The sequence below is a fragment of the Marmota flaviventris genome, chromosome 17 (assembly GCF_047511675.1).
Source record: "Marmota flaviventris isolate mMarFla1 chromosome 17, mMarFla1.hap1, whole genome shotgun sequence".
Taxonomy (NCBI): Eukaryota; Metazoa; Chordata; class Mammalia; order Rodentia; family Sciuridae; genus Marmota; species Marmota flaviventris.
Genome location: NC_092514.1, coordinates 192,914 through 265,002, shown reverse-complemented (window position 1 = coordinate 265,002; position 72,089 = coordinate 192,914). Strand labels below are relative to the sequence as shown.

General features: G+C 36.9%; 1 long non-coding RNA gene across 1 annotated transcript; it reads left to right on the top strand.

Annotated features, from left to right (window-relative positions):
* Nucleotides 1-37,114: 37,114 nt before the first annotated feature.
* Nucleotides 37,115-42,752, top strand: LOC139702394 (uncharacterized). Its single transcript, XR_011705034.1, has 5 exons — nt 37,115-37,215; nt 37,665-37,689; nt 40,315-40,368; nt 41,332-41,424; nt 42,563-42,752. It is a non-coding gene; the product is annotated as an uncharacterized lncRNA (long non-coding RNA).
* Nucleotides 42,753-72,089: the final 29,337 nt, after the last annotated feature.

Here is a 72,089-nt window from a genome sequence, read left to right as displayed (position 1 = left end):
AGTTGGCAGACCTTAGCCAGATGACAGCAAAGAAGCCCCCCAGTTTACTCTCTGGGCTGGTTGCCAGGCACTGTCAGGTAGGGCCATCTGGGGCCACCTGTGGGAGATCAAAAGAATGAAAACAACACCTCCAGTCCCGGGATGGCAGAGTCTAACAGAGGGGCATTTTCTAAAAGATGAAGAGATGGAAAATGATCCAAACTAGTATATTTTAAAGTTGAAATGAAAGCTTGCAAAATTTTGGGACCATATTTTTGTGTACTTTGTGCCTAAAGAAATATTAGGTCATTGACTCCCTTCTACTTTTTTAGTTTTTGTTTTTATTTTATTTTAGCAAGGAATCAGTTTTGCCAGCATTTTCCTCAGGAGCTGAGCATTACCCACAGCAGGGAAGACAAACTTATAATTCTCAGGTTGATTTTGACTTCAAGTCTGGGATCTAGCACTTCTAAATGTAGAGGAAAATCATTTCTTGCTGTATTTTCCATGTGTGATTCCTTCCCTTATCCTCAAGGACCCAGTGATATTTGTTTATTGGTTTCATAAGCATCTATTTAAATGTAGTTTTTGTATGAAATACTCCAAGTTGCCACAGGGTGTAGTTTTTCAGAGAAAGCTACTAGTGGCTTCACTTTCCAAGAATGTAAATCATTTCCTTTCTTTGATTTCAGGGAGTTGATATTACACAGCATCTGAACTTTGTGGGGACAATTTTCCATAGTACATCTGTCATTAAAAAGGCTTTTGGGTTTCCTTCCTAAGAGCAGTGCATAAATTTAAGCCAAGCAATGTTAAAGGTTAAGAAGTTTTTCAGCATCTAGAGTATTATAAGACTACTGTAGAAATAAATTTTAACAACCAAGACCTACTAAAAACCACCTCCAGATGGTACCCAGACAAGCTTATCATTCATGCAAATGATCATTGGTCAGTTGCTTTGTAGCTGCAACTTCAGAAAGCATATGTACTGAAGCCATACTAATATTATTTTAATCATCTAGAATACATATGCAACTAAATCTGTTACAGACTCATCATTGTGCTGCTGTTAACAAACAAAATGTGATTATGCAACTCAATATTATATATCTGATATTTTTTTTTCATTCACTAGAAATAGATGCTTCATTCTATGACTTAAGGCTTGTGTTGTATGCTCTCTCAAAGCAATTATCTGCATCTTAGTCACCATGGATGAATTTAAAAAAAGAAAAAAAAAAGTACCTCATCCTTGGGAGTAGTTTAAAAAAAGAAAAAAAAAAAAGTACCTCATCCTTGGGAGTAGAGTTACAGGAATGCACCATTAGGTGAGTTTGTATACTCAACTTTAAGAATGTTACTAAATAGCCATGTACATGGTCATGCACTTCAATACCGGTGATACAGGATTCTGATGCTTGAGGATCAAAAGTTTGAGATTAGCCTTGACAACTGAGAAAAGCCCTGTCATAAAACAAAGAAGAAAAAGATCTTGGAGTATAACTCAGTGATAGAGGAGTTATGAGTTCAATTCTTCATATTGCTAACTAAGTTAGAAATATGAAACAAAAATATGATTAAAATTAATACTATTAATATTTTATTATATAGACTTCTCTCTAGCTGTAAATTCATCATAATTTTGCACAGGCATTGAAACCAATGTTCTAAGAGAAAGCACAGAAATTTTACAGGAAGAATTATATTTTCAAATTAAATCAAGTTTTGAACTGTAACAAATTGTATAGATAAAATGAGAATCAACAGACTCCTGATTAAAATAATATTTCCTCATTATGTATCAAAACAAGTCCAATGTTTAAATATTAGGAAATATGACACCATTTAAGATGGGATGATTTTAACAGCTGTCTTTCTGTTTGACATCCCAATTCTGCCTTTATATGAACTGAAAAGAACCGGTATGGTGATGTGTTTCTGTAATTTCAGTGACTCAGGAGATTTACACAGGGAGATTTCACATTCAAGGACAGCTTCAGCAACTGAGTAAATACTAAAGCAAACAGGGCTGGGGATGTGGCTCAAGTGGTAGTGAGCTCGCCTGGTATGCGTGCAGCCCAGGTTCGATCCTCAGCACCACATACAAAGATGTTGTGTCAGCCAAAAACTAACTAACTAACTAAATAAATAAATATTAAAAAAAAATACTAAAGCAAGCAAACAAACAAACTAAGCCAGGACTGTGTTGGGCAAGGTGCACACAACCATAATCCCAGAAGGATGGGAAAATGAGGCAAGAAGATGGTAAATTCAAAGTCACCCTCAGCCAAAATGAGACCCTAGACAACTCAGTGAGACTCTGTCTCTAAGTATAATACAAAATAGGGCTGGGGATGTGGCCCAGGGTTAAGTGCCCCTGGCTTCAATCCCTGGTACAAAAAATAAAATAAAATAAAATAAAATGGGGCTGGAGGTGTGACTTTTTGCTAAAATGCCCCTGGGTAAGATCTCTGGTACAAAAGAAACAAAAATTCTCCTCTTTTGAATAAGTGTCTGCTGTGCCCCTCCCCTGACTCAGGCAATGGCAAGGCCCTACTGAGGTGGATGGTGCAAGGTGTCCATCCTCTGGAGGAGCACAGTATGTTTCTGGGAATGGGCTGATTTGTTTTTGTATTCCTTTAATAAGTATAGTTGAGATTTCTCATATGACCATTAAGTATGAAGGAAAATAAAACATGACTTTCCCAATTAATGCAACTACTTCTAAAGAATAGATCTGTTTGCTCTAAATGCAATGATTCAGCTGTGGAGCGTAAATTGTTAATGTCTAATGAAAAACTCCCTGTATTCCTGTCAAGGAAGTTTTTGAAAAATTAAATTAATATCTAGAGAAGAAAAAATTAATCTTAAGAAGACAGATTAGTGCTTAGTACTGGGCAACTTGTTCTTGTTCCTGTGCACAATGGTTTGTGCTCTTACTCTTGTTTGATTAAAATTAATAACAAGTCAACCACTTGCCATAACCATGGCACCGGTTCCAGTCAGTAAGTCAAGAAAGAATAGTCAGGGTATAGGCCCATAGTTTGAGACATTTCTAACTATTATTAAAAGTTAACTAAGCAGAAACAGCTCAAAGCAAAACGCGAACTGAAAGTACAAATGCTTGCTTATGCATAAGCCAAGATACATTCTTCTATTCTAATTGTAGCTACATAATATTTTGTTTCTTTGAATAATGATTCCTCTTTTGTAACTACAAAGTACTGTGAGCCTGCCAAAATGAAAAATATATATGATCAACTTCACAAGTAAAGATTGGGATCAACACCTTCACTTTGGTGTCTGTGTTGTTTTCCCACCCCTCTTTCGCCGACTCCTCACCATCCGTTCATCTCCTGAGACCCCCTGTTGGAGCTGGTCTCCAACAAGTGTCACTATCTAACATCCAAGAGAATATGAAAATATTGATAACTCATGTAACCTAGAGGAGGTGAGTTTTGGCTTTGCCATAAGGTTAAGTTGAACCTCAATTCCAGTAAAGTTACTTAGCAAATATTCTTGTGAGACTTAGCAAATATTCTTTCACACTGAATGCCTATGTGAACCTCATCTATTATAAAAAGGTACAATAATCATAAATGCCAACATGTAACAATTCTTCAGCTTCATTTATATACAGAAAGTAGATGATATGTTTTTACTCCTACTCTAGAAAAATGTAGAATGTGTTTCCAAAACTTTGAATATGGTCTCTTATTATTTTTTATGAATTATATAATGCTGTTTGCTATGAAAGAGTATTAGTCAGGTATCTGGTCAAGAAACATTTGAATGTTTTTGTTTTTGCTTTCAGAACACTGTTACCTCCATGAGAACAAGCCCACAATACTTTTTAAATCATGACTTATTTTGGGAAAAAATATCAGGGTGTTTTATTGACAGCCAGATTACACTCTAAAGTTCAGTGTATTTACCAACCATCAGCTAATCATATGCAGCAAAGATTCCAGGTGAACTGAGCCTAAATTGATGACCATCCAAAATATGAGCTAATAAGTTTTAGAATGAGTTAATTAGTGACAGATAATTAGTTAATTTATTCACTATAGGCTGGATGCCAAAATTCAATCACATGATGTGCAGAGGTTGTATGAAAAACAGCAGTCATCTTATAGACAGTGATTTATTTTTTCTTCATTAAAATTTTGTTGATTCTCTTAATAAACTGTATTGAACTATAGAAAAATATTTATAGACATATATGCCTTTAATTGTGAAAATATTCTCCCACTACCTTATAAATTTGGTTGAATATTAGCACAATTATAAAAGCCAAATATCTCAATCCTGCCTCTAGAGTCGAGGTAAAAATGCAAATAAGTTTCCCTTTAATGTATTTATATTATAGAGTCTGGGCTGCTGAAATATCTGAAGACCTGGCACCATCCACCTCCTGTGACACCAATTCTTTATGTTTACCATGTGGGATCTGAAATGGGAATGAATCTGTTCTTAGAATCTAGTGAGAAATAATGCCCACATTTGTACAGTTCTGGGTTGGAGCTGTCAGCTGTCTCAATGTGCACTGTCTCTCGTGTTCTTTGGCCCTGTTGAGAATATGTCCAGGAAGTGTTTTCCATCACCTAGGACATAAAAATGAGTGGTTCAGGCCTTTCATCTTGCTGATGTCAATGAATCCATAGCTCTCAATGTGAAATTTGGACACAGTAAACTGAGATATGCCTGAGACTTCAGGTAAATAGTGAATATTAAGATGGTTTTCCAAAAGTGCATGTATGTATTAATAAATTCATAGTGTCAGTCCGTGATAATATATTGAATATAGAGTTTTTAGTTACAATTTGTTTAAGCTCTTATTTTCTTCTTCTCCTTCTCCTCCTCTTCCTCCTCCTCCTCCTTTTTTTTTCATTTAAGGACAGGGTCTTACTGAGTTTCTTAGTGCCTTACTTTTTGCTGAAGGTAACATTGAACTCACAGTTCTCCTGCAACCACCTCCTGAGCCACTTGGATTACAGATGTATGACACTGTGCCTAACTTTTGTTTTTCATTTTTAATTTGAATAGAAAAACTTTAAAATTATACTTGTGAGTCTCTTTTTAGGGGTGAGAGATATGGGGACCTTGATGCCTAAGGAAATTGCTAATGAGTTTAAACCTCAAGCTGCTTTTCATAAAATCAGTTAACAGAAAAGTGAAATAAAAATTTAAACTAACTGTGATATCATTTCCATAAATAAAAATATATACATATTTATTCACAAATTGCTTTAACCTTATATACAGTGATAAGTGTCAATGCACTTCTGTCTGCGTTAGGTCTTACTATTGGAAGGAAATTCTCCCTCAAAGTAAGTCAACCCAAGGCATTTAATGCAATTCACAGCCACTCAAAATAATAATTATAAGAAGAAGGGTAGGGGGATTCTAGAATTGTGATGCACACCTGTAATATAAGTTACTTGAAAAAGCATCAAAGGAAAAATTTATAATCTCTCTCTCTCTGTCTGTCTCTCTGTCTCTCTGTCTCTCTCTCTCTCTCTCTCTCTCTCTCTCTGTCTCTCTCTCTCTCTCTCTCTCTCTCTCTATATATATATATATATATATATATATATATATATATATATATATATACACAAGTAGTGAGGGTACACAAGTGTAAGACACAGTCCTTTTTTTCTTGAATTTTTATTTGTTGCTGTAGATGGATATAATATCATTATTAGTTTGTTTCTTTGTTGTTTTTTTAATGTGCTGCTGAGTGTTCAACCCAGTACCTCACACATAATAGAAAAGCACTGTACCAGAAGATTCTGACCCTTTATTTCTTTAATATTGAGGGCCTGCTATACTCTCATGTTTTTAATTGTTGGACTCAGAAGTTTTAGGTGTGCTTCTTTTCACATTTTGACACCATTTTCAGCAGATCCAAGATCTTAAATTAGATAGTCCTTAATACAAAGTTTCTCATTTTGACTTCTTAAAGATTAGTTTCCAAGTATAGGTAGATGCAAACTATTATTGAATTAAATAGTTTTTATTTGAGTTTCTTTACAAAAGTCTTTTTTTTTTCTTAGGTCACTATGTTCTCAGGTTAGAATATTAACAGGAGATGCTTTCAGTTCATGGGAAATATATATTTTTTTAAAATAACAAAAAAGAATTCGTTGAATGAATACTAATGATTTTAATGGAGGAAAAAATGATTTGTTGAGGGACCAATGACTGGAGCCAGTCACCCAGCCTTCCCCAGGGGCTGCGAGGGCGGATGGGAAGTAGGCGGGGGCTCCGGGTCCCCACCCCCGGCTGTGAGTGCCCACGCGGAGCCCCGAGGAGCTGAGCGCCCCCAAGAGGGCTGTTTCTGGGTGCGAGCACCGCTGCCCGAGTGTGCGGAAAAGGGGAGTTGCTGCCTGGAGGTGCCATGGAGCTGGGAAGTTGGGGTTTGGGGTGGGGAGGGCGGGAAGCGGCGGGGGAGAAGCGGAGTCCCCGGAGAGAAAGGAGGCCTCCAGCGCCTTGGGAGAACTCGGGAGACGAGTCCTGGAGCGCGAGGCAGGGGGAGGCTGCAGCCCCCGGTGCAGGCCAGAGGTGAGCGCCGAGGCGGGGCAGGGGGTTTGGGGGGGGTCGGGCGCAGCTGCGGCCCCCACTGGAGAAGCGAGCGCCTGCCGCCCAGACTGGTGCGGGGTTGGAGACAGCCTAGGCTCCAGCTCTCCCCAGGGCAGCGAGGGGAGGCAGGACTCGGGAAGTGCTGGGGGTGTGTGAAGGTGAAGCGGAGTGTCAGAGGCAACCACCAGCTGAGCCTCTAGGAGGAGAAGGAGGAGGAGGGGAGACCCGCCCCGCAGGCGGCCGCCCACGTCAGCGCCAGGGGCGGGGACAAGGGCCGCTGCACGACACGGGCTGACAGGAAGGAGCTGCAGCAGGCAGGGCGGCGGAGGCTCTGGCAGAGCAGGCCAGTCTGCTGATGGGAGCCAGGCCAGCAGCGGTGGGGGCGGGAGCCGGGGGCGGGGAGCTGGAGCCAGGGCCTCAGAGGCGCCAATCTCGCTCCCCCATGACTTAACTTTCTGGGTGGACATGTGTGCCAGAGGTGCGCTGGGGCCAGCCAGGGCAGGAGGAGTCCACCCATATTTCAGCTCAAAATTGTATTCATGGAGTTCTTGATGTCTAAAAAATTTTGCTTTATGAAAAGAACCAACTACTCTCAACTTTTATTCATTGTAATTAAATTATTCCTTTGTACATGGAATAAAAAAAGAAATTATTAAATTTATTTGAAGACATCCGAATAACATTTGGTTATGCAGTCTGCCTATTTTAATATGACTTGCAAAATTGAAAACTGCAGAGGAATTCAAAGTCAATAGAAAAATCTCTAAACTTTTTTAAGGACATTCATCTCAAAATGTGGTTTAAAATTAGGCACTTCACCATCTGACACAGGAAGAGAAAGATAAGAAACCAAATAAAATACTGCAAAGTCTGACAGAAACTCTCTTCCAAAATTAGACTTATTAATCTTCACATGAGAGACTCCATTTTCTTATTTTTTAATATACAAGGGCTTATTTTTTAATATACAAGACCCCCTCTCCTCCCCACTAAACTTAGAAAATTACACTGGTTTCTTGGGGCTTCTGCCCAAGTTTCTTCCTTATGAACCACTGACATTTCTGCAAACCTCCTCTAAATATTGTGAGAGACAGAAGTGGCTTTTTATTTGGAAAAGTAGTTGTGATTTAGGATTATCAGTGAAACCCCTTGGGGCTTTATTGAATCATGTCAACAGCTGTCAGTAATAATATGTACTTTGCTGGACACAACATAATGTATTGATATGTATAAAACAATGTTATAAACTGGAAAAAAATATGTTTTTTTTTTTTATAATTTATATGCAGTCTTATGAATAATACAGAGATCTTTGTGAGCATTATGGTGCTGTAGATAATAAATTTACCCTGTTCTCTGGCCTGCCAACAGAGTTGTAAAGCAGAATATATTGGTTCACCTTTGTGATAATAAGCAATTTTAGTATGTCAGTTCTAGCTACATTTACTTCTGAGGTCTTAAAGAATAGTGTGCTCTAAATGGTTCTTGGAGTGTTTATACTGGCTCTGACTCTCCTGGGTAATGTTTCAGTGAGTGATAGGATCAGATAACAAGTGGCACTATTTCTCAAGTATTGATATTGTGATATCTCCTGTAGTTTTATTGCCTGGAGTAGCTGATTTTTTCTTAACTGGATCTGTAGTTGTTTGTATGTATTTTTAATATGATTTTTTTAAAGTGGTTTATAGACTTGTGTACATTTTCTAAGTGATATCACCCTTCTTTCTCAGTTATTTTTGCATGGATCAGGAATCAATAAGTCCTTAGTGTTCTTGTTTTATCTTCTTGACAAAATACAGACACCCTTATAGGAAATGTTTCTCTTGAAACTGAAATAGCGATCAATTCATCACCTCTTCATGTGTTCCAAATGGTAACAAGACATCTGCATTGGTAGCAAATCATAATTGATTATATAAATTTAATTTAGAGTAACATGTTTACATAAACTTTGTGAGAATAGCCAAGCTTTCTGTGTTTATTAATTTCTCCTACAATAACAGTAAGGGTGGTGATTTTTGCATAGGAAGAAAAACTCTGATATTCAATCATTCTTTTGGCTGATAACATACAACTGAATTTTCAACATGTTGTAATTTCCTCACAGGATAACAAAGAAGAAATAAATTTATAAGCAGCACTTTATTGAAGGTAATAGCTTTTCTACAAGGGGTGAAACATTTCATTTTGTTCTTATTTTCTTAAAAAAGGCATAGACTGAGAAATACTTTCTGAGAAAGTATTTAAGCACTTTATTTATTTATATACATTTTTGGATGTTGATGGGTCTTTATTTTGTTTATTTTGTTTATATGCAGTGCTTAGATGAAACCCTGTGCCTCAAACATGCTAAGCAAGTGTTCTACCATTGAGTCACAATCCCAGCTCCAGGCACAAACACAGGTCTGTCAGCTCTTTCTTGATGTGTAGAATTTCTCACCCATGCCTCTGCTGTCTTGATCTAAGTATCCATACATTTATTTCACACTGATACAGTGATTTGATGCGCATACACAATACCATTTAGTGCAACAAAACAGCATGGTTTATAACTTAAATCAATTTTAAGCATTCAAGCTAATTAGAGTCATAAAGCTATAAGAATAGGGCCTTTTAATCCACTGGTATATTAACCTATTTAAGATGGTTGGGCTTTTTATACAAAAAATCCTGAAGTAGTCCTGAAGAATATTTGGATTGAAACAGGTGAAAAATAATGGTTGAGGCCCACTGCTCTTTTGTGTTTCACTAATATTAATGCAGAGACCATTAGGAGCAGCACACTAGCTGAGCTGAATAAAGATGGCCAATTTCAAAGAAAATCATATTTTATATAATACAGGACCTTTTAGATCACATCAGGTTGACTCCTTTGGAAAGCAAATGTGTAAGCCATGCAGCTCACAAGACATGACATGGATCATCCACATTCCGCATGGCTTGTGAGGCCTCTGTTTGGCAGCTGAAGACCCTCAACACTGGCTCTCACAAAAGAGATTCCTGCAGTCCATTATTGGGATTAGAGAATTGTAGTAAACTATGGTGAAAGCAATTTTGAAGACAGATGCCTTCTGTTTGTTTCCAGAAAAAAGACAGTAAGGAAAATATGAGTGAAAAAGTCCTTTTCCATGAACTCCTATTTGTTTTGCTTTGTGAGCATACCCTATAGAAGAAAATAGAATTCTGACTGTGAGGGGAAATCTGGACCTCCAGTGATTGTTATAGAAGAATAGGAAATGTTGACACCAAGGGTATGCTATCAAATACTTAGCATAGGACTGCCTACTTCTTTGAGAGAAGGCTCTGTGGTAAATAGAAAGTGCTGGTAAAATCTTTTCTTTTGGTTTCATGAAGCCTAGAGTTTTATTTGATGTTTGAGATCCATTGTGCTTTGAAATATAATCTTCTTAGCATCCCTGCCATAGGTTTATGTGAAAGGTGATTTAGCGTACTGTGGTGGGCTAACATCCATTGCTTCTTTTTATGGGAAACATTTTCTACTAAAAAAATAAAAATGGCCAATACTCTTTAATAGGGAATTTTATTCATCATTGAATGGAGGCTTTCTTAAAATGCTTTTATTCAAACACATCTTTTTTTTTTTTTTTTTTTTTGAGAGAGAGAGAGAGAGAGAGATTTAATATTTATTTTTTTAGTTTTTGTGGACACAACATCTTTATTTGTATGTGGTGCTGAGGATAGAACCCAGGGCCGTGCGCATGCCAGGCGAGCACGCTACTTCTTGAGCCACATCCCCAGCCCCCTCAAACACACCTTTTATTTAAAATATAGAAATGACTGGCTTCACAAAGCCAGTTATGTAAAAAAAATTCAGACACTTTAAAATAAACAGATCACTCACATTATATTTTCTACAAAAAATATTTTATTTACCATTATATTTAGAAAAATATAAAATAATCAAATTATTTCACATACATATAAAAGTTAACCTTAGATAAAACATATATACATTTATATATAGTGTTCTAGAGTGCACATGCACATACATATTCTAAAATATATAAAATATTTCATCGACTTGGAGAAAAATTCCAGGAAGTATCTAGTATTGATATTATTTAATAAACTTTCATGAATAAGTAATTTCAAAATCATGTCTAAACTTGTGAGAAATAGTTTCATATGTTATCTTTATCCTAAGAAAATAAGTTTTCAGAGATTTATCAGAGGATAAATAAGCTGTCATTCCTCACAGTCTTATCATGCATTCATTAATTTTCTTATTTTTAGCACGGATTCTCTAGTACTTAAGACTTCTTTCTTCATTTGTATATTTAGTTTTCCACTTCTACCTATTTTGTTTTACTTTCTTAATCACTCTTTGTATTCTGTTTTTCTCTCTCTCACTCAAAGAATAGATTTAAATGAGACAATATATTACTTTTTTAATAAATGAATATATTTTAGTTGCTTCAAAAGTATTTGCTTTTTTTCATAATATGTTACAGTTATTCTTGAGTATTACAAACTCCACAATGGAATATATAAAACATTTCAACATATATAAACATGCTTTTTTATTTTTGTATTTAAATATTTTATTTCCTCTGAATTTGCTCACAATCTTTTATAACGTAATTTTTAGATTTTATTCTAATTTGTTATAAAAGAGAGTAGAATGCATTGTAATTCATATTGCACAAATAGAGTACAATATTTCATATCTCTTGTACACAACAGAGGCACACCATTCATGTCTTCATATATGTACTTAGGGTAATGACATCCATCTAATTCCACCACTTTCCTACCCCCATGCTCCATTTCTTCCCCTTCCTCCCCACTGCCTCATCTATAGTTTGTCTATTCCTCCCATGCTTCTCCCTCCTTTCCATTACATATCAGCAATTTTGTGTCAGAGAAAACATTCAGCATTTGGTTTGGGGGGATTGGCTTACTTCACTTAGCATAATATTCTTCAGCTCCATCCATTTACCTGCATATGCCATGATTTCATTCTCTTTAATGATGAGCATTATCCCATTTTGTACAAAAAGAACATTTTCTTTATCAATTCATATACTGAAGGGCATCACAGCATACTACAAGAATGCAGCTACAACAATGTTTATAGTAGCACAATTTAAAAAAAGGTTTTAACTATCAGATTATAAATGCTTTTTCTAAAAATCTGATATAAAGGTATAAAAATTCTACATGGTTTCTGTTGAACATTGTGGATGTTGAAGGTGTTGAATATTTTCTTATATATTTATCATCAGAAATACTATTATTTCTACTAATAAAATGTTTCTAAAATGAAAATATTAAATGGAGAAGCCAATAAAGTAATAGCCTTGCCTCATAATGTATTAGGTGTAAGAATTTGTGAATATTATAGTATTTTTTAGGTGTAAAACCTTAGCTATATTTCATTTGAATCTTAGCTTTTCTCACTTAGTAACTTTATAAACTATGATATATCACTTAACTCTGGGAATCTCAGTGTGATTATCAGTCAGTCATTAATAATTGCTCTCAGATTTTTCTGGAAAATTTGAACATGCCCAATATTGTTTTCTTTTTCGAGAGAGAGAATTTTAATTTTTTTTTTTTTTTTTTTTTTTTTTTTTTAGTTTTTGGCGGACACAACATCTTTGTTTGTATGTGGTGCTGAGGATAGAACCTGGGCTGCCGCACGCATGCCAGGCAAGCGCACTACCACTTGAGCCACATCCCCAGCCCTGTTTTCTTTACTTATGTGTTATAAAAGAATTTTTCAGAGTTCTCTAAAGTAAAGTAGCCCTGAAAAAAAGCAAGTGCTCTATACAATGTAGACATGTAGTGGTCATAACTTTTGAGATCAGAACTACATGAAGCTTGGTTTGTATACTCCATCAATTCAAGTTTTGTAAACAAGGGATAAGACAATGTTTTTATACCATGAAGAAGACCTCATAGCAGGACAGGTAGACACTGCAGTCACTTATCTCCATGAAGTCCCAATATCACATCCACTTATCACATCCACCACATTTGCAAAAAAAATCTCATTACATCAAAACTGGTATATGAGATGTAACCTCACTAAAAGTCTCACCAAGCACAAAAAATTTGAGCACCATACATGGGAGGAGGAAGCCAGGACCAGATCAAACAGAAACTGCTTGCATTAAGACCTGTAACCACCTTGGTGATGTACCTGAACACAAAGAAAAATCAAAGCATGAGTATTGGGATTTAGAGATAAGTGTGCAAAAGGCTTAATTTTTCTAAGGCAAGGAAGCAATGTAAACCATAATTGTAACTATGCAGTTATAAATCACAATTTTAAACAAAAGGACAGAAAAACAGGCAGAAGTACCGAATTAAGGAACAGGATAGAGTTTTTAACTCATAATAGAAGACTTGACAATCCTTACCAAAGGGGTGAAGATGTCCAGAAATTTTCCTTTATGAAGATAATTTGTGTAAAGAGGGAGTTTTTTGTTTCTGAAGAAAATTTTGGCAGAAAGTATAGAATAAGAGAAGGAATAGCAAAAGCACAAAAGTCACAGAAGGAAACTAGAGTCTAGTAAGATGTTCAGTTATAGGGTTGGGGATATAACTCAGTTGATAGAGTGCTGGCCTCACATGCACAAGGCCCTGGGATTAATCCCCATTACCACCAAAAAAAGTTCAGTTACAAATTTTTATTGTGTTTTTCATGATGTCATTTAGAATTATTATTAGTATTATTATTTAAATCAGGAATTGAACCCACAGGTACTTAACTAATGAGCCAAACCCCAGCTCTTTCTTTTCTTTTTCTTTTTCTTTTTTTTTTTTTGTTGTTGTTTTTTGAGACTGAATCTTGCAGAATTTTTGAGACTGGGTTTGAGCTTGCAATTCTCATGCCTTAATCTCTAGAGCCAACCAAGGTTACAGGCATTCACCACCATGCCCAGCTTGGAATTTTTTTTAAGTTATTTTATTTTTATATATCAGAACTTCATCTGACAATGATTGTATTTTCTTTTTGCTAATGTTTTGAATAGAATCTGTACCTTATACCACAAATAACCTAAAAACTCACTCTTTTTGTAAATATGATATCATCTTGGCATGAGTGGAATGACTCTACAGTTCTTGAAGGGACTCCCTAAGTATGGTCAAGCATAATGTCAAATCTTTGATATTGTTCCATAAGAAGTTTTGAATTACATAAGAAATTTGGAAAAGAATGTGGCACATTAAATGTATATTCTAATAAAATTAAAAAGCCTTGAAAAATATGTCCCAGATTCTTGTGCTTTAATCCATTAGGAGTAATGTTTTAGACTGTATAGTTGAGAAAATAAATGTTGTTTAGAACCTCACATCTCAGTGATTTATTTAATCAATGTTTATTTCCCACTCTAAAAGGTCTAAAGTGAACAAAATCTAATGGTCAGGCAGGTCTACTGGGTGGCTTACATCTGAGATTGTTCTCAGAACTCTGAGGTTCCTGCATTTCATGGGTTTTATGAATCATTTTTCCTCTACAATTTGTTAGTATCACAAGAGTACTTGTTTTCTTCCAAAATATCTACCTTAGTCTCCCAGACTTTAGAAATCTTCACTTTGTGATGGTGTGCTGTGGGAGAGGCATTAGCTTTCAGAATCAGTTTCAGCCTTCAGCACACTTGCTTGTGCTACTTGCCATCTTGAAGGATTTGTCCAGCATAAAGTATGCTTAGATAGTTATTTTGTGTATGGAGAAAAACTTAAATTTTTTATTTAACTTGCCTCTTGGCTGACTCATGTCTCTTAACCAGTGATGAATTTCTATTAATAATTTTACATGAATAATAAATGAAAAGGCATATTTAATAGGATAAAATTATAAGTAAAAATAGAATGAGCCATTATGCCTTCATTAGGATTGCCAAATGAGAAAGAAAATTAATGTATTTTAAAAATTTTAATTTAAAATTATTGTACTTAAAATATAGCAAATACGGTAACTTTAAAACTGTTTCTTTATCTTAATATATATATATATATATATATATATATATATATATATATATATATATATGATTGAAACTTTATAACTTAAAGATTATTTTTTCAAACCTGAACTCAATGAATCACACCTCACCAGGTGCAAAACTCAAAAATGAAGGCAGAGAATTTGTATATTAAGAACAAGATTAATTTTTTTTAAATAGATGGCTATTATAAAACCTGGAAGATAATGTTGAAAAGATCCTTCAGAATGAAAACAGAAGATTGGACAAGGAGATTAAATTTTCCTAACATGATTCTAAAATGAGAGAAATGAGATATGGAAAAGGGGAGATAGAACATGAAAAAATAAAATTCCCTACTGCTGAGTGGGAATGTGAATCTTCAAAGAGTTTAAAGTCTTTCTTCAAAGTAAAAAGTGATCATGAATAAAGGTGCCAAACCCACAGTTGTCCCTGAGTTACCACCAGTCTCCCTGTCTAAAGACACAGGAGAAGTTGTTTCAAGTTATTTGAGATAAGGTTTAAAACTAAACATCCAAGCCAGTCAACCTTTCTTTAAACTAGGAGCTAAACATAAAGACCATGGTGTCTACACAGACTTTATATCCTGTGATATTACTGTGTCTGTGTTTTAAACAATTTCATCTGTTGCTTTATGAATTTTTAAAAATGACTGTATTCTGTAATGGAGTCCTTTGTAAATTACCTGATAATTGTTGAATAAGAAAAAGTTATCTACCATATCTAGAATATGGTGAAAGGCATTAAAATTAATTAATCTATAGAACTAGAAGAAAAAGTGTCCCAGAAATGAATGTAAATTTGCTAGTTTACATTTAACTTCTGGATTCTTACCATGTATCCATTAAAATATAAGATTTGAAGAAAAATATTTTTAATACAGTATGTACTAGTTCTTTGTCTTGGCGAAGGGAAGTCAGACCTCTTAAGACCAACTCCATTCCTCTTTGATATAGCCCTAAATGCTGTGTGGTCCTGCACTGGCTTTGGCCTTGTTTTTCAGTTCCTACTCTTCTGTAGCACTTTTTGTTCTGACATTATTTAAATAGTGCTCTCATTCTGGGTGGTTCTACACATTCTGTATTATGAGCAACAAGCACAGGGTAATCATTAATTATTGAAGAAATACGAAGGCAAATTACTTCTAAAAATAGATAAAGAGAGCTAATTATTTTCTTTAACTTTTTTAAGACCTAAATATAATTACTCAAAAACTTGTTCTTCATTTTTTTTTTTTTTTTTTTTTGATGTCACAATGGAAAGACGTGAGAGAGACACATGGACAGATACAGGGGATGTATAAAATTTTCTGAGGTTAAACCTTGTTGTGCACACCCATTTCTCAAGTATTTGCTTAAAATTCTGACTTCTTTTCTCTAATATATAAAATCATTAAGATTTGGTAAATTAGAATGCAAATTAGTTTTGAATTTACATCAAAATTGATTCTGATATTTTCTTGCCAAGAATTTATTTATTTCATGATCCTCAGATTTTTGAGGCTTACTTAATATTCTTATCATCTTTCTCTTATGCTTGCATTACTCAGAGACAGAATTGCTGTACTCTTTCATATGTATTTCTTAAGAGTAAAAACTTCAGAGTATTTGTTTGGGTATCAAAAGTATTTTAAATTAATCTCATGGTAAAACAACTCTAAATACTCCTTTCTATGTTTTTACACTTTCAAACTGAGGTTTTCTTCAGAGCATATTTTACTGAATATTTGTGTTTCACTATAACAGACCCAGAAATTTCAGTCACTAAAAGCCATTTATTTACTGATACATGTACAATTTGGATTTTTAATTTTGTGCAGCTACAATAATATTTGATAATAATGTTTATGATGCTTTCATGAACAAAAGTATATTACAAAAATAGATGTATTTCACTATACCATAATAAAAATGGACATGTACATGTATCATTATTCAAATGTTTATTTTCACCTCTGGGTATATTTTACCAATATTATTATAAAATAAATCATATAACATTTATTAATTTATGTTTATTTGTTTGTACCATATTTATTTATTATGTTATTGTTGTATACATATTGCTGGTTAATACATTTTTTTTTTTTAAAAAAAGAGAGAGGGAGAGAGAGAGAATTTTAATATTTATATTTTAGTTTTTGGTGGACACAACATCTTTGTTTGTATGTGGTGCTGAGGATCGAACCCGGGCTGCATGCATGCCAGGCAAGTGCGCTACTGCTTGAGCCACATTCCCAGCCCCAGGTTAATACATTCTTAAAAAGAAAATGCTATTTAATAACCATAGCAAGGGTATATTAAAGAGCTTTTTAAACTACTCTTTTAATACATAATTTCTTTTATCTTTCTAAAACCTTCTAGAATGTGTAAATTTATAAATATACACATTGAGAAACAAGAGATCCTATGGCAATAAGTAATATATCAAAGTGTGAAAACCTGATAAATTCAGTGCTAGAATTAACAGTTTTCCTGAATTGCAGGTCAATGATGTCTCTAATGCAGATAGTAAGCAAAACATTAAAATATCTAAATAACTGTAATTGAAATGATTCAGCAAACCATTTGGCATGACCATATATGTCCTCAATTTTAATCAAATACATATTAGATTTATTTATAATATATTGGTTAATTTATTCCTTTATGATAATTATCTCTTTGAGAAATGACCTCTAGTAAACAGCCTCATTTGGCCTCAGGATGTGTGTACAGTAAGAAAAAAAGTCTCAAGAGTTCTCTCTATTATATTCATAATATATTCATATATTCCCAAGGCCTTTCACATACTGGTCAGTCACACACAGCAAGCAATTTGGAAGTTCATGAAGTTTTGCAATATAACATTGTTATCCTTCCAAGGCATTTCTAAGAATTCTGTGTGATTTATTGAAAACATCAAAGAAAATGAATATGTCTTTTTAAACCCAGAACTTGAAAAGACACTGTACTCAAGAGATCAAGTTTATGTAGACAGGAGTTATGTGTTATGGCTTCTGTTTATCTGCAGAAGAGCTGTCAAGGTGAAAGGGTTTGTGTGAGAATGGCCTTAGGCCTGAGCCTAAGCAACTCCTGTAATGCCAGATTCATGGGTCCCCAATAGACCTCCAGGAGCTGAATCTGATGCAGTCACACAAGAGTGTTCATTGTAAGCTCAAGCCTGGACTCACAACCATTTCAGATACAGTGGTCCCAAAGAGTGAGTCTTGACCCTTAATTCATTGAGGATTAATAGATTTTTGGGGATATTGTATGCATCACAACATCACACAGCCAATCATTTCACATCACAGAAAAGTCAAACAACAACTCTTAACATTGATTAGCACATTCATTGGCAGGAACAAGTTGTGTAAGGGTGATTGGTTAGTTCAAGTTGTGGATACATTTGAACTGATTGGTTTAGGCCATGAGAGGTTGCAAGAGTGTATATGATAAACTTGCCTAATCATGTTACCAATCAACAAAACAACTGGGAAGGTCACCTGGTGTTTCAGGTATTTTCTGTGTCTCATGCTTTTTGTGGTAGCTAGGGGGTTGCTATGGGTCCTAACCTAGTGCAACTGAGTAAGGATCACTTGGCATGGAAGATCTCTCCAGTTATTCACAGACAAACAACTCAGCAGGGTGGGTATATGCCTAGGAACACTCTGAGTTTTTCCATGGACAAGGGTAACTCCCCCCTTTGGACAGGCTTTGCTCTGAGGTAGAGGCTGGTTTCTCAAAAATGGAGTCACATCAGTTTCTCACTCCCTTTAAAAAAACTCCATTTTGAAACCTGAGGTCATTATTAGAGGTCATTTATCACCAGGCACACCCACAGAGCCCTCTAATATGGCCTCAGACAAATTACTTCCCCTCACCCTGATAAACTGAGTAAAGCCTCTGGCAGGCTTTCCTCTCCTGATAAGAGTGAAAGGTGAGAATATCAGGATGGAGACCACCAGACCAGATATTTCTGACCTCAGGGTAAATGAGAAATCTGATGGCACCTGATAATTACAAGGTGTGGTAAAAAAAAAAAAAAATAGTATAAAAAAATAGAGCTAATAAACAGGGATTCAGCCAGCCTAAACAAGTATGTACTCCAGCTGGAGAGCCTGATGAGGACCTACACTGACATCCCATCACTTGCCATCATTTTCCTATTCTCTGTGTGATCCTCCCTGCTCTCAAACTCTACTGCCTTGTCTGGACCTTTGTGAGAGCTGCAACTTCTCTCTGTGACCCTCTCCTCAACTGGTCGTCCACTCCCCACCAGAAAAAGCCTGTTTTGATTTGGGACCTGATCACTGCTGTCTGAGTGAGTGTGCATCTACAGGACATAAAGCCTAAGGCTTGAGAGTTTTGGACTTAGCATTCAGAGGAAATGTCTGCCACTAGCCTGTCATGATTAAATCTGTTTTGCAATGTTCAGAATTAATCTAAAATTGTTTTCAGGGAATTAATTAATCTAGAATTGCTTGGTGTTATTTGATTATCTCCACTGCAGTGCCTATCATTAAGGATTGTTGTTTTCTTCATTAGGAACCTGTAGAGTAAAGTTGTATTAAGAATTTGAGTGAATAAAGAATTGAAAGGGGCAGAAATGCATGGACATTCTTTATTTCTCCCCTTGACTGCATATGTCACAAATTTGCTCCCTGGCAACATATTGTTATTATTTTTAAAGTATTAAATTAAGGAATTCTTATCGCTAAAGATTATTATTATCTTCAATTCTAAGTGTTGACTTTACTTTTGGCATTATCTCTGTCCCTTGACTGTTATTGTTACTGCTGTTTACTGGTAATGAGGCCTTGCTTTCCCAATGCTGAAGTATAACACCAGAGAAGCACGTCAAGGCAAGTTTAGAGTGGAAAGTTGAAGCTTTATTAAAGGACAGCAGAAAAGACTTCTCCCTGGAGGAAGAGGGGGACCCAATGAAGTGGAACCCCCGTTCTCCACAGAAAAGTCCGCTTCACCATGGCTGATTTAGGGACTGTCAGCCAAAGAGTCTCTGCAAAAGAGTTCAATGTAGATAAACTTTCTATTTTTGTGTTGCCCTGTTTACTTGGCCACTGGCCAGGAAGATACCAGCACTCCAGGTGCTGGACACCCCCTTACTATTTTCACAAATATATCCAGTGTAGTACTTTGAAGAAAAGTGCAAACAAGGCCTCTGGCTGTGATCTGGGCTTCACAGAGATGTCTACATTTTTAAGAAAAGTTACAAATGGGCTCCATGGTAACAGCTGGCAGAGGGAGGAAGAAAGGGAAGAAGAAGTTCTCCTCTTCTCAAGTATTGTCCTTGAAGGGTTAACTTGCCCAGAACAGTGAAAGAAAAAGCTGCTTTTATGTGAACTTTTGCAGACTGTAAACCTCTGAGCCCCTCTATTTACATGCTGGGTATAAAACTCTGAAACTCCCTGAACTTGGAGAGATTGATTGATAACAGCAAAAGCTGTGCTCTCTGAACCTGGCTGCAGCCAAATAAAACTGTTTCCTGCTATCTTCAGTGCCTTGCTTCATTTGTCCCTACAACAAACTGGGACATAGCACTGGAGGGAGTTCTGTCACAGGTGGTGAGTCAGGTTCTGCAAGAGAAAACACCAACTGGGCTGCTATGCCATACATCTTTCCCACTTAGAGTAGCAATCTGATTCTGATTATCACCCCAAAGCCTCTCCCCAAAACAAGAGGCCTTTACATATAAGGGTCTGCTGACTGCCCCATGTCAGTCACATGTCATTTGGAAGCCAATGACAGATCCACATGGCTCCACCACAGGTGTTTTATCATACACCTGCACTCCACTGCTCCAGGCCCAGTTCCCAGCAGGCTCCAACTCAATGGCATCTCTGTTCTACACCATTTTCATGAATTCCAGTCAAAAAAGGCACTATCTGGTTCATTCATGATGAGCAACAGGAGATCCGATGGATCTCCAGTGCTTCCTGGTCATGAGAATTTCAAATATTTCCCTGTATCGGTCTAGCCACCATCCAAGGATGAAGTAGGTGGCACTGTGGGTCTCGATTCTTTCAGGAACCATTAAGGGGTGAGAAAACTCCTTTCAAAGAATTATATATATTTCAAAGAATTATATATATATATATATATATATATATATATATATATATATATATATATATATATATATATAAAATACAAGTAAAAGTAGCAATAGATATGCAAATCCAAATTCTAAATGGAACATATATCATTCAAAGATCACAAAAATATTCATTTGACTCTACATGGGGTTATGTATAAACTTGTTCAACTATGGAGCTCAACATTGGTTGAACTTTCAGTTGCCCTGGGTTTGGGGGGAGTGATCTGTTCATGGAATTTGTATTTGCCAAAGTCAGAGTACACACATGAATTTACCTGTGATAGCAGGAAGGGCAATATATATGTATATAACTATACATGTTCTGACCCAGCCTACAGAGAAAGGGAATCCATAAGTTATATATTTGTTAAATTTGGTGATCCATGCAGAAGTATTAGAATGAAAATGTGACTAGTGTTATAACACACACCCTTGATAAAGCAAAAGGAAAATCAAAGTATACACAATTCCTCCTATGAACTGCCTGCATTTTTTTTTATTTTAGGTTTGCTTTTATGCATATGTGAGGATTAGTACTCAGAGTCTAGTAGGGTATGGGTTATGGTCAGAGATTCAATACTTCAAAGAGAAAATATTAAAATCAATCCAATGTGTATATGAACATGTGCTACACAATATCACTTCCCACTGTCAACCAGAACAATGCCTTGACATTACCATCACCCCAAGTTATACACAATTAGAGGGAGAAGAAGAATAATATCTGTGAATACATACTGGAATGGAAAATGCTCAGCAGTTCACAACCTTGTAGGTGGCAGAGGAGATTACAGTGACTGAGCCTTTAATCACTCCTACTCTTGGCTGTGCCCTTCCAAAGACTGATCTCAGGTAGTTTTTACTGAGTCTCTGGAAACAAAGAATTGAGAAACAGAATGCATCAGTGGAAAGCTTTCCAGCACTCATCCTGGTGAATATATGAATAGATTGCTGCTTGCTTTGCAGATGGGCAACACCTACTATGTTCCTAAGTTCCTGTATTTTTCCTGAATTTTGGCCACTCTCCAGAAGGGGCTCGTGGTTTTGTGTCCAATATATGCACCAGCTCCAAGCTCTGTGAAATGGCCATGTCCTGGATTGTTGAAGGGAAACCAAGCATCTCAGAAAACTCAGAAATCAGTGTGACCGGTAAGGGTCTCAGTGGAGAATCCCTACTTCGCTACATAGCAACCTAAGTAGCATGATCAGGAGCTGTCAATGCCCTAGTGTTCATCTTGTGGAAAAGTCTGTCCCTGGGCTGTTTTCTTACCTATTGTTCAATTCCCCTGCATGACAGGAAGGTCTTCGCCTCAGACCACCCCTTTGTGAAGCCTCAAGAAAACAGTTTCAAAATGGAAATGAAGGGGCCTCACCTGTGGCTCTTTGGTAAAGTGCTTTGTGAAGGTATGTGTCTGAATCAACCTCTTGGCACTGGGTGAGGCTGTGGATTAGATTCTCAGCACCCCATGAAACTAAATAAAGATCCCATATGTCCATCCAAAACTAAAATTACAGAAAAGAACAGTAATTTTGGATTAAGTCTCTCACCTATTTCTGGTAAGGCTCCTGACCTCCATTTAGTTTGAAAAGGGATTCTTTGGTCAAATGAGGTGTTCCAAGCCCTGCAGTAGCTAGCATATAAGTGGTTGTGTTTTCTGCCTTGGACTTTGAATAGCTGGGATAACAGGTATACACCATATCATAACACATAAAAAATCTACCCCCAGTAGTCAGTAGGCCTCTAATTTGAGAAGTAGGGCAGTATTAAACAATGTCTTCTACTTAATCTCATCTAAAATTAGTCAAGTTCCCAATGAAGCTACAGAAACAAAATTTCTATCAACATTCTCTGTTGATAGAAATTTTTATTTGCTAAAGTCAGTTGTAGTCATATCCTATGGAGTGATAGTCATATCCTATCACTAACTTTAGCATCCCAGATCTGGTCTTTTTATTTGTCAAAGCCAGCTTCCCAGTTCCTTCTCTGCCTCAAGGCCTCCCATTCCCATGGGTGAGCCCACTGCCCTTGTCTAAAGCAGTGTACTCTCACTTCAGTAACTCCTCATGCTCTGTCTAGTGAGTGTCTCCTTCAATTATCTGTTCACAAAAGAACCTTGAACTACAAACCTTGTCATTGCATCCATCTTGCAAGAAAATCTTTCATGATTAGAAGTTGAAAACAACCAGAAATAGAAGAAAAAAAAAACAGCTGGATGATATGGTGTATACCTGTAATCCCAGCTATTCAAAGTCCAAGGCAGAAAACACATAAGTTCTAAACCACCCTGAACCCCTTGACCAGATTCTGTCTCAACATTTTTAAAAGGGTCAGGATTTAGTTCTGTGGTTGGGAGAATGCATGCCTAACATATGTGAGACCATGAATGCAATTCTTGATACTGAAAAAAAAAAGAAAAATGCAAACAACAACAAAATAAAGATCACACATAAGAAATGACCTTCTAATACATTAAATAATCAAAAAACAAAATATTTTCCTCCCAAAATGGAAAGAAGACAAATTTACATGCTTTCACTTGTTATTTTTAACATATTGGAAATCCTGGCCAGATCAATATGCAAGAAGTACAGGCAGAGGACATGCCAAATGGAATGGTAGAATTATAATAACCTCTGTTCATAAGTGAGATAAAGTTATATCTGGAGAATCTCAAGATTCCAAGAAAATAATCACCACAATGAATAAATTCAGCAAAGGTGCCAATACAAAACCCCACACACCTAAACTGTGTTTCTATACACTAATAATAAAAAAATATATATGGAAAGAAAATCAAGAAAACAATTTCATCTGACAAGTAAAATAAAATGTAATACTAGACCCAATGTAATACTACCCAATCAAGTAGACCAAACGTGAAGACTTTAAAACAAGCAATGAAACTTAGAATAACACCAAAAAGTGAAAGATATCAAATGATCATAGGCAGGAACACTTAAACTTGTTAACATATCAACACTATCCAAAGAAATCTACAGTTTCTGTTCCATCCCTAAAAAAATTCCTAACTTCTTTTTTTTCATGAATACCATTTTTATTTCATATTTTTATTTACTCTTATTCATTTTACATGAAAGTAGAGAATATTTTGATTTATTCATAAAAACATGGAATACATCTTATTCTAATTAAGATCCCAGTCTTGTTGTAAATGATGCAGAGATTATTCATTGCAAAAATTTAAAATTCCCTCCTAAAATGATAGGGAATGTGAAAACAACCAACTACAGAAACATTTTGAACAAGAACAAAATTGGTGGTCTAACCTGTCATAATTTCAAAACTCCATGTTATAAAGTTACCAGTCATACAAACACAAAAGATAGAAATGTTGATTAATAAAACATGGTAAGAAATTCAGAAATGAAAAAAAAAGTTCTCAAGTGATTTCTGACAACAGCATTCCATGGAAATGGACAGTATTTTCCACAAATACTGTTGAGAAAACTGAATAGATAGCAACACATCAAACAAGGAAGTTGGGCCCTTATCTGACACCATGGACTAAAATTAACTCAACATAAATAGAGGACCTAAATGTAAGATCAGAAATATAAAACTCATAACACAAGAGAAAAAGACCATGACAAGGGATTTTGACAGGGACTTTTTGAACAGCACATCAAAAGCACAGGCACCAAAAGGAAGAATCAAACTGAACTACATCAACCCCCAAAACTTTGATTCATCAATCGACACAGTCATTCGTGAAAAGATGACTCACTAAATGCAAGAAAGCATTTGAAAATTATATTTGTGATTAGAATTTAAGATCTATGATATAAAGAGCCCTTATACCTCAATAAGAAGAAAACAACAAACCAATATTAAAATGGGCAAATGACTTCCACAGATGTTTCTCCAAAGAAGATATGCAAATGGCTGAGAAGCACATGGAAAGATGTTCAATATCAATAATAAGTGGAGAATCAAAATCAAAATGAAAATCACAATGAGATCCAGTTTCAAACACATGATGAAGCAGAAAGAAACAGAAAACAGAAAAATCCCTGATCAGCTCCCATTCTCCAGTCCAGAAAAAAAGAGGCACATCCACCCACCACCACAAATAAAACAGAAAACACCAGTGCTGCTGAGAATGTGATGGAGCCAGAACCCTAGTGGGTTAGAATGCAAAGTAGTGCAGGCTCTATGGGAAACTGATTGGTGGTTCCCCAAATTATCAAAAGGATCATTCAAATGACCCTTCAATTCTACTTCTTTTGAAGAGATATTTATATGCTTATAATTACTACAGGATTATTTATTATACTCAAGGGTACATTGAGGAAGAATATTTTTATTTTTAGCTGTGCATTATAGTTATACATAAGCATGGAATATAGTTTGTTCCAAGTCAGTCTCGAGAACTTGCCCTTTCCCTCCCCTCCTCCCTGACCCGGTTTCATTTCTTCTTCTATACTGGTCTTCCATCCATGTATTTATAGTTTTCTTAACTCGTGCTTTACAGATATACATAAAAATAAAACTTACTGTGGTCTCTTCATATATGTATATAGGATAGTATGGTCAATTTCATTCTACAATTTTGCCCTTTTCCTATCCCAAGGAAGATTTCTTTACGTGTAGTACATGATGAAGTATTATTTGGTCTAAAAAACAAAGAAAATCCTGGCCGATAGTAGAGTAAGGATGGACCTTGAGAATACCTACTGTACGATCCTACTTATATGAAGTACAGTACACAGAGTAATTAAAATAATACAGAAAGGTGAATGGTGACTTCTTAGAGCATGAGGGAAATTGATGATTACTGTCTAACAAATGAGCTTCGATTTTGCAAGATGAGAAAAGTTCTGTGGCTGCATGCTGCTTTCAAAATAATGGAAAAATAAGTGTAATGGACACCACTGATGTGCCTTCCTAAATAGCTGACATGGCAAAACTTTGCTGTGAATATTTGAAAATGTATATAAAATTAAACTCATTCTGCTTATTTCCACACAAATAAAAACCAAGTAAATTCTCCACTAGTAGAAACTGATCAGAAGGAAGTTCTCTATGAGTAGAAATGTGAAAGGATCATTCAGGTTGAAAAGATGGATCACTCACTTGGTCATGCCAAGAAATAAAGAATACAAAGAGGGTAGCTCCTCAGGAAAATTTAAAGCAAGTATCAATGTACAGACAGTTTTTAACTCCTCTCCTAATCTGATTGAGGTGCAGTGGTGTAATAATTATAGAGCTCGTGATATTTTCAGAGCATGCACACCATGAGACCAGTCATGTGCACATATGGGCCAAGGACACCAACAAGCTGGGAGGGCCCTGTGGAGACTTGTGCTTAGGGTCTCTGTAATTGTCTTGGCAGAGGGAAAAATGCAAGGGAGGATGAAACAGGTGAACAAACAAACATCTCCCTCAACAAGTGTCCTTGGATCTGTGAAACTCCTGGCAGTTTCCTTCCAGAGTCAGTCCCTTTGAACCACAATGGCCATACCTCACATCTTGGAGGAAAAGCTCCCCCCACCGCTCCTGAGGGACCATCCCTGATCAGCTCCCATCCACCAGCCCAGGATCCAAGAGGCACATCCACCCACCACCACAACTAATGTAGACAGATGTCAGATAAGAATGAGAACGCAGAAATCACTGTTGGAGCTCCAGATCAACAGGAACAAGCATCAGTGCACTTGGGAAAGGCTTGCCATCACCAATGTGTTCCTGCCATCCCCTTTAGCCACAGATGCACACATGCCACCCAGCCACAGAGACCTGTGAACACCTCTTGCTGAGGCACGTACATGTAAAGATGCACACTCATTACAACCCCTTCCACCACAGATATCATTAAACACCTCACATTTAGAAACAGGTGCATGATCCACAACTCACTGCCATCCCACCAAAAACACAGATGCATAAATCACCTTTATCCCTTCTTTCCCTGAATACACACACCACCACTTCCTTTCTAAAAAAAAATATACTCTATACATACCCACAAATACACATGCCTGTTATCACCCAGGTACTGACGGACATGCAACTATAATGAATACTTTTCCAAATGCAGGCTTATACATTTCTATATACTCTACACTTCCTGAAGGCATGCACATGATATAACCAAAAACTGAGTATGCATGCACACCGAAATACAACATACAACCCCCCTACACACACACACACACACACACACACAAAATAAACCCTATTTGTTACCAGAAGTCACATAAACAAAACCCTAAGTACTCTGGAAAATATCACAGACTTGATCCTCTCATCAGAAATACAATATACACAAAAATCTCTTTGAACTTCTACAAGATTGAGTGCAACCAGAAATACCCTGATTACAAAAATGTAACATCCTTAACCCTAAATGACACAGGTACAACCACCAACATACACACATAAACATGAGTCCATATTCCCAGAATCACTTGATATGCAAACACCAACTCCCCAAAACATATAAAGTTTCCCAACCCTTTCCAAATGTATGCAACAATGATGTCACCTACAATCTACTCATTGTCATTTCCCAAATACATACATAACATGTGTGGCCTTAATACACATATTTTACCCTGCACTCTAATGTCACACCCTTCCCTATACAAAAAATAAAATTCAATTAAAAAATCAATATTTTGTGAATATCAAATGTATTCACCAAAATACTCCATTCAAACACTCTTCTTAATAATTATTCACAAGTCCCACCATGTCATAATAACCCATATACACTGTCAGTACCCAATCCTCCTAACTTGTATTCCCATATAAATATAACTCCTATATTCTCTCAGTGGAAACACACACTACCCATCTACAGTTTGAGAATGAATACTCAGCCATCACACTTCCTAAATACATTCACAGTCCTTGATTATACAAGTCTGGGAACACACGTGTCCATCTGAATCTACAAATCCACAGTACTCCCACAGACCCAAAGTACATGCAGCCACTCTCTCACTATTAAAGGGCACAGAACTCACTATTAATGTACAAAACTGCTCATACTTTCTGATATACTCAGTCAACAGCATACAACACTGTGGAGCTCTGAAAATCCTCAATAGCATAAACTTCCTATCATCCAGATGCCTGACTGTAAACCCAGAGTTTCTCATGCAAAAATTAAAACAAATACACAGCAAAATCCAAACAATTCCAATCAATAACCTTCCTTACAAAGTCTCATACATATTCCAGTCGCCTCCAAGAAACACTTAAAATAGATATGAAGTAGGACCGAAGAGGCTGGATACCAGAGGAATTTTCAGAAAGCAGGTTTATTGGCTATTGCCAACCAGTCCAGAGTGTGTTTCATGCCTGAAACATTCTATGGACAGATAATTTCAAAATATTTTGACTTTTATGTCCCATGGGGGAAAAGGGCTTGAAGATTCACTTGACAAGTGTTTTTCATTCCATTCTCTAGGACAGACAGAGGTTTCACATGTATTTACAAAAAAAAAAAAAAAAAAAAAAATCTGGCATTTACAAGAAAGAGGAAGCTACCAACCACAGTAACCTTTGCATACTTGCTGCTGATCTGAAAAGAGAAGAAGCTTAATTATGGCAAGGGTCTTTTGGTTGAGAGTATCTGGTGTGCTTCAGATACACATATCTTTAGACCACACATCAATCAGTATCACCCAAAAAGCAATCACACAAACACTCCCTCAGTAACTGAATGGAGCAAACAAATTACTTATTAACATGACAACAATTTGTATTCTCAAATGAAAACATATACAATTACCTCTATGTTGCACATACACAGAATGCCTCAGAATATGAAGTTCAACAACAAATCTCAGATGTACAGACACTGCTAACTCCTCCTACATACTCACAAAGGACACCCCTACATTCCCAAGAATAACATGATCACCTCAAAGCCCTAAACAAGAAAATAAACAGCAGTCCACTTGAGACATTATCAACAGAATCTATACACATCTATGTGCCACATATACATAATTCCAAACACCCCAACATACCCCATGATTCCATTCTCTCCAAATCTCTGAACACCAAAGATTATGTCCCTAAATTCTGACCTAGACATCATGAACATACACATACATTCTAAAATCTGAAAATGCACAGATCCAACACATAATAGTAAGACAACATCCTAACTCCTCTCAAATGCATTCACAATAGTCATGTTCACAATAGTCCACAATGCCAACAACACCTACAGATGCACCACTAAAACCCTAAACACATGTCCTGCCAGAAAGGTACTCAGCCAACACTGACCAAAGAAATCACTCAGAAAATATTTACACACGACAACCAAACAGTCCCACACAAGAGAATTTATGGTGTCTTGTTTCATATCCTTTCCATACCTATACACATGAAACACATGAAAGCACAAAGTCCTGATGCTAGAGGGACAAGTTCTTGTGTTCTCTCTCTCTCTCTCTCTCTCTCTCTCTCTCTCTCTCTCTCTCTCTCTCTCTCTCTCTCACACACACACACACACACACAGAACATTACATACATAATCTGAACACTGACACACCCAGTTCAAGGATATTATCTTGTGGGCCCTGCACACAGAGGTAGAGGGGTGAAGATGCAGATTTCAGGCACATACCTTGTTGTTGAAAATGTAAGAAAATATAAAAGTGCAAAGGAGGGAGCACATTCCCTCCTATAAAACTGAAAGGTACTTGCCAGCCACTCAGTAACTGCTCAATATAGAGAAAAAACTCTTCAGATAATAAGAGAGTACTCTCAGATAATGCTTCTGGAGATGAAGGTACTCTGGGACATTTAAGGGGTTTCTAAAAGAGAAAATCACCCCAAATAGATTCTTTTGAGTATCCACCGTCAGCCCAGATGGATGTCTTCTAGCTGGAAAGCCAGACAATTGTGCAATGTGTGTTCCCATGCTAGGGCTGGGCATGTTCACCTGGGCTCCTCCCTAAGCCACATCAGCTCCAATTTCTGAATGGGGTCTGCAGTGTTCTCACACAAGAGGCCTTTGGCATCCTTACATGCCCAAATTCTAACCTGAAGATATTACTGGCATGTTTGTTGCTCAAAAAATTAGTGAGTAAATTGTCAGCTTTTCTGTGTTACATTCAGACAGAAGGGGTGAATCTGGTTAGAGGAAGTTCTGGGGCTTCTTATATTTTGGACAGCAGCTGTCCTAATCACTTTCCAAACCTGTGATAATATACCTGAGATCACCACATTCAAAGGAGCAGAGATTTATTTTGGCTCATGATTTCTGAGATTAGAGTCCATGGTCACTTGGCCCTCTTACCTCTGGACCTGTAGCAAAGCAGAACATCTGGCCAAGAGTGTATGACATAGGAAAACTGACCACCTCATGGCTGCTAGGAGGCAGAGAGAGAGACAGAGACAGAAGTGCATTAGGGTCCCAGTACCCCATCAGTGGCATATCCTCAATGAGGTAATTTTCATCAAATGGGCCCCACTTTCCACAAGCTTCCAACACCTCTCAATAATGACTTCAGCTGGGAACCAGATGTTTAAGAGGTGAGCCTTTGAGGAACACCAAATGTTAACCAGAACATCTATCCCTTGTCCCCAAAAGCTCATGTCTGTCTCACAGCAATAAATAATTAAAAATAAATAAATAAACAAGCATTTGGACTCCAAGAGTCCACAAATATCAACAGTGCATTCTCAATAGTTTTTGTCCAAAGTCTCTTCTGAGACTCAAGGGAACACAGTGATGCTGAACCCTGAATTGAACGTTTTTTTTTTTTTTTCTACCATTCTCTTCTTTTAAATTCATGAGTATAGCTTTCTTTTCTCCCCACACCCTCAACCCTATCTTAATGACTAACCATAGAGTCAGTTAAAAGCACTAAAGTCAGTTAAAGGGCCCTTGTACTGGGCACTCCACCTTACTATATCACAGGAAATGTCCAAATTAAAACGTATTGGCAGAAGTGTACAAAAGACACTGACTAGGAGGGAAACCAGACACACACACCTTCAGAATTGCAAGCATATAAAAAATCACATTATCTTAGATTCACAGGTCTGGGATGTATCAGGGTCCACTGGACCCAGATATAACCCACAGAATCCCAACTTCTTTAAATAACAGTTTTTTAAGAGAGAGAGAGAGAGAGAGAGAGAGAGAGAGAGAGAGAGAGAGAGAGAGAGAGAGAGAATTTTCTAATATTTATTTATTAGTTTTGGGCAGACACAACATCTTTATTTTTATGTGGTGCTGAGGATCGAACCTAGCGCTGCACACATGCCAGGCGAGTGCGCTACCACTTGAGCCACATCCCCAGCTCCTTAGTGACATTTTTTAATATATATTTTTAGTTGTCTATGAATATTTATTGATTTATATATGGTTCTAAGAATTGACCCCTGTGCCTCACACATGCCAGGCAAGCTCTCTACCACTGAGCCATGACCCCAGACCCCTCTAAAGGACAGTCTGTCAACACTAGTAAACTGTGCTTGTGTCCACCTGCCCAAGACTGAGAGGACAATTCCACATAACACACTGTATACACTTTCACTCAGAAGTACTAAGCAAGATGAAACCAGGAGCTATCATTCATCTCTGAAATGCTGAATTGTTCCCAATGAAGCCTTTTCCTCTCCCTCCTCTCTGCCTCTTCAGTTGCTGACTTTCATGAGTGGAAGCAAAGCAGCAGAATCAAACCTTTTGTAGCTGCATTGGCTGCAATCATTAATAATCAAAAAGAAAGTTAACACATTTCAAAGATACAACTACGCAGGGGAAACACAACTAGCCCCAAAGGGAAGAAGAGGACAGTAGTAATGAGGAAACTGAAAAAGCACAGCAGGGCACACGTTAAGTATAGTGCTCCATTAAGTCTAGTGCTCCAGGTGGGAAACTAGGGCACCTGATGGTGTAATATAGGTCCCCTAGAGCTTGAGCATCCTTACCCTCCAGCCTGGTCTGATGTGGGACCACTCCCTAGAGCTTCTGTGCTCACTCACTTTCAATTACCTGAGCAGGTGTTCATAGGCCTGCCACTGCTCACCTACTGAGCTCTCCACCACAACACTGGCTCCACTCTCATAGTTTGATAAATCACTGTTTCCGGGGTTACTGGGTTGCACTCTGAATGTGATATGCACATCCTGGTCACCAGCCTTTCCTGTGAAGTATGAATGCAAACCTTCACAACCCCTCAACTCTTCACTCTGTAAGCCTGATAACCAGCATCACATGGACAATACCAAGGTCAGCTGGGAATGAGGACAGTTGCCAGACCCACCTAGACCATGGCTTCTGTGAGCCGATATGATGTTAGTTACACAGCAAAAAGAATCTGGACATAGGATTCTGAGGCTGCCTTTTGCAAGCAGGGCACCCTGATAATCTCTCCACAAGTCATTGAGCCTGCTAAGGGTGGTGTCCTTCCCATTCCGGAGATGTCTAAAGGTGGCTTCTGTGTAATGGAACTAATCTCTTTACCAACCACACCATCCTTGGCCCCAACATTACCAAGTTTTCTTTTCTGGAAAATCTGCAAGTATTTTAAATCTTTCTACCCTGGCTTTTGCTCCTGAGCCCCAAGGTATATCAGGCTGAAAGCAGCTAGAAATACCCAGGCTATATCTCAAATGCTGTACTGCCTTGAATATTCCCTGCTGGATAAATTAGTCTGCGTTTTAGTTGCCTTTTACATCACTGTGACAAAAAAAATCTAACAACAACAATTAGAGCAGGACAAGTTTATGTAGCTCATAGTTTCAGGTCTCACTCCACTGACCACCAACTCCATAGCTCTGGGGCCAAGGTGAGGCACAACATACTGGTGGAATTGTAAGGAGTGGGAAAGCAGCTCAGCATACGGCAATGAGGAAGCAGAGAGAGAACTCTGCACTCCAGGGACAAACTATGAACCCCAAAGGCATGCCCCCTCTGATTGACTACTTCTAGGTCTACCATACTTGCTACAGTTACCATCCAGTTAGTCCATACCCGTGGATTGATGCACTCATTAGGATTAAGCTCTCAAAACCCAATCATTTCACCTCAAAACTTTCCTGCATTGTCTTATACCTGAGCTTTCCAGAGACAACTCATATCTAAAGTATGACCGTCTCTTACCTTTAAATAAGCCTCCCATGAATTCTAAGGACATGTGCAATGTAGGCCAATTCTTTCTTTTTAAAGAGAGAGAGAGTGAGAGAGAAAGACAGAGAATTTTTTAATATTTATTTATTTATTTATTTTTCGGCAGACACAACATCTTTGTTTGTAGGTGGTGCTGAGGATCGAACCCGGGCCGCACGCATGCCAGGCGAGCGCGCTACAGCTTCAGCCACATCCCCAGCCCTATGTAGGCCAGGTCAGGTGCAAAAGAAAATAGAAAGGGGACACACACCCTCCAGGGACTTGGGTGGAAACGGAAATGAAGGGTTCCGTTGGCTTCGGTCTGTGGCTCCTCTCCCCCACCCACCCCCATTTTCTATTCTTTGTAAGAAATTATGATGCCCCCCAACATGAAGCCCCTTGCAGCACAGAGGTCAGCCTGGAGAGGGGTCCTGGTCCCTCCAGTCCGTCGACACTGTGCTTTGGGCAAAATGGGCACCTGGGTCCAGGTCAGCCTTCCCAGGCCTGATGCCCTGATTCACGTCTCTGTCCCCAGCCCAATTCCACCCCTCCTGAAATGAATCAGTTCATTACTAACTATCTCTGAGCTTGGAGGGGACCCAAAAGCACCGTCACTGCTGTCCCTGTGTGACAATGATCAGGACCCACCTGCACAACCCTTGGAAGGACAGGAGTGAGGACATCAGGTTGGTCCCACCCCATCCACGGAGCACCCTGTGTGGGCCAGGCTGTGTGCCAGGTGCGGAGGGTACAGTCAGGAGCCAGACCGTCAGGCGAAAGTCCCGGCTTTAGAGAAAATGGACAAGAATCAATAGCATGAACACCTTAAAAGGAGACTTTCTAAAATATTCTGTTTTTAGTTGTAGTCAGACACAATACCTTTATTCTACTTATTTATTTTTATGTGGTACTGAGACTTGAACCCAGGGCATTGCACGTGCTAGATGAGCACTCTACGATGGAGCCATGACCCATCATGAGGCTTCAAGTGCTCCCATAACTCAGCCCGGCCCTGCGGGGTGACCCGCCCAGTTCCCTGGCAGAGTGGCCCATAACCCCCTGGAGTCCATGGATTGACTACGTTTATTTATTGGGATTTGGAGAAATATACCTGGTCCCCAGAGGCCTCTGGATTTGGGGACATAATTTTGAAACACAGGTCGTTGGAGGGAAGGAGAACTATAAGGCAGAGTTGCAGCTCAACTCTCCCAGAGAGCAGGAGGGATGCCACTGTCATTAATGACCAGAGTCAATGTGGTGTCACAGGAGCCACGTGGAGAAGTCCCGAGCAGAGGCTGGCAAGGTCCCCAAATCCAGTTCCATGTCCCCAGCATGCTGACTCCACACCAGCCCTTGGAACTCACTATTCCCTCTGCCTGGTCCTCTGTTCCCTGCAGCCCTGACACCAGGCTCTACTCATGATGGGGTCAGTGCTGAGACCAAGCACCATGTCCTCCTGGAGGGCTGTCTCCTCCTCCCTCCTGACGCTGTCCCCTTCTCATAGAAATCTTGTCACCACCCCATCGCTGAACATAAGTGTGGGCTTGGCTACTGTCCTCCCCAGAGAATGGAAGCCTTTGTCCCTCTCTGTCACCTATGTGTTCCCAATGCTGAGCTTCAGGCAGGCACACAGTGGGAGTGCAGGGCACACGGTGTTTGTTGAATGAGTGAGTGAGCGGGGTCACCGAGGGCTGTGGCGACCCCTGGCTCCTGTTCTCCCCTCTTCTTCTGCGGTCAACCCCAGAAACTGTGCAGGCAACTCTCAGGACATACGGGGACACTGAGGTTCCGCGTGTCCTGAGGCCACACTGTGTGCGGTGGCAGGGAAGAAACCAGGACCCAAGTGGCAGAGCGGAGACAAGAGGAATTTAGAGTCCCACCCTCTGGTCTGGGGCCCGGGCTCTGTCCCGTCACTTGGCCTCTCAGAGACTCGATCCCCTCCTCTGTAGAATGGGGACAGTCCCATCAGACCTGAAGAACACACAGTAGGTGCTCACCAAACGGTGCCACAGCCCAGACCCACCTTGAGCGCTACGTTGTTCGTTGTTTGTAGCCTGTCATTTCCCCTGACCACATGTGCCCAGAGAGATTGCCTCCCAGAGAGCAGGCCCCTCAGAGGCACTGGTCACCCGAGGCAGGACAGCCAACGGGGGTCCTGACAGTGACCCTGAGCTCTTTGTCATTTCTCCTGCGATGGAGGCTCCTCCATCTGTAAAATGGGACAGCCCGGGCTGGGGTCACCTTGCAAACCCTGGGGTGGGCGGGGAAGAAGGTTGGGGATGGCATGGCGGGCGGATGAGAGAAGAGAGAAGGTGGACGGCTGAGTGGACAAATGGGTGGGTAGACGGATGGATGATATGGCTAGTTTTCCCTTTTTGGTTATTTTTTTTCCTTCCCTTTAATGAGTTACCTCCCACTGTTAGTTTGGGGTGCTGTTTTTCAATTCCTCTTCTTGTAGTGTTTTGCTCAAGATGCCATGCAGTGCTGGTTTTCTGTCTGCGAATTCTTTTAACTTTTGTTTATCATGAAATATTTTAATATCATTGTCAAATCTGAAGCTTAATTTTGCTGGATACAGTATTCTTGGTTGGAATCCATTATTTTTTAGCGTTGGAAATACGTTGTTCCAGGATATTCTCGCTTCCAACATCTGTGATGAAAAATCAGCCGTTAACCTAATTGGTTTACCCATGAATGTAATCTGCCTCCTTTCTCTCATAGCTTTTAATATCTCTCCTTGTTCTGTATGTTGGGTATCTTCATAATTATGTGTCTTGGAGTTGGTCTATTACGGTTTTGAATGTTTGGGGTCCTGTAGGCTTCCAGGATTTGGCAATCCATTCCCCATCTTTCATATCTGGGAAGTTTTCTAGGATTATTTCATTCAATAGATTGTTCATTCTTTTGGTTTGAACCTCTATGCCTTCTTCTAACCCAATGACTCTCAAGTTTGTTTTTTTTATGACATCCCATATCTCTTGGATAGATTGCTCGTGTCTTTTAAGCATCCTTTCTGTGTTGACTATATTCTTTTCAAGTTGATAAACTTTGTCTTCATTATCTGATGTTCTGGCTTCTACTTGATCTAGTCTATTTGTAATATTCTCGTTTGAGTTTTTAATTTGGTTTATGGTTTCCTGCATTTCTAGGATTACTGTTTGGTTTGTTTTTAAATCTCTATTTCCTGATAGAGCTCGTTCTTTGACATTTGAATTTTCTTATTTAATTTGTTTTCAAAATAGACTTTCATTGTTTGAACTTGCTGTCTAAAGTCTTCTCTAAGATTCCATTCCATCTGAATTTGGTATGCTTTGACTTCTTTCTCCGTCCATTTTTCTGGTGCCTCTAGGTTCTCCTTTGTATTTAAGTTGTCCTGCATTGTTTGTGCTCCTTTTTTTCTTGTATTTTCATGGTGCTCAAGTTACTTTCCAACTCTGTTTGACTGCTGTGTTTCTGTTTTCTCCTTTAAATTTGTTTTGGTTTTTATAGTTCCACTATCTCTCCTTTGTGTTAGGAGACAATGTTTAGAGATGTTGCATTTACTTGTCATTTAAGGTAAATTCATTGGTTTCATTAAAGGCCTTCAGATTTTGATGGCATATAGAGAACTGAGGTTTGGACTTAGGATTTTATGTTAAGGTCAGGTGATTTGATTGTATGGAGGTTAGTATGTGTTAGCTTCTTTGGGGGGTTACTCAAATGCAGGCGGATATTAACAAGAAAATAGACAGGACTACTTGGGGGTATTTAAGGGCTTAGGTGGAGTACAGACTTATTCTTAGTATTCATCTATTTGCATTTAGTAAGTTATATGTAGTCTGGTTGTTCATGCTGTTTTATTGTTGCAATCTGTAGGAACCTGGCGATGTGGTGGCTGCTGGCTTCCTTGGTGGACTTTCTGTTGTGGGGGATAGAACTGGACCACTTCCTTACCCCGAACTCAGCCCAGAGCTCAGTGAGGGCACAGCCAGCAGGACTCCACAGAATCTGTAGCACCGTTTCTCTCTGCTTGCTGGTCACTTCTCGGCGGCACCCCGCCGTCTGTAGCTGTGGGGTGGGCCGCAGGGCAGGCGGCGGATCAGTCAGCCCGGATCTCTGGTCGCACAGTTGGCTCGCATTTGAGACTCAGTAACCAGTCCTCGGTGATGGAAATCCTTCATCTAGGTTTCGGTGCACCCCAATTTTGCTGGAAATTCCTAACAAGATAGCTTTTTGTCGTTCTAACCCTGTATTCACCTGTGCAGTGATGCGGTACACAGGGTGTGATGCACTCTATTCGCGGCCATCTCTCATTCTTCTTCTTATCTTTGCTGTATATTTTCACTGATATCCATATCAAGAAATGACCTGAACTATTCATAAGCCTTAAATCAGTATACTAATCATTATTCTGCATCCTCCTAGTTCCCCCAAATGACATGGTGGAGTTCATTCCTGGAGAAAGCATGGGTCAGGAGGCCCCATCAAAAGCCATGGTAAGGTTGCTTATCTTCCTCTGAAATCCAAGTGTTGCTCTTTAGTTTCTCTTTCTCTTGTAATATGATATGGTTTCCTGGAGATGACATACACAATTTCCTGAGTGTGCAGATTCTCATCAGGGTGTCTGTTGCCAAATGAGACCTCACTGAAGGCAACATTAACAAGAAACAGTGTAAACTACACACTGTATGATAACAAGCTTTGTGCCTTGCTATGGTTTTCCCTCCTGGGCATCGAATTCCTTAATTATCACCTAACATAGTCCTGTGACACAAATCCCCTAGAAAAGCTTGTGTCATTTGGTGAGAGTACATTTGCTATCTGTTCCCTTGATTTGCCCACATTCTCATTGGATATTCTAATGTCACCAAGTAAACAAAAGACTTGTGCACACAGGACAGAGCATGGCTTGATCTTCATAGTGACTCCTTTTCTGTATTTACAGGAGGATTCAAGAGGATCCATAATTGGTATGTATCCTGGCCTCACTCTCTTCCTGTTGCAAAATGTAGATGATGCCAAGGGTCAGAGAGTCTTCCTTCCTTTTGAGTGCAGAGTCTCAGTGATTCCACTACCTCCTTGAGAACGAGAAGTGAGGGGTTTGTGGTCTAAATTGATTAAAAAAAATCTATGGCCATTCTGCATATTTCCTTGAAGCACCTGTGTGAGTTGAGCAAAGTGGTTAGGTCAATGAGAGTTTTATACATGTGTCTCTGTGTGCATTCATGCAACATGATTCTGAGTGTGACTTTGTGTTCGTTTTTGCACATTTGTTTGTTTCTCCAAATATATACATGCCAACATGCCAATGTCCACATGTTTAAACAAAAAAAGCCATCTCCATTAGATCATGATTTTGTATATGTGTAAATAGATCAAACTGTAAACTCTCCATGTGTGCAGTTCATTGCACACCAATCCCTCAATTAACATGCAAAACATATCCCATCAAAACCCAGAAAATTTTCACGACACTCTATAAAGAAAAAGCTCCATTTCATTCCTGTCACTGCACCAGTAGCAACTTCATTTAATAGCAAACCTCACCTGTCAGTAGGTTCTATATTCAATCAGTGCATGTGATTGTTCACAACACTTCACTCATGAAAAATTTTCACGTTCATATACATTTTTTGTGAGAGGTGTCAGAATTCATCTTCCAATCCCCATTCTAGGCACAAGTTTCTGGACAGGGCCAATCCTTAACAGTGACCCTCAGGTCCACCAATGCACTATGCTCACTTATGGTGGGCATCTGAGACAGAGGAGATGCACAGGCCAGAGATTACTGTAGCTAAGGAAGGTCTTACTTTGCATGATCCAACTGACACTGAAAGCTACCTTATTGGGTCTTTTTGTAGACACTACTTTGTAGAAACATGTTTTAACTGGATGGATTTTCATGGGTCCTGATCAGCACAATTGCAGCTCATCTAGTTACAGAGCAAAAGGTGGGCTCTAGTGAAGGTCCAGCTCAGCACAGCAGTGGTGTCCGATCCCTATTTTAGGTCTGTGCTGCCCCCTGTGTGGCCTGCAGGGTATCACATTGACAGTATATATGATAGGTCTTCATACTGTCAGTCTCAAATGCTGTCTAGGTCCTTCTATTCTTACATACATGGATACTGACACTGACTGGTCACTGTGAGGGTAGAACCACTGTGGTCATCATTCCTTCTCATTCCTGAACTCCTCCCTGAGCAGAGTGTCTTCATCTTAGTCCACGACATTATTTGATAAATGCAACTCTGTGCTAAGATCTCACTTATTCAGCATGTGAGGCTCTACAATGAACCAGGTATCCACCTGGGATCTGACCAGGACCAGCCAGAATCAGTAGGGAAGTTAAGAAGATAGCATTGTGTCCAAGCTTTTCACACACATTTCTTATGAGTTCTAGGTGGGATATGCTTGACTTTGAGGGGAGCCATCTGGATCTTAATGTTGACTTTGTTTATGTCGATTCCTCAGGCCCTCAGAGAGTTCCTGGCACTTTTCACTTTTGCATGACACCACAGTCTACTTATAGATCAGGAGTATGAGGAGTGAGAACATGCTAACAATCTGACTCCACAGTCTACTTTTAAATGAGGATTATGAGGAGTGAGAACATGCTAGCAAACTGCTGTCCAAGGAAACCCAGGGGAAGGAAATTCTTGTCTGCTTCATCTTTGAACTCCTGGGCTTGGCCATCCAAAATAACAGTATTTTTAATTTTATTTTAATTTTAATACGAAACTTTCAAAGTGGCCAGTAGACCCATGTTCATCAAGCAGAGAACATTGCCATTCTCTTCTGGGCCGCTGCTCTGATGATGGCACAGTGTATGTTCTGTGAGTTTATATTCCTGAAACTGTTGGCATCACAGTTTGCATGTCAGCTTGGTCTGTTTCAACGAGAGAGGGATAATGTTCCAATGGAAGAAAGTAGTTAAAATTTGACTCCTTACAGCTCCACTCTCTCATTAGAAGGTTTGCAATTGTTTGCAGCATCCTGTTTGAGGCCTCTGACTTCCCAGAACTCAGAGAGGGTCTGAGAACCCAGAACAGAGATGAAGATGATCCTGACTATTAATATTAGTATCACTATATTTTTCTTTCCAATAACGAAACCCAGAAATTGAATAAATTGTACAGGTGGGTGTGTTTAGCTTACAGTTCTGGAGATACAAGAGCATGGCACTGGCAAACACTTGGCTTTAGTGAATACCCTCTTAGCTGCATTGCATGATTGGTGGTGTCAGCAGGGATGCAGGTGCAGGAGAGAGACATCACATGGGGAGACACGAAGCCAGCAGGGATCAGTTGATTCATTTGCTCTTCTTATATAACAGGATCTAACAAGGGTTTGAGAAATCTATATTCTTACTTCTGACTCTCATACCGTCAAATGTCCTCAACACCTCCAAGCAGACCCTTCCTCACACAGATTTCACAAATCTCATTGTGGCCATACTGAGGACCAAGCCTCAGTCACACAATCCATTGTGGGATAAAAAAACATCCAACCCTAGCAGCCATCATAAGCTTAGTTGTGTAGAAGAAAGAATGAGTCAATCTTGAGTAACTCTGTTGATGGTGTCTGTGTCTCTAAAGGTTGGACATGGAGCAAAGATTATGATTCAAGCTGTGACGAGGAAGAGCCTGCAGGTAGGAACAGCCCTTGGGGTATGACAAAATGGGAAAGGTTTCGTGGTAAGATTTGAGTTCAACTACTCATGTGGGAAATGAGGAATGGGAATAAAATAGAAAAAAAAAACAGAAATATGTATTATTTTCATAAAAGAAGAGTTAGTAGACCTTCTGACATCCTGTTCATAAGAAGACAACTTTTGCTTTGCCAGGTAAACACAATCTTCCATGTTAAGTCCCATTCTGTCCTAAATTTGCCTCTAATAAACATCAAGTAGCTTGGCTTTCATTATTGATTATTTTTTGTCATTGTGCATGAAAGAAATAAGATCTGCACTTTAGGTTTGACCCACAATGGAAAGAATCTAGTGGGACATACTTTCTTAGAAGCACTTTGCAAACCTGTAATTGAAGCTCTCACTAGTGATAAGCAGTGAGTAAGAAGTCACAATTCCCCTCTGATTGTTATCCTTTTAGAGCAGCACTTTCTCTTCTGCGTTTTGTCTATTTCTGGTTGAAAATGAACTCTCAAATGTGGGCAACTTAAAGAAAATTGTTTCTGTGCTCCCTGGACAGGCCACTGTGTTCTCCTGTAAAAGAGTTGGGAGAAGTTCCTCCTTGAACATGTTTCTAACCTCCAGTCTTCGTCTAATTCCCAAGCCCTGGGACTAGGAGGAAAATCTGAATTTGCTTGTATTTAAGAGGCCTAAGTCCAGAAAATCAGGGAGACTGTGGCTGCCTCTTGGAGGAACAGGATGACACAGAATCCCTACCAAGTACAATGGCAGAATGTGAACTGGAAAAGAGCTCTTGGGATGCTAGATCTATTTCTCATTGCAGAGGTGAGGTGATGGAGGCCAGGAGACAGGAATGCAGACAAGAGAAAGAATGGAGAGCTTTGACTGTGGGTTCTAGAACACCAGGAGCAGGAGCAACTTAAGTTCTCACCTTGACTTTAACTCTGCCTTTCCTTTTTCTAAGGCCACATCATCACCATCACAGCCATGGTCCACAGAGAAAACAGAAAGTGATTCAGAGGATGAGGAGGAGGAAAAAAGGACAAGAAACCTGCAAGTAATTGATTTTCTATTGGTTTCTCTTAATTATTCTTTCTTATGTAAAGACTCTGTAGATTTTCCATGTTTCATCTTTCCCACATTTTATGACGTTTCTAAAGGTGCTTTCCTCATCCAGATCTTTGAGGTCCTTGGACCTTCAATGTCTGTTAAATCTCTCTGCACTAACATTCTTAGTCTTTCCCTACTTTTTTTACCACAGGCAATACCACTGAATCATGCTGAGTAATACTGCATACCCATACACTGAGTTTGAGTTGTAGGGAGCATCAGAAATACTGAGTTGTTGCCTGATACATGAGACACAAACAATCTGGTTCTGTTTTACTGACCACTGAATAGCTGGGTTCTCCTGCCTTTGCTGGCTCTGAGCATGCATGAATGTATCCTTCCTTTCCTAGGTCAAGATTACACAATTGGAATGTAGGTCCCCTAACATGACTTGTTTCCAGGGGCCCTCTCCTGTTTTAATATGTGGGCTCAATGCAACAAAGGTGATAAAGCAGTTTAGGAAGAGGAAATGTGAGTCTCGAAAGAATGGGAAGGAGAGCAGAGGTCAAATCAGTCCACATATTCTCCTTTGCTTTCGTAAGTTTCTTTGTTGCACTTTGTTGCAATCCATAAGAATCAATTAGAGCACTGAAGGTTCCATAGCTGCATGTGACCATGGCCATGCAAGGGAAGGTACAATTTGGTTAAAATCAGTGCAGGAAGCTCTCTGAGGAATGGCACTACAGAGGGTAGGGCTGGAGGAGCCAGGGTCCTTGCTCCACCCTGTGTCATCACAGATGCTGCTCTTCAGGGTCCCAGATGTATGCTACTCAGCCTTTACACCCAAATGTCCTAGAGAACTCTTCCCATTGCCTCATGTTCACTCTCTAGGTAAGCAGCCTCAGAAGGTTCTGAAGGTGAATATCCATGAGAATTTCCTCCTGAGGACATTCATAGACACTCTTCCCACAGACAACACCCTCAGCTGAGGGCAGCATACCAGCCTCAGTGCTCCCTGCCCAGACCCCAGGAGAGATCAGGGCCCAAGTTTATCTTGCATTTCCTGAGGACAATTGTGGTCCTTGCCACTCTCTGTGGCCAGCAACTCATCCCAAGTGACCTTTTTACCTTGTTCTGTTTTATAGACCCCATAAGACACCTGGGAGAGCAGAGATTTTGGCCCTGGGACACAGGAGAGATGATACCTGCAGTGCACAGCAGCTGAAATTAACCTGTAAGACTCGGAGCAGGAGCTTGTTTTTCGTTTCCAAAGACATAACTGTCTATATTGTATGGAATTTGCAGACTTATATGTTATTTGTTTAATAATTTTAATATTAGTAATTCATGTTAAATTTTTATATTAAATTATATTTACTTGGTAACAGTTGCTTTTTAAATTCATTCTGTAAAATAAAACACACTTGGGAAGAGAGGTTGGAGGGAAAGTGAGGGAGAAGTGGAATTCCACGGAAGATGGAAGGAGACCCTCATCGTTATACAGAATACATGTATGATGATGTGAGGGAAAAAAAGAAGTGTGTCACATTAGATTGGGTAGAGAGAACTGATGGGAGGGGAGGGGAGGGGAAGGAGGGAAAGGAAGGTCAGCAGAATAAAATAGACATTAGTATTGCTGTATGTATATACATGACTGCATGACCAATGTGATTCTGCAACCTGTACACTCAGAAAAATGAGAAATTATACCCCATATTATTCAAAAATATGATATGTCAAGATCATTGTACTGTCATGTTTAACTAATTAAAACAAATTTTAAAAACACACACACTAAAAGAGGAATATGTTCCTGAGGCAGATCTTGATGAATTATAAAGATTTTACCTGGTAACTTCCATCACCATCACTCCTCTCCTCTCATACCCCTCAGTTTGCTTTTTTGGTTGTTTTTTAGATTGGTATTGTAACATTCACTAAATTATTGATGTGGGTGAATGGCTGCAATAAAGAAACAAATAATTAAATTACAAGCTAAGTTAAATCCCAACTAAATTTCATAAGTGTTTAATTAATTTATCCATTCATTAGCTAACTGAATCTCAAGTCAAAACACCCAATATAAGAAAGGGCTGGGAAAAAATTGGCAATATTCATTTATGAAAAATTGTGGTTTTACATTTCATATCCTTTTTTCAATTAAGAACAATATTTTTTGTAATACATCACATACATGTAAAACAAGTTGGAAAACATACATTACAAACTTGTAACGATGGCTTTAAATACATTAACTGACATGTTTCTCATTGGAAATAGGTTGCTTGTTGTATATATATAGTGCATGAAAACTACTGATATAATAAAGTCTAGACAAAATATAAATGTCTGCTCTATGGTAACATATGAGCATCACTCTAATCTAACCATGCTAAAAGTTACATAATACTGTAAAAAAAATGTCTTAAAAACTATATACTTTAATAAGAAATAAATTCAATAAAGAATGATAATACAGGGATTGGGGTTGTGGCTAAGTAGTAGAGTACTTACCTCACACATGTGAGGCCATGGGTTTGATCCTAAGCACCACACGTAATAAACAAAATATATAAAGGCATTGATTCCATTTACAACTAAAAATATTTTTTTTAAAAAAAAGAATGATGGTGTTGGGTTGTAGCTCAATGGTAGAGCACTCCCCTCACATATGTGAGGCACTGGGTTTGATTCTCAGCACCTCATATAAATAAATAAAGGTCCATTGATCATATATATATATATATATATATATATATATATATATATATATATATATATATATATATATATATGAAAAAAGAATGATAATACTGAGAACCAAGGCATTCAGATTTCAAAATTCATGCTTCTTTTCAGGTGATCCAATATTTTGTCAAATAAGTTTTCAAAATTTGTTCAAAGCCAACATTACTCATATATGCTACACATCTATTATTTCATAAATTTACTTTCCTCATAAAAGACCTTTGATAAACATCCAAAATATTCAGGTTAATTATATTTGAAATGGAGCTGAAAGAAATACTGGTATCAAATAAATATATTTGAAATGGAGCTGAAAGAAATACTGGTATGGTTTTTCACTGTGACCTCAAGCATTTAAGTATTACAAATTATTCAACCAACACAACAAAGTTAAAATCATAATGGCACAGCATGTATTGTAAATAAATCAAAACAACAGAATGTGTAACACAAAGACAGAGCAGTGGCACATTAAAGGAGAACTAGCTGAATACAAATAATTGACTACTGCAGAGCATAAAATTAAAAGAGTTCAAGTGAGACAAGGTGATGGAGAGGTCACCATGAAGGTGCCAACTGATGATTCTGCTGACCACTGTTGTCCAGAATGGAAATTAAAAAAATCATATTTGTAAAAACTTTGATAGGTATACAATTATCTCCAGTATTAAAAAAAAAAATAAAGATTTCCAATGCATCTGCCTTCTCTGAATAGAATAAAGCTCTAAGTTTGTCTGTCAACTGGTGTTTCGATCACACATAATTTTTACCTTTGAATTTTTTGGGTTGACATTGATGACTGTAACAACCAAAATTAGTCCATGATGACATGTTTTTAAAAACTTTTTAAAAACTTACTACTCAGATATTAGAACAGTTATCAATTTTTTTACACTATCAAATTTGGCAAATTTGCATTAAGGTCATGTGGCACACATCATGTAATTCAAAGCCATAACTCATTTGTCCCTGTGATATCTTCTTTCACACACACACTCACACACACGCACACACACACAAACACATTTCTTCATCAGCAGTCTTGTATAGTAAAAGTGCCTAGTTTTTGTTCATTTTTAATGCAATACATTTCTATCTACAATTTCATTACATGCATACAGCAAAAAGGAAATTATGGGTTTTACATCCTCCATGATAATTTTATATACAGGGAGGTTTAAAACAGTACTTCAACAGTTTGCCTAGTAATGTGACACAGAATGATTGTATCTTGTTCTCAAAATTTTAATAAGAAGGTATAAAATACAGGTTCAATAATTTTAAATCAACTATCCATCTTTTAAAAATAGTGTTGCAGCATTGTTCTTTGCATTACTTTTAAAACTTTTTAAGTTTTTCTCTCATGGCACAATCTTCTAATACTTCATATATGAGAGGAAATTTTTTTTTTAAATTGCAACTTCTGCCCTTGGAAGGGCTCTGTAGTGAGAATGGCATATGAATTTTTTATTGATTTTATATATTTACATATATACAACAGTGGAATGTATTCCAATTCTTATTACACATATAGAGCACAATTTTTCATACCTTTGTATATTAAGTATGTTCACACTAATTCATGCCTTAACACAATTACTTTCTGGGGTTTTTTTGCATTACAATTCTTATCCCACATATATACCACAATTTTTTCATATCTCAGGTTGCATATAAAGTATGTTGACCCCCAATTCAAGTCTTCATACATGTACTTTGAATAATGATGCCCATCACATTCCACCATCCTTTCTAATCCCCTGCCCCTCCCTTTACCTCCCACTCCTCTTTCCTATCTAGAATTCATCTACTCATCCCATGCTTCCCCTCCCTATCCCACTATGAGTCAGCCTCCTTGTATCAGAGAAAACATTTGGCTTTTTTTTTTTGTGGATTGGCTAATTTCACTTAGCATTATCTTCTCCAATGCCATTCATTTACCTGCAAATGCCATGATTTTATTCTCTCTTATTGCTGAATAAAATCCTATTGTGTATATGTGCCACATTTTTAAATCCATTCATCCACTGAAGGGCATCTAGGTTGGCTCCACTGTTTAGCTATTGTGAATTGTGCTGCTATAAACATTGATGTGGCTGTGTCCCTGTTGTATGCTGTTTTTAATTCCTTTGGGTGTAGTCCAAGGAGAAGGGATACCTGAGTCAAATGGTGGTTCCATTCCCAGATTTCCAAAGAATCTCCATAATGCTTTCCATATTGGCTGCACCAATTTGCAGTCCAACCAGGAATGTATGAGTGTAGATTTTTCTCCACATCCTCGCCAACATTTTTGTTGTTTGTCTTCATAATAGCTGTCATTCTGACTGGAGTGAGATAATAACTTAGAGTAGTTTTTTTTTAGAGAGAGAGAGAGAGAGAGAGAGAGAGAGAGAGAGAGAGAGAATGAATATATATATATATATATATATATATATATATATATATATATATATATATATATATATAGTTTTCAGTGGACACAACATCTTTGTTTGTTTGTGGTGCTGAGAATCGAACCCAGGCCGCACGCATGCCAGGCGAGCGTGCTACCGCTTGAGCCACATCCCCAGCCCAAACTTAAAGAAGTTTTGATTGGCAGTTCTCTAATTGCTATAGACGATGAGCATTTTTAAAATATATTTCTTGATTGATTGTATATCCTCTTCTGAGAAGTGTTTTTTCAAGTCCTTGGCCCATGTGTTGATTGGGTTTTTTGAGTTTTTTTTTGTTTTGTTTTGTTTTTTGTGCTTAGCTTTTTGACTTCTTTATATATCCTAGAGATTAGTGTTCCATCTGATGTGTGAGGGGTCAAAAATTGCTCCCAGGATGTAGGCTCTCTGTTCACCTCACAGATTGTTTCTTTTGCTTCAAGAAACTTTTTGGTTTGATTCTATCCTATATATTGATTCTTGCTTTACATTTTTGTGCTATAGGAGTCTTATTAAGGAAGTTGGGCCTAATCCCACATGATGAAGATTAGGGCCTACTTTTTTACTCTATTAGGCACAGAGTTTCAGGTTTCATTCCTAGGTTCTTGATCCATTTTGAGTTTAGTCTTGTGCAGGTAAAAGATAAGGGTTTAATTTCATATTGTTGCATATGGGTTTCCAGTTTTCCTAGTACCATTTTTTGAAGATGCTCTCTTTTCTCCAGTGCAGGTTTTTGGGACCTTTTTAAAATATAAGATAATTGTAATTTGGGGGGTTACTCTCTGTGTCCTCTATTCTCTATCATTGGTCTACAAGACTGATTTGGTGTGAATAGCATGCTGTTTTTGATACTATTGCTCTGTAGTATAGTTTAAGGTCTGGTATAGTGATGCCACCTGCTTCACTTATCCTGCTAAGGATTGCTTTAGCTATTCTGAGTCTCTTATTTTTCCATATGAATTTCATGATTGCTTTTTCTATTTCTATGAGGAATGCCATTGGAATTTTGATGAGAAATGCATTAAACATGTATAGTGCTTTTGGTAGTATAGTCATTTTGATAATATTAATTCTGCCTAACCAAGAACAAGGTAGATCTTTCCATCTTCTAAGGTCTTCTTTGATTTCTCTCTTTAGGCTTCTGTAGTTTTTATTATACAGATCTTTCACCTCTTTTGTTAAGCTGATTCCCAATTATCTTATTTTTTAGGTTATTGTGAATGGGGTAGTTTTCCTCATTTCCTTCTCAGAGGATTTGTCACTGATATACAGAAATGCCTTTGATTTATGGGTTTTGATTTTATATACTGCTACTTTGATGAATTCAATTACTAGTTCTAGAAATTTTCTGGTGGAGTTTTGGGGGTCTTCTAGGTATAGAATCATATTGTCAGCAAATAGTGCTAATTTAAGTTCTTCTTTTCCTATGTGTATTCCTTTAATTTCTTTCATCTGTCTAATTGCTCTGGCCAATGTTTCAAGAACTATGTTGAATAGAAGTGGTGAGAGAGGGCATTCCTGTCTTGTTCCAGATTTTAGAGGGAATGCATTCAATTTTTTGTCTGTTTAGAATGATGTTGGCCTGAGGATTAGCATAGATAGCCTTTAAAACGTTGAGATATGTTCCTGTTATCCCTAGTTTTTCTAGTGTTTTAAACTTAACTGGATGTTGTATTTTGTCAAATGCTTTTTCTGTGTCTATTGTGGTGACCATATGATTTTTACCTTTAAGTCTATTGATGTGGTGAGTTATATTTTTTGATTTCTGTATGTTGAACCAAACTTGCATCCCTGGGATGAATCCCACTTGATCACGGTGCACAAATTTTTTGATATGTTTTTGTATTAGATTTGCCAGAATTTTATTGAGAAATTTGCATCTATGTTCATTAGACATATTGGTCTAAAGTTTTCTTTTTTGATGTGTCTTTGCCTGGTTTGGAGATCAGGGTGATATTGGCATCATAAAATGAGTTTGGAATGACTGCCTATTTTACTATATCCTGAAATAAATTGAAGAGTGTTGGTATTAGTTCTTCTTTAAAGGACTTGTAGAACTCACCTGTGTAAACATCCGGTCCTGGGCTTTTTGTGGTTGGTAAGCCTCTGATGGCGTCTTTTGTTTTTTCATTTGATATTGGTCTGTTTAAATTGTTTATATCTTCCTGACTCAACCTGGGAAGATCATATGACTTAAGAAATCTGTCAATGCGTTCAATGCCTTCAATTTTATTGGAGTTTAAGATTTCAAAATAATTTCTAATGATCCTCTGTATTTCTGTAGTGTCAGTTGTGATATTACCTTTTTCATCATGTATGCTGGTAATTTGAGATCTCTCTTCTCTTCATTAGCGTGGCTAAGGGTCTATCAATTCTATTTATTTTTTCAAAGAACCAACTTTTTGTTTTGTCAATTTTTATATTGTTCCTTTTATTTTGATTTCATTGATTCCAGCTCTAATTTTAATTATTTCTTGTCTTCTTCTGCTTTTGCTACTGATTTGTTCTTCTTTTCCTAGGTCTTTGAGATGTAGGGTGAGGTCATATATTTTTTGACTTTTTTTTTTTAAGAAATAAAGTCCATGCAATGAATTTTCCTTTTAGTATTTCTTTCATAGTGTCCCAAAGATTTTGATATGTTGTGTCTATGTTCTCATTTAGTTATAGGAATTTTTTAATCTCCTCCGTGATGTCTTCTGGAACCCATTGTTCATTAAGTAGCATATTGTTTAGGCTCCAAGTGATGGAGAAAATTTTGTTTTTTATTTTGTTGTTGATTTCCAATTTCATTTCATTATGATCCAATAAAATGCATGGTAGTATCTCTAACTTTTTGTATTTGCTAAGAGTTGCTTTGTGGCACATTATATGGTCTATTTTAGAGAAGGATCCATGTGCTGCTGAGAGGAAAGTGTATGCACTTGGTACAGGTTGAAATATTCTATATATGTCACATAAGTCTAAGTTATTGATTGTGTTATTGAGTTCTATAGTTTCTTTATTCAACTTATGTTTGGAAGATCTATCCAGTGATGAGAGAGGTCTGTTAAAGTCAACCAAGATTATTGTGTTGTGGTCAATTTGACTCTTGAACTTGAAAAGAGTTTGTTTGATGATCAGAGCTGCACCAAGGTTTGGGGCATATATATTTATGATTGCTATGGTTTATTGGTGTAGGATTCCTTGAGCAGTATGTAATGTCAATCTTTATCCATTTTGATTAACTTTGAGTTGAAGTCTACTTTATTTGATATGAGTATAGAAACCCCTGCTTCCTTACACAGTCCATGTGAGTGGTATGATTTTTCCAAACCTATTACTTTCAGTTTGTATATGTCTTTTCATATCAGATGAGTTACCTTCAGGCAGCATATTGTTGGGTCTTTTATTTTATCCAATCTGCAACCCATATCTTTTTGTTGTTGTTGAGTATAAGCCATTAACATTTAGGGTTACTATTGAGACATGGTTTGTATTTCCAGCCATATTTGTTTATTTTTGTTATTTAACTTGACTTGGTTTTCCTCTTTGATTAGTTTTTTCCTTTACTGCATACCTCCCTCTGTTGATTTTCATTGCTGTTTTTCATTTCCTGTTCATGAAATATTTTGCCAAGGATGTTTTGTAGCACCAGTTGTCTAGTTATAAATACTTTTAACTTTTGTTTATCATGGAAGGTTTCTATTTCATTTTCAAATCTAAAGCTTAATTTTGCTGGATACAAGATTCTTGAATGGCACCAATTATCTTACAGAGCTTGATATATGTTGTTCCAGGATCTTCTAGCTTTCAGGGTCTGGGTTGAAAAATCTGCCATTATTCCAATTGGTTTTCCCCTATATGTAGTCTTATTCCTTTTTCTCGTGGCTATTAAAATTCTCTCCTTATTCTGTATGTTGGGATTTTCATTATACTGTGCCTTGATGTGGATCTGTTGTGATTTTGTACATTTGGCATCCTGTAGGCTTCTTGAATTTGGATTTCCAATTTATTCCTCATGTTTGGAAAGATTTCTGGTATTATTTCATTGAATAGATTGTATATTCCTGTGATTTGGTCCTCTATGCCTTCTTCTATCCCAATAACTCTTAAATTTTAGCTCTTAAATAACTCTGAAATTTTAAAAAATCGGTTTTTGGACTTTTGTTCTTTGCATTACTTTTAAAACATCTTCTTAAGTTTTTCTCTCATGGCATAATCTTCATATACTTCAGATATGAGAGGAAATGTATTTTTAAAAATGCACCTCTGCCCTTGGAGGGCACTGTAGTGACTGAACAGTACATGAAATTTGAATACTTTTCAAATCACTTCACCAATGACTTGCCTGACTGAGTTCATGAATGTTGCATCAGCACACAGTTCATTCAGAGAGGAGTGTGACTTTGCTATGAGAAGAAAAGTTTCCTAGAAGTCTTTCACTGTTACTCCCTCTGTCACTGTGTAGTCAAGGGCCATATGTCTCCCATGGAAGCCTTCCTACCAGTCTCTTGGGGTTTACATTGAAAGATGATCAGTGCTTGGAATGATTTGGTCCCTAATATCTTACTATTTTTCAGTACAGGTTCTAGAACCACTTTCATCCACACAGGGGTGGAGTTGGTGGACAAAAACCTGAGCTGGAAGACAATGTTTTATTTGTATTTTGTTTGTCTAGATGGTAAGACAAATGAACAAACAAGTCCCTCATCTTGCTGCACTGAGCACAGGCAAGCAAAGGCAATGATCACTTAAGTGATCAGCAGGCAGGCTGGTCAGGTCATTATTGGGCAAAGAGTTCAGAGATAGAAGTTCATAGGTTAGTTGAGAGTGTCAGCTCCACCTTCAGTCACAATCCTTTGGAAAGGATGGACACACATATTGTGCCTTCAAACTTTAGTAGACACTGCACCTCATACACCATTGGGTTCAAAGGATACTCAAGGACTGAAGTGGCTGATGCCAATGTGTAAGGTATTTGTAGGGTGTGTAGATCAACCCAGCCTCTGGCCCTGGAGGGACAATCACAGCAGTAGTGTGAGGAGTTCCTTTTGGCATGACAGAGGTCTGTATTTGTCTGATCAAAGGCATTATGGCAGGGTCAGCTAGAGAAGAGTACTCAGGGTCACTGGTATGTGCAGCCCCTCTTTACTGAGGGTAATTCTGGCAATTAGGGATTTGGTGCCAAATAAGGTACTTTGCTCAAGACAGAGCTAACACTCAGTGTACTCCAGCATTTCCTGCTGACTGAAGGTAGATATTTTCTAGATTGTCCAATGTATCTTAATCCATCTACTGATTTGTGACTTTAAAGAGAGAAACTTATAACATGAGTAGCTTTTTATTAAGTGTGTATATAGGTAGAAGAATGATACATAATTTTAACATTTTGCTTTATTTTTAATATCATTTCCCCCCTTAACATCTGCATTTTGTGTGTGTGTGTTGCTAAGGTTGTAACCCAGTACCCTGCATATTATGCACACATGCTTTACCATTGAATTGTACCACCAGTCCAAAATTTTAACTTTAGATTGATCAGTTTTATGCCTTCATGTCCAATGTTATTTTTCCCATGGTTGAATTTAGGTAGACCTTTATGTTGCTCTTAACAATACTAAAAGTGGACACAAATATGGATTCTTTGAAGATTGCTTTGGTAAAGTAATTGGTTATTCAAATCCACAGTCTTATCAAGTTAATATTACTTGTGTAGAATAAAAATTAAGATAAAATATTCCAATAAATAAACAAACAAATAAATAAATAAACCCTCAATTGAGGACCCATTACAGTTTTTAAAAATCTTTAATTGGGACACATAAACCTCACTTAGGAGATATTCATTCTTTTCAATATCACCTAATTTTATTTTGTTTTCTTCTCATGTGAAAATCTCAGAATGATAAATTAAATTTTTTTAAAAAATTCCCTCCAGTTCTTGAAGAAAAACATTATAAATTATGCATACATCTGAAATAAAACATGAAAAATAATGATTGATAATGCTGAAAGTGGAGTTTTGAGATGAACCAAAATTTCTCAGTTTGCCAATTGCATCTGGGTGCTTGTCTCATAAATTTTGAAGAAAAAAATCTATTTAAGCAAGAAGAAATAGAACTCCCATCATGTGGTATGAGGAATGATACCAGAAGGAAAAAAAAAACTCATTTTAGTGTGCCATCTTAGAAGTTTCCTGATGGTTTTGGGCAGAACATGGATCAAAATGCATTTAGAATAGGCTTTGGAAAAGGCATCCTGACTACCATATGGGTTCACTTTCATCCTTTCAGTGACCATCCTTTTTTCTTCAAAAAAGGAATTTGTTGAAGGTGTTCCCACAAGTGGGTTTCAAGGTCTTTTACATTTGAAATAGGCCTTGATGGTGCCAATTAATATATCTTTCAGTTAAACTCCAGGTGTTGTTGAGTGAGGCCCATTATCCTGATTACATGGTCATTATAATATCTATTCTATTTTATACTTATTCACTGTGAACAGAGAATCCTATTTTTGGATATGTGAACACACACACACATACATAAACACTCACGGACACACAAAAAAATAAATTAAATAAATAAACAAACAAACCCTTGTGAGTAACAAGCCCTAAATCAGCAGCCTCTCTCATTCAGGAGTACAACAAATGGATTTGGGTTCTCTCCTGATAATTATTCCAGTCTTCTCCACACAATCTGGGACATGCTGGACTCATGGCACATGGATGCTCACAAAGGGCTTCAGAAAGTAGCTGAAAACACCATACAATGATGGAACAAAATGCCCAGGTTTTCAACTGCCAATCTAAGCCTCGCTAGACTAGTCAGAGGGAGGTGAAGGCTAAGCTTCCACAGAGTGACCCTGTGGCCACAAGACTCTGGAGAGGACCATGAGTAGTCAATAGCCACAACTCCCAGTTTCCACCATTGCCACTCCTGTCAGCTTTAAGCCACCTTCCTACCCAGTCTCAAGGTAGCAAGGCACACTTACCATTTCCTGGCTTTCAGGGTTCTCAGCGGTCTCCCTGTGGTTTGTTTTCAGATTCTGCATAGCACAGACACCTGAGCTCCAGATCCAGGACAGAAGCCTACAAAAAGATTGAAAAAATGGCGGGCTCCAGACACCAAGGGAACAGAAGATTGTGGAAGCCCTTCCCCTCATCACTGGCTGCCTGAGGATTGGACAGTTCTCACCTAAGAGACTGATTGGTGAAGGCTTCAGGCACTGCCTCCAACCTGAGCCAAGTGGGCACAAAATCAAAGTCTGAATGACAGGCTGCTCCATTGTCATTGTTAACCAACTACAGATCAGGGCTGAAAATATAGCTTAGTCAGTAGAGTGCTTGTTTTGCTGATGTAAGGCCATGGATTCAATCCCTTGTACTACAAGCATACACTCCCCCCCCCAAAAAAAAAAAAAAAGATTAAGTAAAGGACTTTGGAAACTAGGGTTATGGATCAGTGGTAGAGAACTTCCCTAGCATGTGTGAGGTACTGGGTTGAACACCCAGCACTGCATTAAAAAGCCACCCTAGAGGGGATGTGGCTCAAGCAATAGTGCACTCGCCGGGCATGCGGGCAGCCCAGGTTGGATCCTCAGCACCACATACAAACAAAGATGTTGTGTCCGCCCAAAACTAAAAATAAATATTTAAAAAAGCCAACAAACAAAATACTAAAGGTACTGTGTCCATCTACAACAAAAAATATTCAAGAAAATAAAAAGACTGTGTATTGGACTTATGCACCCTCACTACATAACTCATAAACACATTTTATAAATAATATGTACATATATGTATTCAGACAGTGTGTAAAATTCTCCTGTGATTTCTTTTCAAGTAACTTATATTACAGTTATGCTTCACAACCCTGAAATCCTCCCCAACTCAATTATTATTATTATTATTATTATTATTATTATTATTGGCCTGATAATTGCATTAAATGCCTCTGTATGGGGTTATATTAAGGCAAAGTTTTCTTCCAATAATAGGACCTAGCCCAGAGAGAAATGTATTGACACTTATAACTGTTTATAAGGTTAAAGCAATTTGTGAATAAATATGTATATATTTTTATGAAAATGATATCACAATTATTTTAATATTTTTTAAATCTTTCTATTCTTTTTCTCATAAAAACACAGTTTGAGCTTTAAACTCATTAGCAATGTCCTTATATCCCTTACCCCCAAAAAGTGACTCACAAGTATAATTCAAATTATTGAGACTCATAAATTTTTGATCCTTTATTTTAACTAGTGAAGTCTAAAGATTTTCTTTTTATTTTCACCTTTAAATGAAGCCCACTTTTTATAGCTTTCTTGTTGTATAACTGACCTTTAATATTCTGCAAATTTTACCCCCATTCTGATCACTTTGGACTATTGATGTTTTGATGGAGGGGATCTCAAAGTGGTCATGCACAAGGTAGAAAATGGATATAGTAAGATATAAGACTGGTGATTGCTGAGTATGTAGATTTTGCTATACAAAATAAGTATTGGTGGATGATATGGGGGTAGGGAGAAAAAGAGCAATAAAAAAAGAAGAAAATCTTGAACAGTAGAGGGGTTCACAAGTTACAAGTCTACAATGATAGTGTGAATATAGAGGGTAGTGTTCTTGGAAGCAGCAATAAAATTTGAGAGAAAGAAAAAGGTAATTTTTTGCACAGTTCCCAAGTGAGAGAGCCAGGTGAATGGGTTCTGTGTTCAACTCTTCCCACCTAGGAGTGGAATTTATAGTTCATAGGGTATGTCTCAGTAAGTAGTAAAACACCATTTCTATGTACCTTTACACTTTTTCATGGTTAAAAGCTGACTTTGACAATTCCAATCACACTACATCTTTTAACTTGTTAGCTATTAATTAATTAATTCATTCATTACATTATTTATTTGTTTTTTATTAATTCACTTAATCTTTAGTTGTCATTGTTTTTACATTACTGGTGATTACATAATTGCATAAATATTCTGAATGTTGAAGTTTTGTTAAATATTGTTTTATGTTTTTATTCATACATTTAATTTTCATTGAAATGTTTTTCCTTTGCCAAGCCTGATTTACATTACACGTCAATCTTCATTTATGAAGACTAGATAAAATCACATTATTCCAAATAACTCAAGGATTTATCATCTTGGCAGAACCCTAATCACCCACTAAAATTGACCCAGTCTTTGTCAACTAAAAGCTGTGTAAAAAGTCCTCTATTTTCTTATATACACTTTAATAAAGAATTCCTCTCTCACTTTTATATTTTGGAGAGTAGACTAACTTCCCAAGCAGTAGTTAATAACCTAGGTGAGATTTCCAACTAGCTCATTATTACTTTTAAATTATTTACATCCTTGACACTAAGAGTGTCACTGATTATGTTTTTTTTTTTTATTTTTGCAATCTCTCTCTCTCTCTCTTTCTCTCTTTCTCTCTCTCTCTCTCTCTCTCTCTCTCTCTCTCTCATATTACAAATTGAAATCAGATATGCTTTTTCACTAAGAAACACTCTCAGCCTTTAATAAATTATTCTATAAAGAAAAAGGGTTTTGCTGATTTTCTTAGAGCCTCACTAAGTTGCTGAGGCTGGCTGACTTTAATCTAATGTTATAGAAGTTTGATATATATATATATATATATATATATATATATATATATATATATATATATATATATATTGAATATAGAGGGTAGTGTTCATTTGACTCTTTCTCTTGGGGACCGTGCCAGAGTTACCTTCTTCTTTTATTTCTACCTTATTTCTTCCTCCAAAGAAACTACCTTTTACCCTCATACTACCATTGATCCACCATTAGACTTTTTAAATCTGAACTCTTGAGCTGGTCATTCTTTGCCTCTTTCCTTCACAGCACTTTTTTCTCTACCCGTACCTATTCCACCAATACTTTTTCATGAATACTCCCTACTACATACTCAGTATCCACCAATTTCACATCCTGACCCATCCCTGTTCTGCCTTTTCCATGGATCACTTTCAGATCCCCTTCACCCAGATATCAAAAGTCCAGAGTAAGGTCAGGTAAGGGTGTTATATATGCAGGTTCTTCCAAGTCATTTACATAACAATAAGCCTATTAAATTTGGGATGTATTTTGTCTTAGGTTAAAAAAGAAAATCTACAGACTGCACTGTTAAACTGAATTGTTTAAAATTCATTAATCTCAATAATTTGGAAAAAGAAATTCTATAAAAAGGAGAATAAAGAAAAGAACATAATACATAAAAGTGACAAATTTGAAGACACACCAAGTGTATATATCAAAGAGTGTCATATATCAGTGCTTTCAAAAGACAAATTAATTTGAAATAAATGTAGTTAATGTGAGATGTAGTAATCATTTATTAATTATATATGATGTTAGTATACATGTATATGTACAAAATGCATCTCATATAATTATGAGTATACATTGCAAAAAATGAACTCTACAGTATTTTTTTTTTAATTTTGCTGAAAACACTATAAATAGCTACATCTAGGTTTATGTATTACCAAATGTTCAGGATACATTTTTTACTTTATAAAGTTTACAACTGACCAACAGACCTTTTTTTTTCAATTTTTAAAAGGAGTAGTATTTATTTTCAGGTAGAACATATGCCATCATTTATCTTTAAATTTTAAATATTTTTAAAATTATATATGACAACAGAATGTATTACAATTCTTATTAGACATATAGAGCAAAATTTTTATTTCTCTGGTTTTATACAAAATATATTTACATGAATTCACTTCCTTATACATGTACTTTATATAACAAAATACATCATATTCCACCATCATTTCTAACCCTATGACCCTCCCCTCACCTCCCAACCCCCCCCAAAGGTCATTTTGATACATACTGATGTATACTATAAAGCTATAGAAAAGAGTATATAACTTATAATAATATGAACAGATAAAGTTTTGTAACTAATACATAGAATAATAATAATAATAATAATAATAATAATAATAATAATAAACTTGCCATTTAGACATTAATAAATTATACATCTGGCACTACTGACATCTTTTCCAAAAAAAAGAAAAAATTGACATCTTTTCCAAAAAAAGGGGGGGGTTATTTTTGGGGAAAATGGTATTCTATGCTTTCTTTATATCAAGAATAAATTATTTTCAGAAGTAATATATATTTCAATATAATAGTAAAATAGAACCAGGTTTCATGGCACATACCTCTAATCCCATTGGATTGTGAGGCTAAGGCAAAATAATCCTGAGTTTAAGGCCAGCCTCAGAAACTTAGAAAGGCCCTAAGCAATGATGTGTGAATCAGTCTCTGTGTGCCCCTGATTTAAATTTCCAGTAAGAAACAACAACAACAAAAAGAATACAAAGTATTGATGAGGACACAAAACAAATTCTCATGAACTAAAGATGGAGTAGAAATTGCTGTTATTTCATCATGAAAACTGTATATATATATATATATATATATATATATATATATATATATATATATATATACACACACACACACACACACACACATATATATGAAATACTCCTCACCAAGCTGCTTAGACCTGTGGAAATTATAATATGTGTGTATGTGTGTACCATTACAGTGTACAAGTATGTGATAGCATAAGACTAGAGCTATGCTTGTTAATACAGTGGAAATCTGGGGCCTAGGAGGAAAGAGGAGGTGATTCAGAAAAATAAAAAAAATAATAAAGTTTGAGAAAAAATGGTTTCTGGAGCCCAGAAATATTTTTGGTTTAATTAGAGTACAAAATACCACATAAGTATTATATTGAAGTTACATCTGTTAAATACATCACGTGTATAATGGATTTCAAGGAAAATATGTGGAACTTATCACAAACTAAATAAAAATTTACAAAAGCACATAAAATACCATGTGCGTAAATAAAACTAATCATTACAAAGACAACTATTTTAACTCAATTTAATATATAATATTTTACTATCAAAATTTTAGCATGTTATTCTTTAAATACAAGAAGAGAGCTGGACCTGTTGGTGCACAATTGTAATCCCAGTACCTTTGTAGGCTAAGACAGGTGTATTGTGAGCTCAAAGCCAGCATCAGCAAAAGAGCAAAAGTGAGGCCCTAAGCAACTCAGTGAGACACCGTCTCTAAATGTCATACAAAATAGGCTTGTTGATGTGGAAAAATTCCCCTGAGTTTAATTCCAAGTACCAAATAAAAGAAAAGAAGGGACCAAAAAAAATAAATTTATCTTAGAAATAAAATATATGTAAAATACCCCAAAACCTTTTAAAAAAGCAAATAATATAGTTATTGTAATGAGACACATTTAATGTATATTATGAAACTATATTGCAATAATACAGGCCAATAAATCATAATATGAATCAAGTCTGAAACCATATGTAGATCAATAGTATTGTTAAGAGCAATAGAAAGGCATATGTAAAACTAACCATATGAAAACTAACATTAAACATGAATGAATGAATCTATCCAACCTAAAGTTAGAAATGGGACATAGTGGCAAAGTTCACTGTTAGAGTGTGTGTGCAGAATGTGCAAGATAGTCAGTTCCAATATTAGCAACACTATAAAAAGCAAATATTAAGAGGGAATGATGTTGAAAATAAAGCAGAATATTAAATGAGACACTCTCCCTCCATCTATAGATACATTTAAGGAAAAAAAAAACTAATGTGAGTGTCTCTTTGGCAAAATCATGAGTGAGAAGAGAGATTTAGATACACTGGATATTAGTCCAGTCTTAAGAAATGTACCACATTTGGGACAAAATCCCCAATTACCATCATCACCTCTAGTGAACAGAAATGTGAGAGAGGGGCTGAGGATGTAGCTCAGTTTTTAGAGGGCTTTCCTTGTATGCACAAGGCCCTGGGTTTAATCTCTAGCAACCCCCCTACAAAAAAAAAAAAAAAAAAAAAAGAAAAAAAGAAAAGAAAAAGAAAAAGAAAGAAGGAAATATGAAAGAAATAATAAAAAAAAATGGTGATATCTAGGAGCCATAAACGCCTTCACAAGTGTTTCATCAGCTGTGACCAAGACACAAAAATACCCAAATATCAAAGCTATCAATTTATCTCAAAACAACATCTGCCAGCATATTTTCCCAATTACTGTTGCTGACAGATGAAGTTCACTCTAGCTTGTATTGTAGGTGAAATTATGGAGGAATCCAGTAAACTACTCTTAGTTTGAGTGAGATTTTAGCACTTCCTGAATCCTGCCCCAACCCTGATACACTAGTAATAAGGCCAGAACTACCAATTCCTCCTAGAAAAAGTTTTTGGTTTTTTTTGGTGGGTGTGTGTATGTGTGTATTGAATGTTTCAAATTTAACATATTTTGTTTATGTTATTATGTCCCTGATACGCTAGTAATAATGCCAGAACTACCAATTGCTCCTAGAAAGTTTTTGTGTGTGTGTGTGTGTTTGGATGTGTGTGTGTGTGTGGATGTGTGTACTGAATGTCTCAACTTTAACATATTTTATTTATGTTACTATGTCCTGAAGTTCCAATCTCTAGAACAAAAGGTGACTGAGCTTATGTAAATCTCTGTAGATTTCAAACAAATGAATTTACAATCTTTCCCAGCACTTTTATGAACTATGATACCAAATAGTAGTTCAGAAAGGAGGTTAAAAAACAATGATCCCTGTTTATTCCAACAAATCTTTACAGAATAGTCCTAAATTGGCTACTTCATATAAACTTTCCACAGGGATAAAATGCATCAGTCAAAGAGATTTTCTGTAGCCTGGGCAGTGTTGTTGAAAAGGTTATTATAATAATCTGAAAGAGCTAGGTGTGGTGGCAAATATACTAGAGGCTAGACAGGCGAGTCAGGAGGATTGTGATTTGAAAGACAGCCTTAACAACATAGCAAGGCTATAAGCAACTTAGTGAGATATTAGTGATATATCACCTGTCTCAAAAAGAAAAAAAAAAGGACTGGGGACATAACTCAGTGGAAAGCACCCCCCGAGTTCAATTCCTAGCACCAAACCACACCAAACCAAACAAATATCTGAAAGATAGTAGGGACTCCAGAGTATATGTGTATATGTATATATAAAAATTTTGGTTAAAATATAAAGTTACTAAAGATAGTTTTGAAAAAACTAACATGGTTCTTTTTTTAAAGAGAGAGAGAGAGAGAGAGAGAGAGAGAGAGAATTTTAATATTTATTTATTCATTTTAGTTTTCAGAAGACACAACATCTTTGTTTGTATTTGGTGCTGAAGATCGAACCCAGCACCACACGCATGCCAGGCAAGCGCACTACTGCTTGAGCCACATTCCCAGGTCCTATCATGGTTCTTAAGACCTCAAAATAAAAATGCCATATAATCCACTAATAATATTTTTTTTGAAGCAGGGTATTATTGTGAATGTCTGTACTCTCAGTGGCTCAGGAGGATGAAACAGGAGGAACTTAAATGCAAGACCAGCCTCAGAAACTTGGCAATAGCTTAAGTGACTCAGTGATATCCTGTCTTATTAAAAAAAAAAGGGATGTAATGATAGACCCAACCTGATCTTTTCTTAAAATTGGGAGCCATCTCGCCACAAATCCATGAAAAGATAATTTCAGCTTTACTATAAATTATTGCAAATTCTGAATCTGCTTGGAATGCCTGCCCGTGTCTTGAACTCACCCATGCCTGGCTCTCGGACAAGATAGCAGCCCTCTCTAAAACTTTAATGACACCTCATAAATATTGGCCTTCCCTGGCCAGACAATGACCCTCTCAGAGGCTCAAATGGTCCTAATAAATTCTGATATTGTGTCCAGCAAAAAATGTAAACTACCATTAGTGTGACGCTTGTCAGAGTTCTGTTATCTGTAACCCCCCTTTGTGTAACTTTCTGGGCTATAAAGCTGGGCTGCAGAAAAGCTGGGGTTTCTGTCTTGTTCCCACGGTTTTGGGAGGGAGAGGCAGCCCAGCCGTTCAAAATAATAAGCTTGCTTTAATTTGATTTTAATTGGAGTCAGTGGTCTTTTCTTGTGTCCTGGTCTAACATTTTGGAGGCCCCAGTGAAATGACCCTGCCAGACCAGATCACAAGACCAGACTGCTGGAAATTCTGAAGCCGGCATTCGCTCCAGGGCTCCGGGCTGGAGAGCCACTCTAGGGGGTGCACACCTTGAGATGTTCCAAGGGCTTGGAGTGAGGCTCAGTCCCTGGAGCACTGCAGTGAACTGCCGCACTAAAACTACTAGCAAGCACCTGGTGGAGGAGGCCTCCATAGGTAAATGGTGCCTTTATAACATCTATTATCCAGTTAAGGGAGATCTCTTCTGAAGACTGAGAGGTGGCCTGGCAAGGCTGACATATACTCCTGTCCGGGACAGTAACGAGAAATTGTTCTGTCCTCTGTTCTGTTCTGTAGGGAATTCCTCTGGAAGGATAGAGAGGTGCCAACGGGCATGCACACGCTCCTACCCTGGAGCTTTAGCAAGACGTTGCATTGCTCTTCTGTTTTTCTGTTTTGGCACCGGGTTTCTGTTTTCTTGTGTTTTGTTCTGTGTTTTATATGTTTTTTGTTTGTTTGTTTTTGTGCCTTTTGTTGTGTGATTTCTGTGATAAAAACTTAAGGATATTGGACGTGGAAATGGGTAATAAAGCAAGTAAGCCTGAAACCCCTTTGGACTGTGTTTTAAGGAACTGCAATGAACTTTATCTCCCTTTGTTAAGCAGGATGAGAGAACCCCTAGCTGGCTGCTGGAGCACACCCACTGCAGAGGGCAATGCCTGCTGGGGATTTAAGAACTGAGTATCTCCTAGGTTAACAAGTGAACCTCCTTTAAAACCCCTTGTCCCTCCAAATCAAGAGAGTCACAACCTTTGGGCAGAGTCCCTGTGTTTCTCCTTTGTTAGCAAAGCAATAAACCTCCCTTTTTCTTTTTCTCAAAACCCTGTTCTCATTATTAAATTGGCAATAATTGGCTTCAAGGTCAGGAACCAAACTTTCAGTTACAAATTTTGATACCACCCCCCACCTGGAAATTTTTGAGAGCTGACTACTGTAGTGTTAGGAGATGGAGCATGCCTGGGGTGGAATGGAACCAGAGGAGCTAATCCTGTAAGTAAAAGGAGGGACTGAGGGACTCCCAGCAGCTGCTGAAGCCCTGTTTCTTCGGGGAATTCTCTCCTTTCTTCCTTGCACTGTAAGGATTATGCCACCTCTGTCTTCTTAAAAAAATAGAAAAAGAAAAAGGGGACACTAAATGCAGTAAAGTCGCCATGGAGACCCTTGATTTTACATTTCAGGTTGCCCCTCTGTGAAAACATCTGGTCCCCTTATGGGGACATCTATAGTGCCACTGGTGTAGGAGATTTTTCTCTTATCTGCTCTGTTTTAAAGGTTTCTGTCTGTCAGCCATAGTCTGGAGCTCCTTTCTGTCTGTCTGTCCTGTGTCTTTGTTTCTGGCCCTTTAAGACATGTGCAATAGTGTATTGATATCATAAATTGTTTCTTGGGAATGATCTTTGCTGAATGTGTGTCTAAAAGATGATGTTTTATTGTAACAATCTGATATCTGAATGGGTTTTTGAAGCATTGCACAATCTTGCAGTTAAAAGTTGGGTTTAGGTAATTGTTTAGTTTATGATTTCAGATAATTTATGCCAGAGAACTTAAATACTTAGAATGGAAAAAAAATAACTCTACTTCCAAGTTGGCAAGTTAATTCCCAATCATTCAGTATTTTTCACCAATTTTGAATTGGATAGCCTGGGAAAATGTCACTGTGTACCAGTGCATTAATTTGGAAAAGGATAGTAAATCATAGTATGGTATCTGTTGACAAAACAAGATGTAAAGATATAAAATTTTGTGAATTGTATCTTAAACTTGTATCATTATTTTCAACATCCAAACCTGAAAATTATGACTTATGGTTAAAATGCCTTAGGCCTGAGGTGTCTGCTCAGAATAGCAGTTTTTCCCCTGCTCCTTCCAGACCTCAGCCAGGACTTATGTTGAAATGCAAATGAAAGAAGCCTGCAAGCTCAGTATGAGACTGATCTGAGGCCTTAACAAAAAAGGTAAATTGTATGGTATTTACTAATTACTGGCCAGTCATTTTTTCTAGGATTCTTGTTTTTTTTTTTTTTTTTCTTCTTAGATTCTGTATTTTTTTTAGCTCATGATTTTGATCCTACAGACATAGGTTAATGTTTTTTCTGATCAGTTCCACCTTTGACCAACTGTGGAGTTTTTGAAACATTGCAATGGAGATTTCATCTGTGAAAAGCTACAAGGCCTTTACTATTGTTATGTGTGCACACTTGTGTTATGTGTTGTATGTCTATATATATATATATATATATATATATATATATATATATATATATATATATATACATATGTCTGTATCATATATATGATATACAAATTAACATATATAAGAAGCGCTCATAAAAACAAAGTTTAAAAAGTGGATCCAAAGATTTAAATCATGTGATTTAAATGGTTCAATTTAAATTGGATGAACAGATAAAATAAATGTCTTTAAATTTAAGCTTACATGTTTTTCTAGGTGTTCAAAAAACTCATAAAATATTAATGTCTATAAAATGTCTAATATGCCTTGGTTCTAGGATTTTTCCTTCAACAACAACAAAAAAATGGCTAGCACTGTTCAACTCACTTGTCTAATATTTTGATAAAATAAGTAAAGTAAATTTGATATGGGTTTACTCATTCATAAGTACTTTTGTTACATATCTGATTAATTTACTAAGGTCTGTATGAGTTTGTTTTTACAATCAGTCATGTGTTTAAGAGACAAAAATTTCTTAAAACATAAGTTTACCCATTACATTGTGTTTATTAAGTTTTATTTTTTTTCTAGAGCAAGCAACCATAAAAATTAAACAACTGGTTAAATAAAAACTGTTATTTTAGAGCATTGTACTGTCATTTTTTTTAAAAGCTAAATTTGGTTAATATAAAAACATCAATGTAATTGTGATGCTATTAATGTGCTCATATCTTCCAGGTATACAAGTCTGTAAGGGAGAAACTTTAAAAGAGCATATATCAAGCTAGTGTTCTGAAGTTGTATGGTAAAAAAAATATATTGGGGATTTATTTACTTGTTATCAACAAGATATGTAAAGTTTTATGTTACGTTTTACATTGGGGAACAATTTAAATGTATTTTTAAGTTAATGAGAGCCTAAACTATGTAAAGGTTAAAAACTTTTTAAACCTTTCTTTAAGCCTTTCTTTAATTCATGTTTTAAATGTGATATCATATGGTGTTAGCTAATGTTAATGTGACCTAAAACAATTTATGTAAACTTTGTAAAGTGATATTTAAAAAGCAAACATCAGCTTTGGAACTGGAACACTTAAGATTTATAAAGAGCCGGGCCTTACCTGAGTTAAGGCTCTGTGTCCCATCTTACTATATGTGAGAATGACTAAAAAAGCAGTAGGCCAGATTTTAGTTCATTTAAAGTTATGTTCAAAAGTTGTTTTTAATCTGTCAAGATTACTAGGATCTCAAACAGGGGATATAATGTATACCTCAGCCAAAATTCAGGATAGCTATTAAATGAACTAAATGTTTTTACTCTTGTTAATTTTATTTTGTAATTTCCTTACAAGTGATCTAAAGATTCCCTGTTAGTGTTTTACAGAAATTTTGCTTTAAGAACACAACATGGATTAATTTAAGATAATAAGCCATCACCTAAAAGACAGATAGGATAATACAGATCCCATTTAATAAAAAAGATAAATAATTGTAAAGTTATAGACATTAAAGCCCAGTACTCTTAATATAAGGCTGTTAAAATTTATTTGTTGGATGTTTAAGATTAAGTTTTAAAATGTTGAAGCCTTGTGAGGGAACTTCTGTACAGTGACATGCTCCAGCTGCTGCAACATTTATTCAGTACTCATGGTCTTTGTTTCTCTCATAGAAGCACCCATCCCCAGATGACTTTACAACCTGTTCTTCCCCAACCAGACTTCAAACCGAACTGACTTCTAAAAGGAAACTCATGTCCCTCATGGCGTGCCTCCTCACATCACCCCCTCTCAGCTCAGAAGAAGCCAAAACAAGCGATGCCCCTCTTCTTACAACAATGGAGCCAAAAATAAATAGACTGTCAATATAAGTAATTAATTAAGTCAGATCAAATCAGGGAGACCAGTTTTGGGTGAGTTCAAAAAATGTTGGAGACTGTTACCTGAGGAATTAAAATTCCCTCAGTGCTCTTCCCCTACCCTATCAAAGATTTGAAAGGGATACATAAAAAAGGGGGGGGGAGTGATAGACCCAACCTGATCTTTTCTTAAAATTGGGAGCCATCTCGCCACAAAGCCATGAAAAGATAATTTCAGCTTTACTATAAATTACTGCAAATTCTGAACTTGCTTGGAATGCCTGCCTGTGCCTTGAACTCACCCATGCCTGGCTCTCTGACGAGATTGCAGCCCTCTCTGAAACTTTAGTGATGCCTCACAAATCTTGGCCTTCCCTGGCCAGATAATGACCTTCTCTGAAGCTCTAATGACCTTCATAAACCTGTGTAGCACAGAAACCTGGGGCTCCAGATCTACAACAGGAAACAGAAATGGATTCAAAGAATGGCAGGCTCCAGAAACACAAGGACAGGAGAATGTGAAAGCCCACCCATCATCACTGGCTCTGTGTTGATTGGACCGTTCTCACCTAAGAGAGAGATTGGAAAGGGCTTCAGGCACTTCCTCCAAACTGAGGCTGGTAGGTTTACTGTTTGAGTGACATTAAATTGCATTCAGACCAGAAACTGGTTCTTGATTGCTCTTATTTTGATAAAGGACTGGGGATCAACCATGTGCTGTGGTGCATGACTGTAATCCCAGCAGCTGGACAGGCTGAGGAAGGAGGATTGTGAGTTCAAAGCCAGCTAAAGCAATAATAAGGCATTAAGAAACTCAGTGAGACACTGTCTCTAAATATAATACAAATAGGGCTAGGGATGTGGCTCAGTGGTCACGTGCCCCTGAGTTCAACTCCCAGTAGAAAAAAAAATGGGGATCAGATCAAGAGGTACTCACTACAGAGCCCCATGACAACAGATGAATACATTCATTGATGGATAGACACATAGATAGAGTGTTGGGACAGGGTCTCATATTCTCCTGCGATGGCTTTTTTTTTTTAATTTGCTGTGAATTGCATTAAGTGCTCAGGACAGAATTATTTCATGGCAGAGTTTCCTCCAAATACATGGATCCAGCACAGACAGAAGTGCATTTGTCATGTATATAAGGATAAATCAATTAATGAATACGTATGTGTATATTTTTATAAAAAAGAAATATTACAATTACTTTAAATTTTCTTTAATATTCATGCTCTCTGGTGTTATGAGAAAACAGCTTGAGATTTAAACTCATTATTAATTCCCTGAGGCAGTAATATCCCCACTCCCCTATAAATTAGGAGACACAAGTAAAATGCTAAAGTTTCTAGTATTAACATTAATAAAGAAAAAGAGGTGGAGTGTGCCAGGTCTATAGATCTGTCAGTATCCCAGACCCTAGAGTATAAGTAACTAAATAATAATTATGATTTGAGACTAATCATAGGATTTTGTCTTTTTTTTCCTTTTGGTATGGAGTACTATGAGAATATTAGCACAAATCACAGGCATTTATGTCTGTCTGTGTGTGTGTGTGTGTGTATATATATATATATATATATATATATATATATATATATATATATAAATTATATACCTATATATATATACCTATATATATATATATATATATATGCCTATATATAAATATATATATATATATATATATATATATATATATATATATACCTATATATAAATTATATACTTTAAATCATACCTATAATTATTCCATTGACCTTTTTTTTTTTTCCCATAACTTAATACAGCCCATCAACAGAGTCAACTTTAGATTTAAATGAAGAAAAAGTAAATCACAATTGCCAAGGTCAAGCCCCAGTAGGGATCAAGGGATCCTGAGGGACGAGTGGTGTCTGGTGCTGAAGGATAAGTAGCATCCATGAAAGAAAAGGAGACAGGATGATGGTTTCAAGTTATGAGCAGCCTTCAGAAGGATCTGCTGCCCCTAGAGGGCCTTTATTATTTTTTTGTTTGTTTGTTTTACAGGGTTTTTTTTTTTTTTTTTTTTTTTTTTTTTTTTTTTTTTTTTTTTTTTTTTGGTAGTTAATGGATAGCATCAAAACTTCTTTGGTTTACATAACTTTCAAGAGTTACAATCTCTTCAAACATATATTAATTATCAAAGATATTAAGCACATTATATAAAATTTTTCCTGTAACTTTGCCAATCATGATTAAGCTTTTACATTTTCACCTCAGTCCCTAGGGTCTTGAATACAAAACTTGACTACCTGTCTCTTGACCTATTATTATCTTTTAACTTTAAATCATACCTATAATTATTCCATTGACCTTTAAATTTAAAATATACTTATAGTTATTGGTAAGCTTTCTTACTTCTAAAGTTCCAATAAATAACACTAAAACAGTGAAAGCCTATTTCTTAGAAGCCTACTACTCTGAACTGTCTGAAAAATATATCTATATTAATTTTACATTATTTTGTTTTTAATTTCCATTGTTCATATGACCTATTTAACCACTTTCTTAAAAGAGTTTCTTTGATCATTGTTCAAAGTACACCAATTCTCATGTCTTTGTGATCTTTAATTAAAGGCCAGGCTCTGCACCTCAAACCATTTGTCATTTATATTAACTATATTTTTTTTCCTGTTTTCTTTTTTTTAATTTATTTTTTAGTTTTCGGCGGACACAACATCTTTATTTGTATGTGGTGCTGTGGATCGAACCCAGGCCGCACGCATGCCAGGTGAGCGTGCTACCACTTGAACCACATCTCCAGCCCTTGTTTCCTATTTTCATCATGAATTCCTGTGTAAAGTAAGAGAGTATGTTAGTTGGAGGAATATATGTCACAAAAGTGTGACTTTAGGATTGGGGGCTTAGAGTAAATTGTTAATCTTTTCTCAGGAACCTTGATTTGCAATCTTTTCCCCATAAACTTCTTGAGAAATAAAACTATTTTTTGTCCTCAGAGATTGAAACACATCTCAGGGCATGTCTTAATTGTACCCTTAGTCTCATTCTGGAAGTTTTCCTGCAATCTCAAGTAACACATACTTTTATTATTGATTGATGTATGCCCTTTTATTTATATCATGAGTTTCATAAACAAAACACTTAACATTCCTTATGGTTCCAGATTCCATATGGTTCTGCTCTGCCACAGCATCCCGCAGTGTGACTGTGTCAGTGGGTTCAGGAACACTTCACCATACTATCTATAAGACACCATATGACTTCATATGACTTCTGTGAACCTTATGATTGAATTTTGGCATCCAGTCTATAGTATTGGAATAGTCATGTATCACTGGATATTAAGTCATTGTATAAATTATTGGCACATTTGTACCCTGAGCCAAATCCCCATCCCTATTTTATATTTTATTTAAAGAAAGAGTCTCACTAAGTTTCTTAGCACCTGATGTTCACTGAAGCTGGAATTGAACTCATGATCCTCCTGCTTCAGCCTCACAAAATACTGGGATTGATTTCAGCGTGCACCACTGCACTCGGTTCTGTTCACATATTTAATGCCAGCATTCCCTCTCTGCATTGTCAACTATTTTGTTTTTTCTATTCAACATTCCAAATAAATGCAGTATTTCTAATTTTTTGAAAAGAACTGCATTTCAGTTTAAAGGTTTTGCTTTCTCTTTGTGAGCATTTTACATGGGAGAAAAGAAGACAAGTAACTTGAAAATTTGAAAAATAAAAACAATGTCTGTCTCCTCCCTCTGTCTTCCCAGGCACAGACACCTTATCAAAATGTCTGATTTAAAATTTTTCTTTTATTACTTTCCTGTGTGATGCATCCTCATTCTAACCTCCCATATTGTGTTAAATGGGGGGTTTCATAACTGCCTGATAAAATTGTGAAGAGATATCATATCTAAAGTCTGTTGAAGTGTCTAGTGAATATCGTTCTTTTTTTTTTTCTTCTAGACAGCAGTATAAAGTATGAAGTGAAGGCACTCAAGAAAGTCTCTGAGAGCCCTTCAGATGTCAATGATCTTTTAGTTATACAGGGCTGGGACCCTCTGGGAAACTGAGGTACTGTGAAGACCATGCCCCTTAAAATGCAGATTTTTTTCAATCAAGACATAAAGTTCTCAAACTTATCCATCAGAGTAGCAACCAATTAGTTTATTAGACGTGATGTGAAGGAGGAAAAAGATGACACTCTGAAGAGAGAGAGAATTTTCTCTCTGAAAAGAGAACATGTCTCTCTTGCAGGCTCTCTTGCATTCCAGTTTTCTTGGAGATCTAAACAGAGATTCCAAAGGGTCCTTCCCAGTTACAGTTCTTGATTTTGTACTGATAGTTAGGATAACGTAAAACTCTCAAGTATTCACTGCCATGACAACTTTAGGTTAATTAGATTCATGCTCACCATTTCTAAATTAACTCATAAGCAAAATTGTTGCAGATTTTTTGGTTAGTAAGAATTACCCTTGTTTCTCTGATTTTCAGAATCTGGTCTTTAACACAGTCACAAAATAATGTTTATAAGAGTAACATAGGTTGCTCTTATAAACATTATTTTGAAACTGCATTTCTCCTGCAGATAACAGTTTGTTAGGGAATGTGACATATCCTGTCCAGCTAAGCAAGAAAGGATGCAAGTAAATTGCTTCATAGAATATAAAGAATGGGGCCAATATGTTGGTCCTATTCATTTCTTTCTTTATTTGTTTGTTTGATTATGGTATTGTGTGTTGAAACCAGAGCTAGTCTACCACTGAGCTACATCGCCAGCCCTATATTTATATTTTATTTAGAGACAAGGTCTCACTGATTTTGTTATTGTCTCTTGGAGAAGTTACTAAGAGTGGCTCTAAGTTCATAATTCTCCTGCTTCACCCTCCCAAGCTACTAAAAATACAGGCATGTGGCACCATTACCAACCTATCATTTATCTAAAAACGTGCTTCAGTTTTTTTTTTTTTTTTTAACCAGGTTCTGTAAATAATACTATAATGAAAATAGACATGCAGTGTTTCTATGATGTAATAACACCAGTATTTTTTTAGATACATACCCAGAATAACTTCTAGTGGAACATAAGCCTTTTTTTTATTTTAACTTTCTGAAGAACCTTAATACCATTTTCAAAAATAGCTTTATTCAATTGATATTCTCACCAATATTTTTTTCAACTGAGTCTTTTTATATGATGCTTGTATGCTCTGGAGTACCTATTATCTTTCAGATTTTTATATTTTACTTCTAAATATTTTATTTACATTTTGTTAGTCATAGATAGACAAATTACTTTTATTTTATTTATTCATTTTTATGTGGTACTGATTCTTAAATATAGTGCCTCCGATGTGCTGTGCAAGCACTCTACAACTAAGCCAGAACTCCATCCCCAGTCTTTGAGATTTTAAGCATAGGCATTCTGACAACACTGCACAAAGTGCAGGATATTTTTTATTTGACTTATACTTTAAATTACTGATGCAAGTGTGTTAGATTCCAGGCTTTCAAGTAGCCAGAGGAAGAGTGTCCTATAAATATTTTCTGTGATGAAATGAAACAAGAATCTGTGATTTGTAAACTTTGTTAACACTACTGCTGAAAATTTTTGTCTTTGGAAGTGTTACAAACAATGCAAATACAATGGCTTGAAATATATAAAGATTTGCCCATGCTCGTCTCTATTGCTTTTAGCAATTGAAAGTTTAAGATACACTCCCTTGAACAGAAGTTGCTAATGTTAGACATTCAGTGCATGGAGAAACTTACTCTGAAAACCTACTGGTAGGCCTGGAATTATTACTGGGGTAAACAAGGGTAGGTCAGGGCTCAGAAAGTGCTCAAATCTTACTGAGTCTATCAGGAGATTGATTAATTTTCCCCTTTTGTACCCTTTATTGAATCAAGAGTGAAGTAATTCCTCCAACAAGAGAAGTTAGCAAAACCACTGGTAAATCTCTTTTTGGGACAAACTGACACCTTTGAGATGTAATTTCTCTGCCCTGACTTCAGGTTGTGAAACAAATCAAAAGACTTACTTGGTCATAGAAGAAAACCACTTTGTAATTTTCACACTTATATTTTACTCCTTCTTTAACCAGTGGATAAGTTAAGATAAAAATCACAGAAAATTTTAAAGTCATTTTATATATTATCTCAATCTCCCCTTATTTAAGGTGCCTTCAAACTTGTAGGAATATTTCTCAAATATGTGGCACTTCAGTAAACAACTCAAATGCCCACGTGTACCCTAGCTTTTTCTACTCATTTGATTGTAGATATTTTTCACTTGTCCAATGTATGTAAATCTCAGAACTCATTTATGACTTTGTCAAAGTAACACACATAACATGAGTAAATGTGTATTAATATATCAGTAAAAAA